At 37.7% G+C, this 72,089-nt stretch overlaps 2 protein-coding genes and 1 long non-coding RNA gene across 3 annotated transcripts in view; 2 read left to right on the top strand and 1 right to left on the bottom strand.

Annotated features, from left to right (window-relative positions):
- Nucleotides 1-13,236: 13,236 nt before the first annotated feature.
- On the bottom strand, nt 13,237-40,125 carry LOC134664631 (aminopeptidase N-like). The gene is made up of 16 exons (XM_063521364.1): nt 40,066-40,125; nt 35,001-35,472; nt 34,346-34,504; nt 32,798-33,112; nt 31,218-31,401; nt 27,683-27,836; nt 24,269-24,350; nt 21,973-22,156; nt 20,883-21,078; nt 20,361-20,500; nt 18,053-18,187; nt 15,725-15,905; nt 15,002-15,176; nt 14,256-14,402; nt 13,895-13,973; nt 13,237-13,481 (listed from the first exon to the last, which is right to left on the bottom strand). Exons 2-16 carry the CDS (start codon nt 35,468-35,470, stop codon nt 13,260-13,262), a joined length of 2,823 nt encoding a protein of 940 aa, XP_063377434.1. The 5' UTR covers nt 35,471-35,472; nt 40,066-40,125; the 3' UTR covers nt 13,237-13,259.
- Nucleotides 40,126-69,422: 29,297 nt separating this feature from the next.
- The window catches only part of LOC134664636 (muscarinic acetylcholine receptor gar-2), a 53,481-nt gene continuing 50,814 nt past the window's right edge, over nt 69,423-72,089 (top strand). The window contains exon 1 of the mRNA XM_063521372.1: nt 69,423-69,720. The gene's annotated coding sequence lies outside the window, so the exon portion shown is untranslated. The remainder of the gene's footprint in view (nt 69,721-72,089) is intronic.
- The window catches only part of LOC134664661 (uncharacterized), a 105,411-nt gene continuing 104,394 nt past the window's right edge, over nt 71,073-72,089 (top strand). The window contains exon 1 of the long non-coding RNA XR_010098274.1: nt 71,073-71,113. This is a non-coding gene — a long non-coding RNA (uncharacterized LOC134664661). The remainder of the gene's footprint in view (nt 71,114-72,089) is intronic.

Below are 72,089 nucleotides of genomic sequence, written 5' to 3'. Positions count from 1 at the left end.
TGTACTCTTAAATTCTTATCATTTTTAAGTTAACGCTTTAAGATGAACCCGCTTTTCGTTGTCAATCGGTTTATACTTTATAGCAGCGGTCGGCAACCTTTTAGCAGCCAAGGGCCACATAGTAGTTAACGGAGGCGACGCGGGCCGTACTTTGTTAATATTTATGACCTTATGTTATGAGACATTGTCGTTTGTCACTATTACATACAAAATAGCCAAGGCTGCACTCGGGCCGCAAGTGACAGGTTCACGAGCCGCATGCGGCCCGCGGGCCGCAGGTTGCCGACCGCTGCTTTATAGGATTCTTTTCAAAATGGCAATTTCTTTTTTTGTAATACAGGGAAAAAATGTTTATAACGCAACACCTGTACGAGTAGATGACACTTAATTCATGCGTACTTAGAAAATTACAGTGTTGAAGCGAAACTGTTTATGTACAGTCAGCATCAAAAGTAGCAGATCAGCCTACGCGTTAAAAGTACCTATACACGGTGTAACATGAGGAAACCGAATAATTTTAACCATGCATTTCTGAGGTCAAAAGAATAAAAAAATGTAATATGAGTTTAGGTCAATTTCGCTAAAAATATTTTTTTTTGTTTTGTTTTTTCCATTTTTTTGAATGTATTTGTACATAAAAAATAAATGTTACTGGTAAACTTGTCACTTAAAATTGATTTTTACATTTTTTTTTTCGTAATACCTACTTTTTTGCAAAGTGTTACTTGTCACTTTTTGACATCTATCAATACGTCGCTGTGCCTACAAAAGTCGCTATGTGATTTTTGTCGATTTTTAGGTTTTAATGCCATTTTGAACCTTATTTCCATACGCATATGCTCCAAAAACAGCGTTGAGCTTATTTCACTATTTAAGGATTTAACAAATGTAGGTAGGTATGTGATGCCCATACAATAAATGCTCTTCCTATAATCGCTAACTGGAATAAATCACATAACTACATTAGCTTACTTCAACAGCAATTACAGACGTGCGCTCGCTATGTCATTCTTGACACATAGCGATATTTTCTACTAGTTTATTGAAAAATGATTAGATGCGCTTGCGCCCGATATGTAGTTCCTCGCACATAGCGATAATTTTTGTACAAGTTGGAGTCGATGCTATGTTCCCAGACCGTGTCTGTTACGACACATGGCGGAATTTTCTTATAACAATCCAGTATCCAGTCTACCGTATGTTATTACGTGTGTGTACAAATAATTGAGTTTTGTGAGTTTTCGTTACAAGTTGTTGGCAGTTATAAAGGTAACAAGTGAATGAAAAATTACATAAAAAATAGAAATATGTTTTGCCTATTGTATATTTACTTATTTAAGTACTGCGGAATGGAGTATCGAGACAAACCATTCTGGTTTACCGATGCTTTTGGATCAAAAAATTATGTAATTTTGATTTATCTCTGATAAAAAAAAAAAAAAGTTAGCGCAATGTACTTTATAACATGAACATGTAGTGCATTTATGCATTACTTAAAGAAAAAAAAATCATGTTATTTTATAGGACATTCTTACACAGATTGACTAAGTCCAACAGTAAGCTCAAGAAGGCTTGTGTTGTGAGTACTCAGACAACGATATATATAATATATAAATATTTACATACAACCATGACCAAGCCATGACTCAGAAACAAATATTATTTGTGTCATCACACAAATAAATGCCCTTACTGGGATTCGAACGGGGTCCTATTAAGGTCTCATCGCATAATAATTGATTGTCATAATGTAATGTTACGCATAAATCTCTTTTCGCAAATTTTTTCTCCAACTGAAACAGAAAGTATTTTCGAAAATATTTTGCATTGCAAATGGTTTGTGTTATAATTTTTCAGAAATGTTAATATTTCCAGCACAATACCTAACAATAATGCGAAATGAGTTTTATGCGTAACATTACATTAGGACAATCAATTATTATGCGACCCAATATGGACCCGATTCGAACCCAGGGCCATCGCCTTCACAGGCAGGGTCTTAAATACAATATCTTAAATACAAATGGTTTCTTTTCAACTCAGCTAGGCAATATCGTGTCGTGTTTAATATTGTAACACAAACTTAGATAATAAATGAAAAAAAAAGCAGTAAACATCAGACAAATACATTATTAATTATTCATGTCTTTTCAAAGGAAAATAATAAGTACCAGGATATATGTAAAAGAGTCGATTGAATTATTTTTTCGTATGCTGTGTTGGGAGAAAGAAGTTTAAAGAAATATTAGAAGACAACAAAATTTCAATTTACAAGCCACGCAAATACCGCAGTGACCCTTGTGTTGCCTACAAACAAGGAAATATTAATATGTAGTAATATCTAGTTATAATAAAAAAAGTACGTAGACTATTCAATCATAATTAAATTTCCATTATATCGACTTAAAAGTTTTTTTTTTCTGTTTTATTGAACACCACATCATTTTATTTAAATCTACCTATGAACTGGTTAAGACACTAAGCGGTTTTTACGACTAAAACAAAAATCGCTATGTAACATATTTATAAAAAAAAATTTTTTTTCACACTATTGAAACTAAAATATCATTTCAGGTAATTCCGTAATATATGTTAAAGTGCAAATACTTTTATCATAAAAATTATGATTTGAATATGTTCAATAGTTATCGAAATAAACAGTTTTTTGTGTCTCCTGTAAAGTAGGTTAAAAACACATGGCGACTTTTGTAGGCACAGATAAATATCCTTATTATAAGGATATTTAGACTACGTCCCATAGCAGCAACATCGCCATCAAAAAGGCGTTTTGCAGCAAAACATGATTTTTGTTAAATTGGTATTAACTTTGAAACTTCAAATCAAGAGTGAACAGGCACCTTCTGGGCGAGCTCGCTCCATCGTAGGCCACGTCTATGCCTCGGCTAGTCTGTGGCCATGAGTAAGCCCATTCATAATAATAAAAAAAAAACTACGCGAATCATAACAAAGTTTATAGGACATTTTTGTGGTATCGTCTTGGGTCGTCCCATTCGTGTTTCGTCAAGTTCTTAAATTAGTCCTATTCTGCTTTCGTCACTCATGCTACATTCGTCACAATCGTCGGTGGCTTTCAATGTAGAATGAGTGACGAAAGCAGAATAGGACTAATTTAAGAACTTGACGAAAAACGAATGGGACGACCCAAGACGATACCATTTTTGTCTCTAAATATGATCAGGAATACCCTGTTGAAATTATTCGGTTTCGTCATGTTACACCGTGTATAATACTACGAGACTACCTACCTATATCTAATAACATAATAAAATAAATTTTCGCTATTAGGCTATGATATATACTTTTGAATGTGAGCTGAAGATATATATGAATATATCTCTATTACAAAAACTACTTCAGCAGACACTTCTTCTGCGGATAATTCTGGTGCATTGTTTCATCAGCTAGTGTTGACGCTGACTGTACCTACTTAAGTTATTTTAAATAAAAAAAACTTTGTACTCACAAATCATTAAATACTCCCGTCCAAAATCCGGAACCAGTGTTACTCAATGAGCCCGTATATTCAATGAACAATGTGTACATTGACATTTCGACCCCAGTTTCAATTCCCAACAGGCCATCATCGGCCCAAAAGTCAGCTGCATTCATTGTTGAGCTTCCAGTAATCGAAAACATAACGGAATTAATGTTCAGATCTTCTACATGGAATACAATAGGATCTGCTAATGTACCAGGATCACTTATTATCACTGAAACTGTTAATTGTCCGCTAAAAGTGCCACTGGCTGAATTGGGTACGAGTTCAACTATGTAACGGGCTACGTGCATGCCAGGTCGAATTTGATTCCTCAAAGCTATGTTATTTCCTTCTTCGATGCCATTTTCAATCATTATGGGAATATTATCTGGTGATTCGGGATGATTTGGTTCACTGTCGTCGATACCATCTTCAAGCAAATCAGATTGAACAACTTCCGGGTTTTCAGGCGTGTCTAATATTATTGGTGTTGGGATCTCTGGGTGAATTGGTAAATCGGGGTCAGCTCCTTCGATTTCATCTTCCGGTATCTCTGGTACTGGTAGCTCTGGTAAAATAGGAAGATCTGGATCATGTTCTGTGACATCGTCTTCGGGTAAATCAGGCAGTGATGACTCTGGTACTTCTTGAAGAATTTGTAAGTCCGGTTCTTCTTCAATCTTTATTGGCAACGATGACACTACACCGAGAACGAAACAGAAAACAAATACAGTCCGCATTTTGTTTGCGGATTAAAATTAACTTCTTAAACTTGGTCTTGCATCGATGTGTTGATCTTGGGCATGAGTTCTAAACTGATTTCTTATCCATGAATATCTATATCTACAATAAAGGATGACTCACGCTAGACCGGGCCGTGCCCGGACCGGGGCGGGCCGGAGCGAGCCGACGCAGGAGCTGTCAGGAGCGCCACCGTGACCGGGCCGTTCCGGGGCCGGGGCGTAAGGCCACCAGTTTATTACATTAACACTAGTGCTGTCCGAGCAATGTCCGAGCCTCTAGTGTTTACATGTAGGAACTCGAGTCCTTTGAGTCTGAATTTGATGTAGGCACAGCTCGTTTTTACAAGACTCTGCGCTTAAAAAACTTCTCCCGACTTCTGTCCTTTGTAGTCCTTTTTAAGAGCAACTCAAAAGGACTCGAGCCTCCAAATAAAGACTCCGTGAAAAAAATTATAGGTTTTTCCTATATAACAGTAACGAAATTAAGCGTTATTTTATGATTTATGTACGTATCTAATCTACAAATTATACATAAAGACAATGCATTTCGATTTTTTTTTGTAAAAAAACGAGAGTTCTCTGAAAAGTACTCAAGTCTCTACAAGAGACTTTGGTCTCTATCTAGTTGAAAAGAACTCGAGCTTAAACTTAATTACAAGAGTCAGAAAATTGAGTAGTCTTCAAGCAGAGGATTCAAAGGATTCGAGTCCTACCCAGCCCTATCCGAGCCGACCGGGACGTCCGAGCTGACTGTTCATGACAAATGTCATAATAAATGTCAATCAGATTGAAAACAATGGTTCGATCGGAAGCAAGCGGATATGGAAGGAAATAATATAATCAAAATATTGGCCCTAGCTGCCTTAATGACTGATTAAGAGGCTACTGCATACTCTAGGGCGTACATCCACGTCGACACGTTCGGAAAAATAAGAATAGGTACATACAACATGATGTAAAGAGCTTTATTTACATATGACTCAAAATTCTTTCGAAGCCGTCCACACGGCAGAATTAAACAACGTTTGGTAAAACAAAAACAAGATTTCAGAAACCAATATCCAGCATTCACCGTCTGGCTCTCTGCTTAAGGTAAGATATGGAAATACAGTGCCGAAGTATATTAAGCTATTAAGAGGAAAGGGAATGACCGGTTCTCCATACAAACATAGTTCCCGTTTTTCTCACTGGATATTGATATTATGGAATATTTAGGTAGTCGTCAGCAAACTGTAGTGGTACCCAATGCATTTAGTTACATTCTACAAATGTAGATTTTTCAGCTTATCTGGTTTTGACATTATTTTCTCCCATCAATGCCACGTTCTTCAGTGTTCATGTGTTCAGTTCAGATATGTTCAATTTCAGGAACCCATGCATGAAAAACGAGTTTAAAAGAGGAGAAATTTCCAATGGCTGCGACAAAGTAAGAAAAATTTAAAAAGTATCGGTATAAGATAATTATCTACAAGCTGTTTTCGGCCACAGCGAATACAGTACCACCACTAAGAATGTCGGTGGTGCGCTCTCAATAAAATAAGTAAGTAAATAAAAACTATTAAAGCTCGTTACACTAAGATAGAATTGTGTCGGTTACAAAAAATAAACTATCTACTTACTTACTTTCCTCTGGTGAAAAAGAAGCCAAGATGGCAAAAACGGAACCCTTACAGTTTCGTCATGTCCGTCCGTCTGTCTGCCTGTCTGTCTGTCTCTGTCTGTCTGTCTGTCCATATGTCACAGCTATTTTACTCAAAAAGTATAAGATAACGATTTGGAAATTAGGTATATTTTGTAAGTCGTGCAGAAGAAGATAACAATATAATTGATTTTAAATATTGGTTGCTAGTTTATATTTATTCATTAGCTTGCATTGCAATGACACTTTAGGCTTAGCCTATAAGTACTAAGATTCTAATGCTTAGATCTAATATTAAAAAAAGTCCTTCTTTGCTCCGACTCTTAAATAATATGTTTGGGCTCTTTTCTTATGCCTTTTTACATTTTACGACTTTTAAATATTTGACGCTGTCATGTTTTTCGAATAGTATAATAAACATTGTCAAAAGAAAAAATAGTGATATTAAATTTGTAGAAAGATACTAAATGTATTTGAATATGCAAGAACACGTTGAATGCAGGTAATGTATCGTGTTACCCCGCGCGTCAAGGTATTGGCAAAAATAGGTATGATTATGGTGTAGTGCCGTTTGAATCTGCATAGGAACCCGCTTTCGCCTTTGTAATACCTATATACACTCAGCGTCAAAAAAATCGCACATCTTAACATTTTTCTTTCAAGCGGTTTTAAACCTTATATTATATAAGGCAAGATTAGACTATGGGGCCTTATTTGAAAGGTTATGAAACTCTCTATTGGAAAATGTCGTAAAATAAACGATCTACCCCATACAAAAAGAAAATTTTCAGGAAAAACGAATCGACGTGTATTCTGGTTAAAATTTGCAAAGAATAAAAACACTACAAAATCAACAGATTCAGAAAAAACAAATTTAAAACTAAACTTAAAACCTAGTGCTGCCTCCTCTTGCCCTCCGAGTAGCTTCCATGTGATCAGTCATGACTGTCATGAGTGCCACGATGCGTTTTTGAGAAAAGTTGTTCCACTCCTCAATAATGGCGTTTTGAAGCCTGTCGAGAGTGGCAGGAGCAGGATCAGACGACCGATCCCGCCGGTTTAGCTGATCCTAGTGATGTTCGATTGGGTTCAGGTCAGGGCTCCTTGCTGGCCACTCCATTAGGGTGATCCCAACCTCCCACAGTTAGTTTCACACAAACAACGCAGTGTGACAGCGGGCGTTGTCATGCATAAACTGGAAGTTGGGTCCAACAAAACCATCATATGGGATCACATGCTCCTCCAAGAATACCGTTATGGAACGCCGAGCAGTCAGGGACCCTTGGCTGTGACCACCTTCAGTGCGGGAAATGCACAGGAGATCAGTTTACTCGTCGATCGAAATGCCGCCCCAGAACATGCGAGATCCGTCCCCTAAGCAGACGGTCTCTTCAGTGCAGGCTTGCGTAAATTGGTCTCCCTGCCTCCTATACTCCCCCCTGCACCTGTCGTTGGTGTAAAGGCACACCCTCGTCTCGTTGGAAAAGAGGATATTCCTCTATTGTTCAAACGTCCAATCTTTGTGCAGTCGGCAAAATTTCCTCTTGGCTATTCGATGCTATTGCTTTAATTGGGGGCTTGTAGCAGCTCTACGGGGCAACATCCTCTTCTCTTCCGGCTTTCTTCCGATCGTAGAGATGCTTACTGCTGTTTTTTGAGCTGTTTGAAGCTGCTGCTGCAGCTCAACAGCCTCGGAGAAACGGTTCTGCAAAGAGTTCGATACAATGTACCGGTTGTCTCTAGCAGAAGAGCAGCGTTGTCTTCCAGGTCCAGGCCTCCTGATGTAACCACCAGTCACCTGGAACCCCAGCAAGACTCGACGCACTCGGAAACCGCTTATGTTAAATCTTTCAGCAACTTCTTACTGCCATAGTCTTGTTTGCAGCAGTGCCACCTCTTGAGCTGCTCCTTCTGGCCTGGTATCCATGTCCAAGGGTGTTTTCTTGCTGTAACGGTTCATTAGTAACCTCAGTGACCTCTGGAGAGCGAATAAACCATAACTAACCTTTACCCTCCATTTTATACCCGTCCCGGATTGCACAACAACGGACCGATTAAAATTGGATTTCAGCCCTTTTTTAAACAAAACGCCTATGTTCGGCGATGGTTGTTTTTACGGACAATGACGATTAATTTTTTCAAAGTTCATTAATTGCGCTTTCAAATGATACCAATATTGACAGGGTACAATGCATTAGATAAGAGCTATATTTGCTTGAAACGAATTTTTGGCGAGGTGCGATTTTTTTGACGCCGAGTGTATTAGTATGCATTGATGCAGTTCTCTCCCCCAGGGTGTTTGTCTGTCTGTATTTTAGGATTTCATTAGCTATCCAAAACATCATCATCATCATCATTAACTTAAGAGTTATTCTCTTGTCGGTGGAGTATCTTCCAGCTTTCCCTATCTTGCGCCAAAACATACGAACCCAAATTATTTCTGTGTTTTAAGGGTGAAACCCTGGTCGTGTAAAGAGATTTTATTTTCTTTGACAAATACAGCATTTGCATTAACTACACATAGATGAGGTGTTCCACGATTATGTGACTTTCGAAATGCTTTTGTCTTGTAGGTATGACAACTTCCTGAATTAACTGCGTAAAGCTCGAGAAAATACTACCAATAGGCTAGATGATAAGTTTTTTGTAAAGGATCAAATGTCTATATCATATGGGGCCATGCAGGCATGCACCCATGATATTGAAGTAGGAGGATTGTTTTTAAAATATTTGTAAGTATATTGTATGTACGTAGGTTTGTCTGTAAGTATATTTTTTGGTTCTAGAAGTAATACCTAGTAACCTTAACAGTGATGTCTATCACGTTTTTTTTTCAAGTAGGTACGTACTACTTGCATACGTGAGAAATAAGAAGAGGAGTAAAATAAATTTAATATTACTGTACACATACGTATGTCCAAAGAAAGAGCGCTATGATAAGCAAACGTTATTTTTTAGGGTTCCGTATCTCAAAAGGAAAACACGGAACCCTTAAAGGATCACTTCCGTCCATCCGTCTGTCCGTCTGTCCGTCTGTCCGTCCGTCCGTCTGTCCGTCTGCCCGTCCGGCCGTCTGTCTGTCGATACCCTTTATTTCGGGAACGGGTCCGTATTGAGTTGAAACCTTTTATATACTCCTAGACTTCGTAGCGTAGACCTACGGTCCTGTGAAGATAAATCAAATAGTAATCATTATTATGTATGTATGTATGTAATGTACCTACAGTATTTCCAAAAAACAGCGCTATGTAAGGTTTCGGTGCTTAGGTACAGTCGCCATCAGATATATCGGAGCGGCCAAGGTGTTCACAATATCTGAACACGCACTCTAACGCCTTGACAATAAAGGCGTGCTCAGATATTTGTGAGCACCTTGGCCGCTCCGATATATCTGATGGCGACTGTATTATAATTTTATTGTTATGACATGAAGTATGGTAAATAATTTTGATTATTTTTTATTAATAAAAATATTACTTATAGAGAGGAAGGAAGAGAGACTGCCCAAATTCCACACGGGCTAAGCCTTGGCCACAGCGAGTATAATCACTAGGTACACCTAGCTTATAAAACAAAGTACCAAAGAGTGTATATATTATATGCTCGCGATAGAATCAAAATAGGTATTGTGATACAATTAATTGTATTATAAACGATTTTTTTTTCATGTATGTACCATGGACATTCCTCGATGGCACCAAGTTGCAACCGGAAAGCGATGATCACTCGGCAAATCAAGACTATAGCAGCCACATCTAAGGAGATCATGAATACCTATTCAATAAATTTTTATTCTTTGCTGTTTGATATGTAATAATAAGTTTTTGGCAAAAATTTCATTTTTGGTACAAGCTTTTATCGTCGGCTGTACTTTTTTCCACAGGCAACTAATACTCATCGAGACAATTCTAAAAACCCCAAACACAATTAGGTTTCGTTGTTTTATCACAGAGTTCCTATGGCCACCTCCGGTCTCCATCATCAGATCAGCTCGATGACACCATAATATTGCATAGTCACCCGACTTACAATCGGAAACCGGGAAGTGGATCAAATTTAACTTGCAAGATTTGATTACAGACAGACAGACAGACAACGGTCAGGTGAAACTAAATAAAAGCTTGTAAAAATGCGGTATAATCCAAGATTTCACAGGTCCACCCGCCATCCTGACATCAGAATAGCGGGTGGACCTTTTTTGTTAAATATCTCGTTTCCGGAAAAAGTACACTGGTTTCTATTCATACGCAAGTACACTGTAGGTACAATATAAAAACATACATTTTGCGTGAAATAATGCAATATTTCACAGATCCACCCGCCATCCTGACGTCTGAATGGCGGGTGGACCTTTTTCGATAAATATTTCGTTTCTGCAAGAAGTACACTGATTTCTATTCATAGTTTACGCAAGTACACTAAAAGTACACTATAACTACATACTTGGAGTGCGGTATAATCCAAGATTTCACAAGTCCACCCGCCATCCTGACGTCAGAATGGCGGGTGGACCTTTTTTGTTAAATATCTCGTTTCCGGAAGAAGTACACTGGATTCTATTAAAAGTACACTAAAGTACACCGAAGGTACAATATGTTTATAAATATTTCGTTCAAATTCGCTGAGGTCCACCCGCCATCCTGACGCTCACGGAATGGCCGTCCCTAGCAGAATTGTAATTTAAATTGTTGCACACGCAGTATACCCTGGTTTGTTTCTTATACAGTCAGGGTTATAACCGCGAACCACTTCATTAATTAATATATTTGCCTCTCTATCACTCTTATGATTATTTGCGCGAAAGAGAGGCACTTATATGATTATTTGGCATGGTTAGCGGTCCCCCTGACGCGTTCCACGTCTTTTAGGATGGTATTCCATCTATCCAATTTCTTTGCCCAATGTGTAAAGTCGGACCAAAAAAAGTCTGCAGCGGATTTGATAGCCCACGCATTGCAAGTGTCATTTATACGGCATAATTTCAAAGAAGTTTGACGTTTAAAATAACACTTTAAGGCACTGGTCCCATCGCGAGCTAGTAAGCTATGAGCTATCAGCTATAAACACGAATAAAAGATAAGCATAAGCACTCCCGTGTAAATAAAAGAGACACGGCGATATTTATAGTTACTCGCCCACGGGACTTTACACGGGAGTGCTTATCATCTGTTCGTGTTTATAGCCGATAGCTCATAGCTTACTAGCTCGCGGTGGGACCAGTGCCTCACTGCGTGGGCTATCAAATATGCTGCAGACTATTCTTGGTCTGACTTTCTATTAAGTCTCACATCAGAGAGTGAGACGCAATGACATTGCAATGTGGACAAATAAATTGGATAGGACGGTGGAATACCACCCTTAGTCATTCTCATTTATATAAGAACAATAAAATATACGAAGAGTTTTATTGTATTATTTCAGTAGTTAGTGCCTTTGGGTAATATTAGGCAGGAAATAAGGAATATTACGGAACATTCTGCATATGGGGCGTTACTCTCACTAACCCCAGGACCTACTGCGAAACACGAAAACCAACATTTCGGTTTCTGCCTCTCTATCACTCGATATCTGCTTCTGTGCATATCGACAGAGGCAATCACTCGATATCTGCTTCCCTGCATATCGACAGAGGCAATCACTCGATATCTGCTTCTCTTATCGACAGAGGCAGATAACGAAATTTTGATTATCGCGTTTTGCGGTAAGCCATTTGTAAACAAGTCACCTGGATGCAAAGAGTAAAGTAAGTATGCATCAATATCATGGTGAAAAGTTGACATAAAACTGTTTAGCCCGCTCCACACTCGTGTGCGAATCGCAGCGCGAAGCCAAGATTCGCGCACGAGTGTGGAGTGGGCTTTTAAGGCATAGTTATGATGTAAATTTGTACTCTGTGCAGGCAGAGAAGATCAGTTGAACTCTAAATGAATGAATAAAAATGGTTATTATAGTTTGTCAAAGGACTGTCTCATTTCAAACATAGATAGAGAGAATCATGCTATCTTGGTCGTACACTAGTACTAACACCCAAAAGAAAAGGATGAGTATAGTTTTTTTGTTCTTATTTACTGACAAATTTGGTTTGACCAGCTATAAATACGGTATTGTCATATATATTTCTATGAACTTCGTACGAAATAAAAAAGTATCTAAGTAATAAGTTACTTCTACACTCCATATAATAAGTGGTAATGTCAGAAAAAGCTATATAGTATCTTAATATTCATTATAAACCTACATGCTCATTATTGAATCATTTTTACAAGCAGTAACATCAATAGATGTCTCATTTAATATAATCCGACTAAATTACATTTCAGCAACACTTCCATATTTCACAAAATAAATCAAGACATTATCCAACCTATATAATCTTGACGTATATTATATCAAAGACGGGTGTACCTAATATAAACCGACCAAGTAACGAATTAGCTATACCATCATATTTAACAAACAAATTGATGACGTTTTGCAACCTTCTTATTTTGGCAAATATATTCCGACACAGGGGTGGTATTCCATCTGTCCAATCTTGGTCCAATGTGTATTTGCGTCTCACATTTTGCTTAATGAGAGAGTCAGACGCAATGCATATTGGACAAAGATCTTAAACAAGTAGAATACCACCCGAAGAGAAAAATAGGTTGTCAGGAGGCTCCGGGACGTGACCGGGCCGGGCCCGCACCGTGCCACGCCCGAGCCCCGGTGATCACGTGATGCTCTCCATAGAAAACGACGCTCCGGAAGCTCCGGCCCGGCCACGGCCCGGTCTAGCGTGAGTCATCCTTAAATTGATCGATTGTTGTAACTAAATGACTCCTTTGGTTTTTCACAGTTGTAAGATAAAACGTTGAAATATTTATCAGACACAACGAATGACAAGGTTAAGTATGGCCAAGTATCTACTTGGAGATCGATAAGTAAGATCGTAAGCATTTGCTTACGATCTTACTACGCACTTTGAGAATACCTGTGAGTCATAATCATCAAGTGATATGAATGCACTCTGCAACATAGCCTTCTTAAACCCAAAAGATTTTAATATTTTTTTCGAAGTAGATTCAATTTTATACATGCTAATTTTTTTAAAGTTGGTATGTTTTTCTATTTCATCTGCCGTAAATAGAGTCCACCATCACGTCGTGCTGTCATCTTGATAGGGTAGGTTGGGAAGTAAATTATAGTAAAACTATTTATATTGATAATTTTAATATATTTTTCTTAAAAAAAAACTTTATTCTGAATGTTTTCGGAACATAATTAGTAGGATCACATGTGATGCTTAAATAAACTAAGCTTACTCTTACTTTTGTTGAATAGGTGGAAACATAATCAATATCTATGTCAGTTCCTTTCTTATACTATTTTATTTAATTTAATAATTAAATACAGCAACTGCAATAGAGAACAGGACTAGGAAACTAGAAGTGATGGCAGTCGCACTGTTCCTGAAGGTCAAACTGAGCCAGGAGTTGACCCCGGAGTAGTTGTCAGTAGACCAGGAGATGGAAGCGGCGACGTTTTCCCTGATGGCGCCGATGGAAGCCTGCTCTCCGGCTGTTAAGATGGCTTCATGGCGGCTGACCAGCTCGTTGATCTAGATAAAAGAAGGGTTAGTTACAATAGTTAGGCACTTCTTTAGTCAAGTCAAATAAGTCATCATATGATAAAAAACCGCTCAAGTCCGAGTCGGACTCGCGTTCCAAGGGTTCCGTACATTACTCAATTTTTAACAATGCATTTTTTTATGAGGAACGTGAATGAAATGTCTTTAAAAACCCGTAGGGGTTTGGATCAAAAACTAAGTAACTAAGTCCGACTTACGCTTGACTGCACATTTCTTATAGGTTTTCCCGTCAACTATAGGTATTTATATAAGAACTGATTTGTGTATTTTTTTTTTCAAAAATTTAGGCACAGTAGTTTTGGAGATAAACGGGAGGATAGTCGGACAGACAGATAAACAGATATACAGACGCACGATACTGACTCAAACCAAATAAAACTCACCTTGTCCAAATGCGCCTGTGTTGTAAGCCTACTGGCAAAAGCATTGAGAATGTTGGTCGTTCCGGTCAAACCTTGGACTCTGTATGAAAAAGGATACAAAAATATCATTAAGTATATTTTTTGATCAATTTGCTATGATTTGATTTAAAGAGCTGGCACAAAATTAATCGTTAAAAAAATAAGGAACGTAATCAGTATCCAGGCACGATTATATCAAACTTAACTATTAAAAATGAATTAATTGTAATTTTGAAAATTAGAAAACACCTCTTTTTTTTTTCGTTTTTTCTTCATGTTTTTAATTTTTTTTTGTATTTTTATATGAACGTTTTAAACGTTTATTATTATTTTTCATACTAACCTGGGTTGAATTTCAGCCCAGTTTTCAATGATGAACTCAAGTGCTGCCTCCATGCCCTCAGGACTCGAGTTGATGACGGACACGACAATCGTATGCTTGTCCTGCTCTCTCACGGGTGATTCGTCATCGATCACTTGGTTCAGATAACTGCGAAAGATGAAAATCATTGTGAGTTGTTGCTCGACTGAAACATAGTGAGTTAAGATTTTATGTACCTAACTACTTATGAATGTGACGCTAAGGGTCGATTGCACCTAGGGTTGCCATTCGTGTCATCTTCAAGATTTCGTATGTTTTGTTTCTTTGTCTTGGGGACTTCGTGAGTGTTAGAAGCCTCAACTTTACTAACCACTAGAAGCTACGTTTAGAGTTGGGCAGAAGAAAAGATTATGCTGTAGACTCGTCACCATATTCTGTAGCTACAGCATAATCCTTGGGGCTTGGAACGAAAGGTTTTAGAGTAATCGTAATAGTCGTAGTGTAAAATTATCGGAGATATAACCGTCGACGTAATATCAGATTTTTAAGGTGATGTCTGGACTTTTGTCAGGATATTCCATTTTTTCATTGTGTCAAACCGTCTAATCTTCCACAACGACTGCTATATTACGTGAATCTCTTGCCAAATAAGGAAAAGTTTTGTTCTAATCCTCAGCCAATGTCGACTATCCTGTCCCGCTTGTCAATTATTAAATCGTGGTCAAATAATAATACCAAATAACTTCGGCATTCATATTTCCACTTACTTTTGCCTGATTGCATCATTGCCAGTACATCCCATAGCGTTCAGCAAGATGGATTGTTCGCTGGCATCGGTGCTGGCTTCAAAGAGTTGCCATAAGAAGTTGAAGTTATCTTCGTCTCCGCTGCGGAGACCGGCGCAGTATACCGTCGTCTGGATGTCAGGGTTGAGCCGTTGAGCTAAAAGAGAAGCTTACTTTTAAGCAAATTTTTTTCGACTATTTCGTCAAATAATGGGGAAATTTTAGATGAGGGCAGCTTGCAATTAGTCGTTGTGGATACTTGAGGAAGAGTGATGATGATGGTCCTTCCATGTCGCATTCAGTGCAGTACTAGCATCCAACTAAGTAAAGGTTCGACACCCTTTGGAGCAATAACTAGGGTTTTTAGGATTTGAACCCGGTAAAAAAGTCAGTATGATAAACAGAGTATTGGCAATATTTAATAATCTTGTATTAAATCAAAGTAGACAGAAGTGTCCATTTGTCTTTTGGCTGATATCATGAATAGTCATAGTCTTACCATAGGGTGAGGAAGAAAATGACAGCCTAGTAAAGCAATCTAACAAGAAAGAAGTGACTAATGCAATGACTGGCGATAGAGAAGTATGAAAGAAAAGTCGCCACTTATAATAGTCCGCTGGATAATGATGATTTAAATGAAGAAAGGCCAAAAAATAAACCTAATAAAAACAAAGTTATTAAAGTTAACGGTAATGTAGAACTTACAAGGATTTTCCCTGAACTGCTGTAGCAGCTCCGACGCCCTATCAAGACAATCTTGGTTGCCGTAGCGGCAGTTGAAGTCCAGCATGATGTTCCTGTGGTACGCAGTCACGTGTTCCTCGGTAGATAAAGCGTTGAAGCCCAACTCTTCGTACATAGGCGCTGTGAGCTTCAAGACGTATTCCTGGAATGATAAGGTTAGATAACTATTTTCCAAAGACGATTTGACTAGTAGGCAGATACACAATACGACAGAGTAGAGTTGCCATCAGATATATCGGAGCGGCCAAGGTGCTCACCAATACCTGAACACGCCTCTATTGTCAGGGCGTTAAGTGCGTGTTCAGATATTTTTGAGCACCTCGACTCTTCCGATATATCTGACAGCGACTGTACCTAAGTCCTGTGTATAAGTCTTACTTGTTGACTACCAGGCCTCCGATATTTAAGGGCAAAATTTAATGAGCGCCACTTGCACCATCCCACTAACCCGAGGTTAAGCGGTTAAACCGTTAACCCAGTGTCAACTTGTACTGGTAACCATGGTAACTCCAGGTTTTAACGGCTAACCCAGGGTTAGTGGAATGGTACAAGTGGCCCTGAGAGGTAGGGAGTTTCTACATCGATAAACTCAACTATCGATAAGTTTCCCAAATACTAATGATCGCCCTCAAATTCGTTTGTAGCTGTATATTGTATGCAGTAAGTATTATTTAGAAGTCGATGATAAAGATTCCACAAATCATAGTATAATTATCGCTAGGTTAGAAAAATAATGATGAGTGACCGACGATGTAATGACTAGTCTTTAAACCCATCCCGAATACCGCCTTTTCAACAATCTCATTTCTATACTTTATTTATAGGTTTATAAATGCAACCCGAACTTGAGTACCATCATTTAATATGAAATATACCCGAATTATAAAAGGCATATTTCCTGCCTCATATTTCTCACAATACATTCAATAAGGCGCTCACGTATTGAAAAGGTCAAATCCATGCCTATTCATTTCGATCTCATACCTTTACCCATAGACTTACTTCATTACACTCCGTATTTGGAATCGTTTACGGAGACTTGTTGTCAGTGTCACAAAGTAGGTACAAGTGTATAAAGTAATGTAGTAAAGGTGACGTTAGGATGACGAATGCAGCATCATTAATATTATTGTCAATAAAAAACAAGCAAAAATCTGTTTTATTGACAAATACATATCTCGCGCCCGCGCCAGCGTCTCAGCAATAACAATGAGTATTAAGGTGACAGTCAATTTCCAACGACAGCAGCACTACCATTCATTTTACTATGGAAATTGTCAATAACACCGACGCGTTCGTACAGTCAACAACACTCCCAGCTGTACATCGGTGGACCTTATTACAAAACGCATAAGGTCCACCGATATACAGCTGCGAGTGTTGTTGACTGTACTAACTAGTAGTGCAGCTGCGCTAACTCTGCGTTAACTCAAACGCACTGCATTCCGCTTGCACCATTATCAGTACGAGGGAGATGCATCGTGAATTAGTTTACGCAGTCGCTAGCAAATTTGTCAATATCAAACTAGTTATAGTGGTAAGACTATACTCTGGACTATAGTTGGGTAGTTTTAGTCTAGTTGTCTTCTTCTTCTCCCGTACCATACACCTTTATTTGGAGACTACCCTTCTGCCTAATCGGCATTTTGGCATCACATAACGCACCCGTAAGGGTTCTCCATTTTAGCTAGGCTGCAATTATTCTATAGGTTGGGTAGTTTTACTGTACTTATTCATATTTAATAGTCCATCATCTATCAGGTAAGTGATCTGTACTTTGCTCTGAATGGCACTTATTCAGAGCTAAGGGGTAATAATGCGAGCCTGTTAGTTGAAGATTGTAATGTAATAACGTGACTGTAACGAATTATAATATATTTGTTTCACTTTGGAGATGTATTGTAATATCACTGGAGTATTATTATTACGTTTTATTGTCATGTTGAGTTATACATAGTTTACTTATGATAAACTCAACATGACAAACTCGAAAACCATGCAACTAATACTGGGGTCATGTTAGGTTTGTTAGGTTCCTCTTGAGTTGAACTACCTCCGGTGTCACTGTGACGTGGTAGTTTTGGGATACCCGTAACGCAGTCAAATAAGGTTTGTTGTTACTCAGTACGGATATGATGGCCGTTCTTGTCTCTGTGACAGCATGATAAAAAGGTGTCCGTCGCTTTCTATCCCACGTTGTTAAAAAGTGTCAGTTATTTTATCACGTGGATAATGATGGATAAAGCTATCCATAATACGCAGGCTGGACGCACAAAAGCAAGGACTTACTTGGAAGATGTCATACGCAGCCGAGCCACTGAGCACCACATCCAGGTAGTTCCAGGCTCTCTGCACAGAGCCCCAGGGAATGTAGTCCTTCTCCTCCTCCAGGTACAAGGACAGCTCGAACGCGAGGCGGTAGTCCTGGAAACACGGTTACTTTAAGAAAGGCTCAAAAAAATTTAAATCAAAAAATTTTTTTTGGCGGTTTCGTATGAAACAGCCAAAAAATTTTTTTGAAAATTCTGGCTGGTCCATTTTCTATGGAAGGGTAATTTTATTTCGCGATTTTGGGGTTGATCCCATATTAAAAGTTACTCAGTATTATCCCAAAACATCCCTGGCAACGGGAATGCTCTTATTTTTTGGCCATCCTGTATAACAGAATGCGCCACTTTGTTTAAGGTCACTTTTGACAAAATAAAGAAACTTTTATATTCATAAATTCCTACTTCATCGATTTACCATCCTTCTTGATTGATTTAAGACAACATGTTTGTGATTACAATCAATATTTTTGCATATTTGTCATTTCTTGAGTTATTCTAACTAATTCGTATGCAGAATGCTATGCTGACTTTTGAAATATTTTCTCATTTAAATACGTATCTTGCTATGTAAATAAAAATAAAATACCATGGATTTATGGTACCCAAGTTTAAATAAGTATGCAAAAACGTAGTTAGGTACTTGTACCATTTTAAGCTATATTTATTTTTGCAATTAATCTTCACTCGAATTCCTACAACATTAACCCTAGTAGGAGTAAAATGGACTTTACCTCCCGCTGCACATGCGTGAAAAAGCTCGCTTAGTAGTAATAATTATATAAGCTGCTTGTACATAGTGACACTATCTTAAGGTAAATCGAATCATGTCAGGCTATAATACCCGGTCTTTCTTAAGTTATACTTAAACAGCAAATACTAAACTTAAACGGAGGACTATGTCGAGCTATGTTCGCGAGAAAAGTAATACCAACAATAACACACAGGGGAGAATGCAGAATATCACACATTGTTCTAGAGGGAATTCAAATTAAGAAACTAGGACAATGTAAATTAATTTCGCTCCGCTAGAAATGCAAATGGGATGAAAAACTGCACAATTTTGTTTACAAACTTTTTTCAGCTTTTAGCGAGGCATCTAAACAAGCTGTTTTATTATTCAATCAACAATTTCCTATAAGGCCTTCATTGTTGCTATTTAAAAATAAGGAAAAATGTCACAGTTTAAATAATTTCAAAGAAGTAAAACAAAAATTAAGTAGGTACTTACTTGTATCCACGAAAGACTGCATGAAAAAATTATACCAGAGATTTAATTATAGGTACTTACTTCTAAAAAAATTATTACAGCGAAATATATTTAAAATTTACAATCCTGTTTTCTTTTTAGATTAGATTATACTCCAGTTTAAAATTATTTAAAATATTATAAAATACGACCTGGAATGGATAACAATTCCTTTGCCTTGGAAGATTTGAGGACTTACGCCTATTTTTAATATATATGCCTAAGAAATTACATGATTTGCCTGATTTTACGATCGGCCACAACTATACACTATTTTTGAATTATATAACTGCAGAATAATTAAGCTGAACAACAAGTTGACTATACATGCAAACTTCAGCTAAAATACGTAACAAAAACTCCCCAGCGCTGAATCTAAGTACTTGTTATTCAGAGCAAACTTTCAGTTAATATCGCAAGCCACAATTTCTGTTGTGTTCCATTCCAATTATTATAATAAATGGATATGCCATTTGCAACTGCAACAAATGGTAGACGTTAATTGAGACTAAAAATGTAACTGAATTCCAATTATGCTTTTAGAAAATTCAAACTTACATTGTTACATCAAAATGATAAATATCTAGAAATGATGTCACTTACCGGTATGTCTCGTTCGTGCCCAATAAAATAAGGACGAATACGAGTGAAATGCACAGGCGACTGAATCATTTTGATAATTTCATAAAGTAAGTTTGAATTGATCTACTGGTATTTTATTTCCAAAGGCATTGGTTCTGATTGTGATTGAAATAATAACGATGTTGAAATGAAGATTAAAAGAAAAACATCGTATTAAATTGTCTTATTCTAGGATTGTATTAAAAAACGAGTTCTTAGATAATACGATGAATTTTTGAAGGTATTTTTCAAATAATAGTATGAGATTCATAAAACACCCAAACTATTAATGAAAAATCTTATATATCTTCTTCTTCATCCCAAACTATTGAGATATCTTACAGATCCAGCCAGCCGAAAATTTCTAAACCCATAATTTTAAATGCATATTAAAACTTACAAGGCGGCCATTCCTAGCCAGGTTGAAGGCATCGTCGACGAGCTGAGCTCTGTTGAGGACATGGATGGTCTCGTGAGACTCGGTCAGGACCTTCGTCAAAGCCTCCCAGTTGGAGGAATCGTAGTTCACTCTGTAGTAACCTGATAGAAATTAGAAATTATTCAATAATGTGGCCTTGTCCTGTCGCATTATGATAAGGCAATCGCTCATATATTGAAGTTTTGCATTTTTGACGTAACTTCGAGCAATAATTAGTGGACTCGAGAGACTTGAAGAACTTAAATGGGGGTGAACTTAATTGGCAATACAATTGAAATCAACGGTATTAGAAAATAGAGTTGAATTTGTTTTGTTTTAAAATCGAACGAAGAAAAATAAAAACAACTATGTTCCATTTCACTAAGATTTAAATTTCATTGGAGGTAATTTGTACTATTAGGACATTGAACCCCAAGAAGAGGTTAAAATGAGAGCTGTAGTAGCGCGGTGTAGTTTCACTCAGAAACATTAGACTATACGTACCAGTCTGCTGCTTATTAATGATGAACCACTCAGCGTCAGCCAGACCGGGGATGTCGAAGGACGTGGCAGGGAAGGTCGGTGGCAGCCAGCCTTGCGGACTGGTGTCATTGAAGTCGATGTTGGTAGACAGCACCCAGTTGAGGGGCACGTGCCAGCGCTCGCCAGAGGACTGTGAGCGGTCGGTCATGTACCGTTCCTGCGATAAAATAAAATGAATATCAATACATCCCAATGAGAAGGGTAATGATGCCCGCTCTGGATCTTGGATGATCCAAAAAGTTTCCATCACCATACAGCGTGGGAACAATGCCAGCATAGTGGGAACTTTAGAGCCAGGCTTGGTGCAGGGTGGGAATGGGCATTAATTTATAGATGTTTTGATGTTTGTTCAAAAAGAAGCAAGAGCCATGACGATGCTTGTGTGGATTTGTGCAATTAGAAAGCATGTGACATGTGACGTATCACCTTTTTGTTTTGATGAAAACATGCCTTGTGCCGATTTCCTAACCACTCGGGGATGGGATGGGGCAGTTTTATATATATGTGACCATTTTATACACAGATAAGTTAAGCAGCATATAAAATATGCAAAGTCTGCAAAAGGTGGTATTTTTGAGCTTTACCTCAGACTTTTGCAGACTTGTTTTTAAACTCTTTAAAAATCCCATGCCATGCCATTCACGTAGTAAACGTACCTTTTGAAAAGCAATTTAAGTGTTTTTAGCACGATCCATTTGGTTAAGTGGCTTGTCCGGATTATCTTGGGCGCCGACCGTTCAGCATTTCAGAACGATTTTGTTGTTATTCCACTACGAGTCGATAAACGAATTAAATGGATTTAACTCTTGATTTGGTATATTCACAGATAAACGTACAGTCGGCAGCAGAACTTGCTAAGCGGGCGAGGAAAGATCTCCATACAGGGCGGTCGGCCGCCTGCTTCTCCCACAGAAGCGGGTCAATGTAGCAGTTCTTCATGTGGCGCTTAAGCATATATCAAGCTTAAGCTTAAGCAGCGTAATTACTAGCTGATATGGCGTGGCTACAGCTTGGCTAAATACACAGCTGGACAGAATAACAACGAACTTACCTGATCTACGAAGATAGAGTTGGATTCAGGTGACGTGCGTCTCACGTTCAGAACCGGGAAACCACTCTGGGTCTCCCAGCGAGTCATGACTGTAGCCAATTGGTAGGGAATGGTGTGATCGGCCTCATTAAGGGCCTGTTGCATGGCAGCGTAGAGGTTGGCTGGTGTAGCGGCGGCACGAGAACTACAAAAAAAATATTAGCATAAGCCTCGGTAGCTTGATACGTCGGTTTCTTAACTCCTGGGCACTATTTTGTCCCGATAAAGTAGGTAGTGGGAATATATGCTATGGGGCCAAATTCGACATGTACAACTGTCAGATTTCGCATCCACGTCAAATCAACAGTTGATTTTATTGCATACTGAGTGTTGATTCCATCAACGGTGGATAATATAATTTGGTACAACCAAAACTCAACTCTAAAGGGTGGTTCGGTTTGGTTTGCTTGTCACCCTAACTGTGGATTGTTAATGTCAAATGTTGACATTGTCGTATTCGAGAACTTATGATTTTTCCCACATCAACGGGAGATCAACACGATACGTCAAACGTCGCTTGTCGAATAGGGGTCGTGACCAGTCGTACTCATCCGTCATACGGAAAACAACTACTTGTCGCCAATTTGTTGTTTTCCTTACGAGGGAAGCAGTTGGCGACCTGTTACACTGTTTATAAGCTACGTGCATTCCAAGTTTTATGTTTACAGCCGGATGAAAGTACATACAGTTAAGTTTTTAATTTTGTCTAATACTTTTTGTGTGTGGGTAGTTATTGCACATTGTAATTTTGACAGAGGTGAAAACATATTTTTCCTCTGAAATTGACTCCGAACGCTGGATATTAGGGTTTAAAACATCGAGATGTATTTTAAATTCAATATACGCGATATACATAATTTTAATTCATTTACATCTACCGTGTTTTGCAACTCCTTGCATTATTATTGGAGTCACATCGACGGATCAACATAATTAAGTAATGTGTTTACTCACAAAGTCTCTTGACTTTACAACAAGTCGGTGATTAAGTTTCTAATTACTCGCCAAATGAATAACCCTTCGAGTGGCATTGTCCTCCTCGAGGTCTCTACGGTAAGTGGCGGTGGCCGCGAGGAGGACAGACATAACAAGCCGGTTGAGTGGCGCAGCCATTTTGGAAAAATATACGTCAAGTGGCGGGGCCTCAATGGGTGATCATCGCGAATTTGGCGCGTGACTTTGTTTTACGCCGGAATTCGACCGTTAGGGAATACTATCCTTGTTTATTGACGAATGCATCTTGCAAGAGTGAGCAAGCAAGGCATAGTTTTAACGGTTTTATTTTAGGCGCGAAATGCAGCGTCGCACAGATGCCGCGAGACGGTCTCTGCCAATTACGGGCTTGTTATGACCGAACCTTCTCGCGGCCTCTGCCACGCAAAGGCATATTTAAACAAGACCGAAGTGATCCCATAAGTGTTCCGTAAACAAAGTTTTGTACGGAACACTAAAAAATGGCCGCGCCATTTCTCCTGCCGTTCAACCGGAGGTGCTGCCACCCGAAGGGATAAACAACTTATAAATTCGAGAAACAACTGGTCTCTCATTTAAAAACGGTCATTTTTCACATTCCGTTGTCGCCCGGTAAGCCTTCAAGGGGCTTATTTGTTTGGGAACTTCTGTTGGAAAGTTTTTTTCGGTCGCTTCTCGATCATTAGGCTTATAACGCTTTTAATTTGCGAGCGGAGTTTTATAAGCCATCTGTTTGTTTTTTACAATGTATTTGCCGACCTACTTTTATTTTAATTTTATTTATCCACTAATATTTTTGATAAAAACATTAAAGTAAAATTCAATTGGGCCTATACTAACTAATACCCTTGGAATATACGGTCGTATGACAAATACAAACTGAAGCAGATAGTTATATTGTAAGCTCGCAATGGCCTACCTTAATATTTACGAGTAGGTATAACATGTTATAACTTTTTACACAATTTTGACAGTAAATATTATCTTGTGTAAAGGTTACCTCTGCATTATATACCCCAAAAGACATAGTCACGATTGTTTACTGGCATGATAGAGAAACTGGATATTAAGATACATAATTATTTATACCTTCTTCATTTAGAAATGTTCCGAATTTATACTTCAGCTAACAAAGCAAGTACTAGGAAGTAGAATCCTACAAATTTTTAAGGCTATAAATTGTGTCTTAACATGTTATTATTTTTCCCCGAAATGACGCCGCAGTAAAAATAGAGCTTGAAGTAAAACTGGCCAGAATTCTGAACAGTAACAAGGTAGCACTTACTTGGCCTGTATGTAGATAACGAGCCCTCTCCGGAACACTTCGGGCGTGAGGAAGTGCTGCATCATACGAATGACGGAGCCCGCTGGAACGAAATGTTACTTTATTCACTGCGCTTTGGATGTGTTTCTATTTAAAACGTAAAAATGGGGAGCAAAAACGTTAGGGAAAACCCTTTTCTGTAGATAACGATTCAAATTCATTTTTCTAATACTTTTATTAAACAAATTTAAAGAAGTAAGAGTTATTATTATGCCGATATGTACCTATTTTTTTTTCTTTCATTGAATTGAGTAGGTGCATATATTACGTCTTGTAGACACTAATCTTTGTTCTCTTGCTGATGAGCTTCGAGCCCAACATCATCGGCGAGAACAATTAGCTGCTCGACTTCGCTGGCTCGGCCATGAGGAGAGGATGGGAGAGGATCGTGCGGCCAAAAGAGCTTATGTGGGACGACCAACTGGAAGACGTCCGGTCGGAAGGCCTAGGCACCGATGGATCGTCGAGGTCCAGAAAGACCTGTGTGGCATACAAGCGGCTGAATGGCGTCAGATCGCACAAGATAGGAACGAATGATGAAATCTAGTGTCGGAGGCCAAGATCCCCTTCGGGTCCCTGAGCCAGCGAAGTAAGTAAGCATATAATATTATGTAGGTAGGTAATATATTCTGAATATTATATTGGACATTTATTTTCTTTTTGTACAAGCTAATTTGGTTTTCAAATACATTTTATGGTTGCTCAACTAAATATCCGTTTTATCTTACATTCACACGTCATTCTTTTCCTTATCCACAAGATGCTCTTATCGATCGTATCAAGAACGATAAAAAATACTGTATCCTTATCATGATAATATATCATAAGTAAGTCGTGAACGAATTCGCGGATTATTTGTTCACCGTTATCAATTGGCTAAACCTAGGTATTCTTAGAGTGACATTCCATTTCCAACTGCAGCTGCAATACGGTTCATTTTACTATGGTAACGCGTCGCTGTCAGTGTCAATTTCCATAGAAAATGAACAGTATTGCAGCTGCAGTTGGAAATGGAATGTCACTTTTAAATAGCCTAAGGAGACTCCTATAATGGCTATCTATCCATCTATCTAATAATACCTTTAAAGAGCAATTCTTGTTTATTTATATATTATGTATAAGTATTTCGGGGATCTTGGAAACGGCTCTAACCATTTCGATGAAATTGAATTGCTATATGAGGGTTTTCGAGGGCGATAAATCTATCTAGCTAGGTCTTACATCTGGGAAAACGCGCATTTTGGTGTTTTCATATGTTTTCCGAGCAAAGCTCCGTCTCCCAGATATTCATTACTAAATAGGTATTTGGGGATCAGGTAACAAGGCCCATATTACTAATACCGTCTAGACTAACTTACATATAAATTTCATGACTTGAAACTAAACACTATTTAGGTGAAATATAATATTTAGGTTCATTTACATGCCGAGAAGCGTTGGTGGTATACATTTTGACATCTTGACAGACATTTAATAAAATTGGATATTTTACATTATTAAAATCTCTGAGGCCCACCACTTGCACCATCCCTTTAAGCCAGGATTAAGCGGTTAAACCGTTAACCCAGTGCCTAATTGTAACCATGGTATCGCCAGGTTTAACCGGTTAACCCGGGTTAGTAGAATGGTACAAGTGGACCTAACACTTCTCAAAAACCAAGCCTTAAAGGCGCTAAGGAATGAGGATCTCCTAGGGCGTTTATACACTACTTTAAGTTAGGGAACAAATTGATTTGTATTTGTGTAGGAAGTGTAAGTACGTACTACTTGCCCTTTAGATTTGGTCAAAGGATCCTAGCCTTTCAAAGATTGAATTTACTCGAGAATACGTGACCGTTACCGCCGTGACCGAGTGGTATGGAGATAATGGCGTTAGCCGCGTAACCTGAAGACACCGGTTCGATTCCGGCCTCGGCCACCGGCTTTGGTTACTTTATAGGGTTCCGTACCTGAAGGTAAACGGGACCCTATTACTAAGACTCCACTGTCTGTCACCAGGCTGTATCTCATGAACCGTGATGATTAGACAGTTGACATTTTCACAGATGATGTATTTCTGTTGCCGCTATAATATCAAATACTAATAAAACCGGGCAAGTGCGAGTAGGACTCGCGCACGAAGGGTTCCGTACCATAATGCAAAAAAAAAAAATGTTGTATGGGAGCCCCATTTAAATCTTTATTTTATTCTGTTTTTAGTATTTGTTGTTATAGCGGCAACAGAAATACATCATCTGTGAAAATTTCAACTGTCTAGCTATCACGGTTCGTGAGATACAGCCTGGTGACAGACGGACGGACGGACGGACGGACGGACGGACAGCGAAGTCTTAGTAATAGGGTCCCGTTTTACCCTTTGGGTACGGAACCCTAAAAAGTACCGAGGTTTCCGTGTGTGAGTCCGTCTCGTACTTGTCCGGTTTTTTTTAAGTTTATTACATAATAATATATTTTTCTCCAATATGCTCGGAAATGTACACCTTACTGTAGCAAAAATAGTACGGGAAGTTCTTCGTTAATGTCAAACTCTAACTAAAAAACATCAAACTATCGCTGTCCTGTTCTAGCGGACGGGAAGTAAAAAAACACTACAGTAATAACTTATTACTGTAGTGTTTTTTACTTTTTAATAATAAAAAACGCAAACAGCCAATTATTATTGCCGCGAGCCGCTTCTACACGACGCGATCAGCTATCATTTCACGTGTATGATCGTGCGAATACTGCTTAATAAAATCAAAGATTATTTTTATATTTTTTTTAAATCTCATCCGTGTTCATAAAGCTTACAGTTTGTCAAAGGACTTTCTCATTTCAAACATAGACAAAGAGAATCATACTATCTTTGTCTTACACTAGTACTAGCACCCAAAAGAAAAGGATGGGTGTAGTTTTCCTGGTTCTTACTGACTGAAAAGTTGGTTTGACAAACTATGTATATTGCGCAATTATATTGAATGAACGAATATTGAATGGTACTGTATGGCAGAATAAGTTTGTGCCTTTAACTTTTAAAAATTAATTAAAGAGGGAAATTGTTTTTGATATTTTGGATGTGAAGGTTTGATTTGAGTGAAGCTTGATGCTTAAATAATAATTATTTTAGCTTATTTCCTCGCATGTTTGGAGAAAAGCACTATATATGCCTCGGCAGGAATAGCAATTCGTGGATTCGTCTTCTTTGTCGGACTCCGCTTCGCGTCGTCCGACAAAATCGAAACTCATCCACGATTTGCCCTTTCCCGGCCTCTGCAATAATGTACTATTCTCCTCTCGCGCATGGGTAGAGGCCTGTGGCCAGCAGTGGGACGTAAAAGTGGGACGTGGCTGAATTATTATTATATGATTATTAATGTATTTTAGTTTATAACTTACATTTCTGATAAGCTACGGCGTTGAAGGTGCCAAGGATCTGCGAGGGAGTGTATACAGGGTGAGTCATGGGGTTGACGCTGAGGACCGCGTCGCTCTGCATCACGTTCTGCAGGATCAGAACGAACTGATCCATCATACGCCATTCTGGGAGCACCTGGTCAAGATAAAAACGAATAAATAAACAGAAAAAGGACGTAAAACTTAAATGAATAAATAAAATAAATAAATATTTGGGGACATCTTACACAGATCAACCTAGCGCCAAACTAAGCAAAGCTTGTACTATGGCTGCTAGGCGACGATATACATACTTATATAGATAAATACATACTTATATCCTACATAGAAAACAGCCATGACTCAGGAACAAATATTTGTGTTCATCACACAAATAAATAATAAACTTGACTTCATCATTAGTTAGCGTACATTTTAATGTATTGTAATTGTATTAGTTGTATTCAAAATTGTTAATGAAAGAATCGATAATAAACTTCTTCTCAAACATGCTTGACAATCGTATTTAACATTGGAAAAACAATTAGGGTTTTCAAATGCAACATATGTATGGTTTTTATGCGTAGTAAAACAGTATTAAATTTTATATTTTAATATTTATACATAATATGTCAAATGAAACCTTTGTTTCAAAGAATTACCGGCACTTAGTAAGCAGAGTTTTTAATTAGAAATTAACAACAGAGAAAAAACTAAGGAATATACTCATACAAAAGTTTGGTTCTCAGAAGCTGTTAAGTAACTACAGGAGTAAGCACTTTTAAAAAGCTGTGTATGATTTTCAAGTAGGTACTTTACTTACAAGGTATCCTGCCAATAACGATTGCAATTTACCCACAATATTCAAACATTTTCAATCGACTACTCACTTAATATAACTGACCTAAGCTTACTATCTCATTTTCAAAACATTGTGTCTCATCTACCGTAACCATACAATTTGATCCCTATAATCCCTACAACTAGATGCATTCGGAGATCAGATTGTATGCTGGTGTCATCGAGTGAGGAGTTTAGATGGTATCATGAATAGTTCTGAGCGGTTTCAACACTAAGCAAATGCAAATTCGCGACGAGGAGGGTTATATTCGCTTAGCAAGCTAAGGCTATTCAAAAGGTTGAAAAGAACCAGTAAGAGTTTGTACTCTAATCACACATAGTTGCTAAAGATCTGTAGGTCTCTTTATACTAGTCGGTGCTAGGATTGGACGTGCCTACATTCGCCTAGCCAATCAGAATGTAGTTACGCTAGGTAAATGGCCACAGAGTCAGCTAAAGCTATTTGCTCGAGACGCTTGAATATACGAGTACAATGGACTTAGATGATGGCCGCTGTTTTGCTACGAAATGAGATTTTTGATAGCTGAGTTTGACTTTATTCTGTCGTGATGCTTTCTAGAAGCAAATAAGAATACAATACAAGTCACTAAGGTTAACGCGACCAAATCCGTCTCAGGAAAATGTGTACACAATCGTATTTACCTTATTTTATTAACCATCAGCGGCGACAGCTTCGACTGATGGATCTAAAAGTAATTGCTACTAAGTAATAGATGATGATTTGATGAAGTTAACAATATTTGATGAAGTTAATAATATTATACGGTCGTGTTCAAAATTTCGAGCATTTGGCCACATTTAACAAATATGTATTAGGTATTTGTTTTAAAAATTTCTTCCTATATAGAATCATCGAGAAATCGATAAAACTCTTCAAATAATAAATACAAACAAATAGCAAGCAATAAATATAAAGCCAATAACTATAAATATTTAACTGAACATTCCAACTAAAGGTGTGTGTGCCAGCCGTACTATCCGCAACTAGTCAAGAAATAGGTCAAGTGTTCAATTGATTCGCGTGGAACGAACGGATATCGACGTTCGCAGGTAGGATTCATATAATAAATGGAAGTTTTCTTCATTAAACTATTTTAACGTTAATAGAGATAAGTTAGTAAAATAATCCAAATAATTATATAGACTGGTAGAGAATGCTTTTGGCATTAAGTCCGCCTTTTGTACGATAAGTTTTCTTTTGTGCAATAAAGTTTAAATAAACGTATTATTATTGAAGGTGACTGTTGAAGGAACTCTATTTGTCAGTCGTAGGCAGATATATTTTATGAGATTATCACGTCAGCAAGGTAAGGCAGACGCCTAAGTGCTCGTCTCTGTCTCAGTATATATCGACGCCCGAAAGTCATTCTTCAAACTTGGGTTATGTTTCAATAGAGATGGCAACAGTGTCAATTATTGGCATTAGAATGTCGATTACTGAGACAATTGCTTTATAAATATTGTACCTTCTCAATCATGAACATATATACAGTTATTACAACATGTTTCAATCTTTTTTAAATTTCAACCTTCTATCTATTTACTCTTACCGCCTGTTGTTATCGGGTTCTATTGTTCCATTAAAATTTCTTTGCAGTTTTACATGTGTGTCAAATGTATGTATAATTTTAATTATTGGTGCAATAAAGAATATTTACTTACTTACTTACTCATCCGAATGCTGGCTATCGGTATTATTTAAGTTAATTACTGATTTGAAAACCCATCCAAGCCACTTGATCCGTTCAAGCATTTGCCCTCTGGAGAACCCTATTCATTGGCCATCGTTTTGTGGGCTTAAACTTTACGAAGATATTTTGAGGTTAAATTACCTGATAATTTATTTAATAAAATATTAATTCATTGTTTTGGATAATGGCAATCTGACTGTCGCTATCTTGGTAGTGTAATAAATACAGAAATTGAACATTATCAATCATTGCATACCAGACCTAATTAAATGCCTGATATGTTAATAACAGCTAGTAATACCTAACAAGAAGTATTTAGTATTAATCGCAAATTTATAAATGCCTTCACCTGCGATTTTTTTCCATATCATGAAAATAAAAACCGGGCAAGTGCGAGTCGGACTCGCGCACGAAGGGTTCCGTACCATAATGCAAAAAAAAAACAAAAAAAAGCAAAAAAAATCGGTCACCCATCCAAGTACTGACCACTCCCGACGTTGCTTAACTTTGGTCAAAAATCACGTTTGTTGTATGGGAGCCCCATTTGAATCTTTATTTTATTCTGTTTTTAGTATTTGTTGTTATAGCGGCAACAGAAATACATCATCTGTGAAAATTTCAACTGTCTAGCTATCACGGTTCGTGAGATATAGCCTGGTGACAGACGGACGGACGGACGGCGAAGTCTTAGTAATAGGGTCCCGTTTTACCCTTTGGGTACGGAACCCTAAAAACGAAACAATACAGGATGGTTAATGTATAAAGGTTAATATCTCCTAGTAGGTCATTACCTGTGGTAGAAGATCCTGCTCTTCCGTCATTGTTACATTATGTATTGACTTAACTGAGTGTCATAGCTCTCGATGAAGTTGACAAAACCCTCATTCACCCCAGTATACGTATGTCCAATAGGCAGGTCCAATATAGTTGGTTTAGCAATTGGCGAACCACACGTATGTCACACCATAATCTAAGTAATATCTCACCATCTCAGTAGCAAAGCTCTCGAAGAAGTTAGCGAAGCCCTCATTCAGCCAAGTGTACGTCCAAGAGGCCGGTCCAACCTCGTTGCCAAACCACTGGTGGACGTTTTCGTGGCTGATGATACGACCGATGTTTTGCTTGGTAGCGGTGGTGGTGACGCCCTCAGTGACGAGAAGTGCCACTTCCCTGTCAAAGTAAACAATTGAAATACGCTACTGGAAATATTTAAAAAAATATATATTTAAGTAGTATCAATAATTGTCATTTAGCCCAGTTGGTACCCTGTCTGGGAAGCTGGTGAACTTAGGTTCGAATCCCGGTAACGACATTTATTCTGTGCCAAGCAAGAATGCGTTATAATCATGACTTATCGATTTTAACTAATTTAACAACCGCAAGAACCGTTTGAATTATTACGAGCCGCAGTAATGTTGAAATTTTTTGACTTCGAATAGGCCTTTGAGGGGCTATTTATCTATCGAGGTGCATTGAAGTTACTTCAAAATCGGGATAATTTTGGAACTGGCAAATATCTATAAAACCAGAAGCACTATAGCAATAGTCTACTGTTATTGCAGTAGAAAGTACTTACTTCTAAGTTTTGTGGAAAATTACCATTCTCAAAATTATCCCGCGTCCGAAGTTACTCCAATACACCTTGCCTATATAATATCGTCGATTATTTAGTATCCACAAAACAAGCATTAGAGAACTTACTATTAGACCTATAGATTACAACTTTTTACCATTCAAACTTCCACTTCTAGAATTTTTCACTACACCAATTCAGCGACCTGGGGGCTAATTTGAGAAGTGCTTTCCTCATAATGAGTGCCCCAGAGTGTTGCGTTACTTCAAAGCTTATGAAAGAGGTTGAAAAGGCCTTATTAAAAACTCGAGAACGCCTTTGGAGCATTTTAACCGTTTCCTATTGCGATATAAAGCGCGGTGAATAGTGTAGCTTTGAAGATTTCCTTTATTTTGTCATGACAATTGTCTTCATTAAAATACTGGATAGAAATTTTGCTTTTGTTTCTCTCTAGTATTCTGAATGGAGTCCGAGTGTTTTTTTTAAAGCGAAAGGTACACCCAGCTGCAAAATTGCAGCTCGCTTCACATCGATATCTTTACGAAATCTCTTTAATGACGTATTTCAGTAACTGCTTTATTAAAAAAGATTTTAAACATTCAGGCTGGTAGTTGACGTACAATTATTAATGATGCGTAACATCATAGTTTTAAATTTTTTAGCTATTTTTGTTTGAAGATTTCTCTCATTTGGTTTTTCTCCCAACCATACGATCAAAAATTCCATGCTTCCACCAATTACATGGTAACTTAGACACGACAACGAAAAAAGAAAGTATTGTTTGTGTGTTGAATGTTTTTTAACATAAAATAAACATATAAGCGTAGGAGAAGTAGTTTTATGACATTAAGTAAGTAAATAACAAGTCAAACGTGGTCAATATCCTCAATAGGACAAGATCCTCACGTATAGTAACTAAGTAACGCGAGTCACCGTGAATTAACCTATTATGTGTGATTGTTGTAAGCATGAGAGACCCAACACCACACTCACCTGTAAACAATGAGCCCCCAGTTCTCCATGGCACCAGCAGCAAAGTCCGGGACAGCGACATTATCCAGCTTAGGGAACGCGTACTCAAACTCCGTATATTCCTCAACCGCAACCATGTTCTTCTGCCCAAAGTCCATAGCGAACTCGGCAGTGTCCAAAATACCCGGCCGTGTGTACACTTGGAAGGGCACGCGGTATAAGGTGTCTTGGGTATTGGTGACGGATTCGAACGTGGACACGAGATATGCGAGGAGGTATGTGGACATGACTAGTGTGTCTTCGAATTCGTGTTTTACGAAGCCGTCGACGTCGTCTCTGTAAAAAGTTATTATGTTGATTTTCGTAAAGATAAATTTAAGTTGGTAAAATATCTTTTGGCTATTTCAAAAAATTTTAGCAGTTGCAGATCAGAAAGATAATCGTGTAATTTTTTTTGTGCAAAATACTTTCTGCAGGTGATTGTTCATATCGCGGTTTATAAGTATCTTATGTAGGTTACCTATCGCAATTATTCCTACGACACTATTCTGGCTCAATTTAATTATTCATCATCATCATAATTATTACGAACATTTATTGCAAAATAAACGAAAATTATCAAAAAATTCAAAGAAATTTAGGTACCAACAGCGTGTATCGCTAATAACATTATAATTTCTTAACTGACTTCTAAAAACCCTTCATATAATTTCATCTTACAAGATACACACAGAAAAATACACATCCTGAAGTTTAAATCGAAGCGGATATTAAAAATAAAAAGGAATCGGGCTGGATTTGAACGCACATTTCCGATGGTATCCGGGGCAATTCCGCTCCGAGCTACATAGGTCACCCCAGGGTTCTAATCTGGTTCCTTTATTTGCCTTTCTATCACTCGAATATTATGATTTATGTAAGAGAGAGAGAGAGAAATTGACGTTAGAGAAATTTCGATATTCAAAGTTGGTAGCCCTTCAGTACAATTTTGTTTACGGTAATTCAGCTTTCACGGCTTCTAAACGATTTTCCCAATACTTGTTTCCTTGACAAGGTCTGTTATAGGTAAAATCACTTTGGCTCAATCTAATTCTAGCCTTATTTTACTTGAACGGATAATGAAACGGCAGCCTACAATACAATAATAACTTTGACAAATTTTCCTTTTAAGTGATACGCATTGCAATTGCTAAATATTTTAGACAAAATAGATATCATTTTCCCTCAGGACAGGAGCATCAGTACCTACAATTATTTTTTAGTACTCTAAAGCAGGTAGCATAGCGGATGGAAAATTTAGATAGGTTTAACTTTATATAGTACAACTTGAAAGTAAAAGCAGGTAGATATTTTAAGTACGAATGTGGAAGGTAAATTGTAGGATGAATAAGATAGTAATTTTTCAACCAGAGGTAGGTAACAATTACCTAGTTTTATATATGGATCGGTCTGGTGCTTTACGAATCTCATGCATCCATCAATCAGCGTAGATACGCGGTCTTCAAGGTCATTTCAAAATGAGATCCAAACCAGATTGTTAAATCTGGTTTCCAGAGAATTCCTACTTACTTCAAATTGGTCGTTCTCTCAGGCATGTTGGAGACGACGACAGGGTACGCGGCAGGGGCGTATATAGTGGTCCTGAAGACGGCTTTAAGCGCCGGCTCGTCATAACAGGGGAACGCGCGGCGCGCGAACGTCGGCTGCAGCTGGGACGTTATCAGACGGCTGGAAAAGAATTTTTTTTCTTGTGTTATCTTTGTGGATGTTTCTGATTGATACAAAAATAATTTAGCTGGAAGAGAGGTCTGAGTTTAAACAGCATAAGACAAAATAAAGTAAATCTTTCTAAAAAGGTAGAAGTCATATTTGACTTTCAAGACCACCCATTGTTGAGATTTTCTTAAAAAAGCTTCTCTTCCCATCCCAGACTCCAGGAAGATACGCCCTTTTGCTGGTATGGGTTTTTACACCGTATGAAGGTACGGAAGGCATTTTCCGTGGTCCGACACTTATTTGTCTGCTTTTATAGCATCTATCATGTGCTTGTTTCATATTAAAGATGGGCTAGGTAGGTATTATAACCACGTAAGACCCAGGGAAAGTTTTGCGCTTTTGAATCTGGAACTTTATTTATAATAAGAATTCAAAACTTTAATTGAATTCTAAATAGTACTAGGGGACTTATAAGTATTGCAAACCTATTCCAAAGAGAAATACTTACGCAGGAGTACCGTCCTCAGCCTGATACGTGGACAAATAAACTCCAAACATGTTCTCAGCGAACCTTGCCACGTAATCAATATGTATGACATGCGGCTGGTTAGGACTGATCTCTCTTATCAAATTGATCTTAAGCATATGAGTATCATCTGTAGCCAAATCAAAGCTATCAAACAAATCTTCATCTTCATATCCGTCTCTATATACTCTAATACTGTCGATATCTGTCTCCATAGCTTGCATAACTATAGCATTTGTCTCATAGTTAGCAAGGATCCTTATAGAAACGTTTCCGTAGAAATAATCAGGGTTGTCCGGGTTGAGAAAGAGTCTGACATCGTAGAACGTGGGATAGGTCTCTCCTGGGAGGACGTATTGGGCGGCTAGGTCGTCGTTTCGAAGCACGGTGTTGGTGGACAGAGGGATGGCGAGAGCGCCCCCCAAGAGAGTTAGGCCGAGGAGTAAATACATATCTGAAAACGTATGGAACATTAAAAATGTACCTAAGTATCTAAATTTTATAATAGCTGTCCAAAAAATCTAGGTATGTTTTTATGAAGGCATATACATAAAACAAATAAGAGTAAATATTGCAGATATTTTTGAACAGGAATTTATACGGATGAAAAAAGTGTCCCTCATCTTTGTAATAAATTATAAACCGCATATGGGATTTTGTCAAATATAAAATGTGGAACGTAAATTGATAATGTGAAGCAGTAAAAAACTCTTTATTGTATTAGGTACAAACTATCAATACCAAAATTTTGCTACAGAATTGTAAGCAGACGCAAACTTTTATCCAGGAATAAGTTGTTCATTTTACAAAGACCAAACACCGCATATTTAGTTGTAAATATTAAATATATAAAAAAAAATACATTAAATAAATACTATAGGACATTTTTTACACAAATTGACTAAGCCCCACGGTAAGCTCAAGAAGGCTTATGTTGTGGGTACTCAGACAACGATGTATATAATATATAAATACTTAAATACATAGAAAACAATCATGACTCAGGAACATATCTATATCATCATACAAATAAATGCCCTTACCAGGATTCGAACCCGGGACCATCGGCTTCATAGGCAGGGTCACTACCCACTAGGCCGGCCCGGTCGTCAAAATATTTCCCAATAAAAGAGACCTAAGTACCATTTAATCAGTATTTTGTGCAAAGCAACGTTTTAATATAAATAACGTTTTATTTAATGTATGTACTTATAGCGTCAACTCTATCAAGAGACTTAAAAACTAGTGATTACAACAATAGTAAATTGTTACAATCTTAAAACGAAAACATAACATTTACAAATTCCTTTAATACGTAATTTTTTTATGATATTGGAGGCAAACAAGCCGACGAATCGCCTAATGATAAGCAATAACCGTTGCTCATGGTGCTGCAACACCAGGAGCATTGCCGGACCTTAGATGTGCCCGGGAACAGTCCGGAAATACCGCTGACGACAGTTCATTCCACAGCTGTTTAGCTGCCATACAAAAAGAATATATTTTATCTCATCGCTACAGATATAGGGCGAACCCAATATCTGATACCACAGCATTGCCCGTCGCTCAACTAAGTTGAAGTATCTTATTCCACGATAAACTGAAGATAAAGTTTATATAATAAAATATATTTGTATGGAACCTGTCTAACCTCGTCGGTTCTTTGTCTATGAAGCCAATGGTACTGGGTTCAAATCCCGGTAAGGGTTGGTTGATATTCATTTGTGTACAGTCACCTGCAATAATATTTTACTCTTCAAAGGCCGCATAATATGTGACACCTTCTTATGGCTCTACAAATAAGATCGTGTCAGATATTTTTGCGGCCGTGACTGTACTGAAACACGGATGTTTTTTTTTTCTGACTCCATGATGTTTTGTGTCTGAGTCATGGTGTATGAATACTGTAAACAATGTCATGAATTTTCCAATTGTGGTACCTAATACTGTTGCCATGCGTGGTGGAGCCAAAATAGTCACTATAACTAAATGCACAAAGACAACACGATACCCAAAATTGGAATCAAAATCAACTTGAAAGTACCACTAATCCCAACTTTATTTGACAAAGTTGATTATATTATAGGTAGGTTCACTGACTCGAATCTAACGGCGCGATTCGGGAAATGAATTAGACATTCACTAGATATGATATAGTAACGATATGTGACGTTCCACGGCAAAAAGTACCTTATGGTCGCAATCATATTGGAGCGGTGTTAATAATAGCGTAAGCGCCAACCTCCATAGGGTACCTTTTGCCGTGGAACGTCACATATCGTTACTATTTCATATCTAGTGAATGTCTAATTCATTTCCCGAATCGCGCCGTATATGAATATTAAATACAATCTATTGTTTTCGATACTTAAGTAAACTTACTCGTAGATACAACATTTTAAATGAAATATACTTGTTATTTTAATGTTAAATAAGATTTACACCAGTTTGAATACAAATATTTTTACTTGAAGAAACATTTCACGTTTCACTGAGATAAGTCTAGGATTACTGATAGATTAGATAGGTAACTGATACGAGAGTACAAATCCACTTGAAGGAATATCAAGAGGATAAATCGAATACATTTTTATATCTCAATGACGCCATTTTGTTATCATACTTACGCGCGTGCATTTCGCTCGTACTTCTTTGTACATATATTGGCGCGAGCGAAACGCGCGCAAGAATGATAACAAAATGACATCATTTTGACGTCAAGAATATAAGCTAGAATTGGCTACTAGTAGTATCCACTTACACAATATACAAATAATTGTACATATTGTATAGCGCAGCGTAAGTCCAAAAAATAATAATATATTTTATCTGTTATTAGTTTGCATTATTTATACCTACATTAATGGCATCAGATTTAATGTTGTGCAATTTTACGTAAGTGTGAGGCCAATCTGAATTTACATTTTGATATAAATATGTAGGTACATTCAACATCAATAGTAGAGGATGAAAGAACGAGCCAAAAGTATCTGCTTCCCTGGAACACTCTTCCAAAGAGAATATCGGTCCTATTCTAACTTTAACACTAGAGATCATCTAGAGATGAATACGATATCGAGAAGATATAGTCATTTGTAAGTTAGATATGTCAAATATGACGTTTCCGCGATTCTGGAGGTCCTTTTGAACGATTTCGACAAGTTATGACTTAGATATCCAAGTCACATCTAGTCGATATCTATTGTAAATCTAGTTGATCTCTATATCGTCTCTAGATCTTGTGATTATCTCGTTTCCCGAATACGCGTGTATGTCAATTCGTTTTCAAACCTTTGACAGTCTATACGTAGGTACCTACTTAGTTTTTTTTAAGATTAGAAAAACCTCCACGGAAGTAATTGTTAATATTAATGGAATTATCTGATGTATAATTATGATTTTGTCCAAAATTTTACCACATAAAGACCCGATTTGGAACCTCAAGCTCAATTCTGCCAAGTTCTTTCTAATACTAAAAAAAGAAGTATAATATTATTGCTCTACATATAGAGGCATATCTCTATTTCTTAAGTTATTCTCTAATAATGTTGACATATACCTAGCCTAATCCGCTACTTTTGGCGCTGACTGTACTTTGAAATTGGCCTCCATAGCAACTTGGGTAATCTGAAATAGCATATTTCGTTACAAATTTAAAGTAACAAGATCTTACAGACTCGTTTTCATTGGACTGGGATCGATTCACAGGGAAAATTCAGGTATAAATTTTGTAAAAGATCACTTTAATCACACAAAACTCTGGGATTTTACGGCGTCATTTTATAGCTGGTTTATAAGTTAACGGCGTCATAAAAGCATTATGTCTGATCTCGTCATAAACCGGGGCCACGTCACATTTTTAAACTGGCTATTTTTATAAAGAACATTTTTATGGATGTTTAGGGACATAGTAGTAGGTGTGTGTACCCAAATATAAATACCTATGTAATATAAAGCAATATTATTATATTTTTATCGATATTAAACTTTCGTGATTATTTTAAAATGATTCGTCGACAACGGTTTCACTCACTTGAATTTTTCGTCGCTATTGGCGACATATTTCGGGCCCTTCGAACTCTTTTTTCGTTATTTGTAATTTTAATGAACATTTCTAAGCGTAAAATTTAGTAGGACATGTCTAGTTTAGCTTTATTTACAACAAGTACCTACAACAACAAACAAACAAATCCTCTTTTATTGCACAATTTCAGGCATCATGTTTTATTACATAAATAATACACGGAGACAGCAGAGGTATAAGTAGTGATAGTGAAGAGAGAGGTTGGAGGCTTTATTAAAACACTACTTAACACAACATATCGTTTCAATATTTTTATGTAAGTATCAAGTTTTTAATATATGACGTGATTGATGTGTTCGTGTAAATTTAGAAGAAAATCATTTCAAAATATACCTTTGTAACAAGAGTCCCTTTTCGAAATAATCCGCCACTTTTGTAATATTGTTTCCTTACGGAATCACTCGAATGCACTAACATTTCTTCTTCAACACCAAATAATAAATGCAACTGGCTCTAGAATGGACGTGACACAAAGTAAAAGAAATACCTTTAAGGAATAAGTATTCCTCTGCACTGACTATAGTACATAGTAATTATTCACGATGTTTTGTGCAATAAAATTTAACTGCTTTACGTTATCTTCGTAGGGGAATGAGGCTTAAAACGGGTAAGCAAACGCAGAAGACCTAAACATTATTTTACAAACGGATTTCGATTCGATAGAAGAATTATCAAAAAAACAAAATATATTAAAAATACTGTGTCATTTTATAACTGAAAATTATTCATAAAATCATCTATGGGGCAGGTGCAATAACTCAAACAATACTAGGTTGCGCCTAGAGCCCCTTGAGTTCATGACACATTGGAGCCATAAAAAGAATTCACCACCACCAGTCCCACGTGGCTCTGTTCTAAATTCACTTCTAGTATTTTTAGAGTAGTTGCATTTGTCCCCTAGTTGCAATTACCCTGCCTGCATTGTAAAGTAAAACAATGAAACAATAAACACAAAAACCTTACCGCTATGTATTTACACTGGCACTTATAAATTAAAACTAGCTTAGTGTAATCAGTTAATGAACATTAATAAATTTTATCGATTTAATCGATAGATAACTGGAATATATCGGAATGCGTCTGGGATAATTAAATTATTGGCGATAACCCTAATCGATATCTTTACTTAGGTACTTAGGTAATGCACCGGAAAGTACTTACCTACATTACTTTATTATTATATTTAAGTGAGTTCCCCGCTCCGGGTCATTCCTGGTTCAGAGGTTGTCCATCGCGATTCAACGCGGTAATGCGGCGAGCGTTTTGGGCACCTTTGCGCCGGGGATGACGCGGGGTGGGATATTTGACTGACTGCTTTGTTTTAGACTTGTGTTTTTTAGGGTTCCGTACCTCAAAAGGAAAAAACGGAACCCTTATAGGATCACTCGTGCGTCTGTCTGTCTGTCCGTCTGTCACAGCCTATTTTCTCGGAAACTTCTGGAACAATTAAGTTGAAATTTGGTACACATATGTAAATTAGTAACCCAAAGATGGACATGTTTTTTTATAATTTTAAAATACATATTTTCGAAGTTATTTAAGAAAATAGCCAAAAAATTACCATTAGTTTCGAAAATAAAGGGGGGGGGGGGCTTTATCTTCGAAACTACTGGGTCTAAAATTTTGAAAAAATACACAAAATAGTACTTTACCTACAAATGACAGGAAAATCTATTAGAAATGTGCAGTCAAGCGTGAGTCGGAATTATGTACGGAACCCTACAAACGCGAGTCCGACTCGCACTTGGCCGGTTTTTTTTTAGTGAATAGTAATATAATGTTCTACTCTCGGTTTTACATTTAAATATGAAGTATGGGTGACGTTGGGGTATCAAATGCAGCTGCATTAATTGATACTTACTGTTGTTGCGATGTCGTTCTTGCCGCTGTAAATTTCCGTGATAGAACATTTTTAAAATCTGAAATTTCTGGAAACTCATGAGAAAATTCTTATGCAATTTTTGACTAAATGAAAAGAAAAATAAAGACTGTTATTGTAAAAACCGTCTACATAAAAAGTTCCCATTAAGATTAGGGATTAACAGTTTTCTTAACTGTTGACAATTGTTTTATTTAACATATACCTACGTCACTGATTGACGTCCATTTCAAACTCAAAATTAACTGTAAGAGGGTTTGGCAATAAACTTGCAGAAAAAATACCGAAAACAGTTCATTATGCAATTTTTGAAAATAATCTTTATGGCTCCTCTACACGATGGGCCAAAGCCGGCCACTCCAAGGGACGCAGCCATGCGGTAGAATGAGATAGCAATATCACTTGCTCGCTCTAACGCATAAATGCGTCCCTTGGAGTGGCTGGCGTTGGCCCATCGTGTAGAGGAGCCATTAGCACATTGCTAGTTCAAACAGCATCTGGGGTAGGTATTTCATGATCCATAATCAGGCCCGACCTAATCTGACAGTAACGACTGATTGATTGCATTCACACAGATAACATTAATTTCGGCAATCCGATACGTACGCCATTAAGGCCGGGCGCACATGAATACGAGTATATTACTAGTTTTTTTTTGCTTTTTTTTAGTTTTTTTTTTTTGCATTATGGTACGGAACCCTTCGTGCGCGAGTCCGACTCGCACTTGCCCGGTTTTTGGTTGTTACTGCGGTCTGATTTCACCGCGTCTTATGAGCATCCCATGAAATTGTCTACCGTTGTCCGGTACAAACGCGAATTTTCTGAAGATTTGCAGGTATAAGAGTTTCCTTTTCTATGAGAAATGGTCAAAAATATGCACAGAAATATAAAACCCCGGCATTAGACAGATTATATTCAACTTCCAAGAAAACAGTAGTTTCATTTACCGCAACACTACAATTTAACAAAACCGGCCAAGTGCGAGTCGGACTCCCGCACGAAGGGTTCCGTACTATTACGCAAAAAACGGCAAAAAACACGTGCATCCTTGTATGGGAGCCCCACTTAAATACCTGTTTATTTTGTTTTGTTTTTTGTATTCGTTGTTATAGCGGCAACAGAAATACATCATCTGTGAAAATTTCAACTGTATAGTTATCACGGTTCATGAGATACAGCCTGATGAGAGACAGACAGACGGACAGCGGAGTCTTAGTAATAGGGTCCCGTTTTTACCCTTAGGATACGGAACCCAAAAAAGTACAACATGCGGACTCATTGCTGCTATAATGTGTTATATCTCCAGATTCTATACCACCATAAAAAAAATGCAAAAAAAATTACGTTCGCCCGACCTAACTTACTACCGTATCACCGAAACGTCGTAATTACCTCACCCGTTTATCCATTTTCGCCCATTCGGCTTAAGCCATACATTCAACCGCCAGAAGGTAATAAGAACATCTGATTTCACAAGGACTTTAGCCATCTTTGATTGTGAGTTCACGACAAATTGGAAATTGATCTCACCTGGAAGCAATTAATATTCAGTTCACGGAGTTCGTTAAGATTTGGGAGTAAGCTGACAGATACAAGGAAGCTAGTCTATCAAGATTTAAGGATGTTTCACGCTAGACCGGGCCGTGCCTGGGCCGAGGCGTCCGACGTGTCATTTTCTATGAAGGCTGTGGCTGATCGGTGATCACGTGGTGTTTTCCATAGAAAATATACATCCCTAACCCAGAAATAAAAATTCCTGATAAGTAAACAAATAAATTGTATCTCCAGTATTCGAACCCGGGACCTGCTTCGTAGGCAGGTTCACTAGGGACTAGGCAAAGAGGCCGTTTTATAGTAACACTAAGTGAATCGATCTCTCGAAGATATTAGTGGCTTCAAATTGTAAATTAGGGTTCCTAACACAACCCGCTTAGGGTTCCTTATTCAACTCTGAATCCTCCCTAAGTTACCTAAGCCACCCTTTATTTAGGGTCTTTGTTAATGAAGGAATTTGAGCACTCCAGACAACTGAAGGTCAAGCTTCAGGTTACGCTTTTAATACCTAGATTGAAGGCCTAGGCTAGGCTTGCTATAATTATTTTTATGTTACGTACACACACACATAACACTACTACTCCTTGACAGACAAACATGCATGGTCCAACCAGAAACTGTAATAAGAACAAGTACCTAGCAATTAAAAGCATTGTATTATGTGTAGAGTTATAGGTGTTAAGAAAGCACATCAAATTTTATGAAGGTATCTCATAACAATAAGTCAGATTTATATAATAAATATGTATTTTTATTTCCTTATTAACTTTATTTTCTTTTCCTTTTGTAAGAATTTGATATGTTTTCTCAAAAGATTTCATTGTATGATTTCATATACTTACATATATTTTTTCAATAAAAATTCTATAAAGAGTATAAAGTAATATACCTATACAGTGTATAATTGCATGAATTCTATAGTAATTTAAATTGTATTTTTCTTATTTACTCGTAATGCATGTCAATTATAAGATGTAATAATGTTTTGAAAAGATGTGTCCCGCCAAGTTTGTTGCCGGTCCCATATTGGAATACCCTCCTCCAATAGAGGGGGGATTTAAATCTTCTCGAGGCAGAGGTGTAGGGTTGGAGCCGTTGTAGCTTTACTTGACGTTCATAAGCGCATTGTAATGTGCCTACTTGAATAAACTATTGTTTATCTTATCTTTATCATACATACATATATAATCAATGGCCACTGCGTTCCTGACGGATGATAGTTGTAACGCTGTGTCAAGAGCTATTGAGACGGCCAATGCATTTCCGCCTGTGGCTATACAAGCCTATCGGTGCACGGCACTTCTTGCCGCACAAGTCGCATGTGTGAACTGTTGAGCCTCTGGATTTGAGACCAGGCTACCAGCCCGATGACGCCTGTGCCTTTTATGTCTCAAGTTTTCCAGCCACACCTCGTCGTGCTTCTTCGCTCCCACACATAGATTTTTGTACATTAAGTAACCCGCCTGTTGCTATCTCTATGCGCGTTGCCGGTTGACAATCCCACTTTGCGAGCGGTACAGTATATAATTTCAAATGTAGTGCATAATTATTTTCCATCGTGTTTGACGGAAACGTACGAACGTGTCTTGCTATTTCAGTCATGCAGTCTCGGTAAAAAAAAATTTGAAGTTGACTGAAGTAGCATGACAAATACTAACGTTTTCGAGAAAATACGATGGAAAACAATTATGCACTACATGAATGCATTTGCGATAGAAATAGGAAATGGCGGATTAATGTATGAAATTCCTCATGCTTGCAGTCCTTAGTTTAATAATATATCGCCTGGGCTTACCATGTCCGCGTAAACTATCCCAAACAATAATAAGTTTAACTTGACATTTTACTGCGTATATATTCATGTCTCATTTCAACTCGGCCCGAGTGTCATCCATATTGCAACGGAGCGGGTGCGCGCACGGGACAGGCGGGAGCGGAGGAGGCAGCGTTTTACACCTGTAACTATGTAAGTAAAACATATTTGTTGAAATACCTACATGAGAGTAGTTTCAAACAACCAAACTTGTAAAAGAACTTAAAGTAGATAAAATGGTATTTTTTCGTTAGTGTTTATGTAGAATACCTAAGGTCATTATGATGCTTGTGCGGAATAAAGGATATCTCACGCTTGAAATGAAAAATGAAAACATTTATTTTCAGGCAACTATTGGCCTATAGATAAACCGACCGATTGGCTCGATTGGATCGATTGGCTTGACCGGGCGGAAGCGTCCGATATGTAATTTTATATGACGGATAACGAAGCGCTGGCAGCTCCGGCCCGGTCTAGCATCCTTTATATCGAAGCATGTGGCGAATTAATTACCGTTTTGTAACTCGGTATATTTCGTTTAAAAAATGAATCTCATTGGAAGCTAATTAGGATTTGTACTGTTAGTAGGCTTGATGGCGATAATTTATAATAAATTAATTAGACAGGATAGAGAAATGTCCGTATCAAACAATGAAATAAGTCTACGGGCCCAAAACTAGGTACCTACGAAGGCAGGGATATTACCTGGCGTTAAGTGTAGCAACAAACAAGATTATTGCGACCTAGCCCACGAACAGATATTCGATATTTGCGCGGTGCAATTGTCTAACGAGAATTTGCTGATCGTTGGAATCTACCATTCCAATCAAACTAGCCACGTTGAGTATTTGAGTCTGCTCGAAAAACTCTTAGATAAAATAACGCGCGATAGGCTTAACGCCGTCATCATGGGAGATACCAACATCAACTTGTTTGACAATTCATCATCAAAAAAACAGCTACTAGATCTCCTAGCAGTATATAACTTCAAACAGTTGATAGACTTCTCTACCCGTGTCGACGGTGAGAGCAGCACGCTGATCGATCACGCGTACACAAACATCCCCACTGAGCAAGTCGCGAGCGTGTCTGGCGTCAGGACGCACCTGAGCGATCACGACGCCCAGCGCCTGACCATCTGGCACGGGTCCGAGCGCCCAGACGCGTTCTCTTACCGGCGCAGTTTTAATGCTGCTAGCAGGATGAATTTTCAAGCCGCTATCGAGTCCGTTGATTGGCTGGAGGTCGTAGACAAGTCCAAGCACGATTGTAACCAGCTAGCGGAAGCCCTCCTTAACATTATTGTTAGCAAACTTAACATTTGTTTCCCGATAAAAAAACTGCCAAACTCCACATTTTCAAATAATTGGGTAGACGAAGAGATAAAAAACTTAAAACATCTTTTATACGATACTTTTCACTTGAAATCGACGTTCCCAACTAATACCGAGTTAAGTAATTTCGCCGTAGGCCTTTCCACTCGATATGACCTGTTATTGAAACACAAGCGGACCCTGTTTTATTCTGAACAAATTCGCAACGACCCTAACAAGTCGAAGCGAATGTGGCAAGTCATCAATTTGGAACTGGGCCGCAAAACCCGCGAGCGAGTAGACTACACCGACCACATAAAAGACGCCGATGGTAAACCGTTTGATAGTAAACAAACGCTAGTAAACGCGCTAAACGCTGAGTTTATAACCGCTGCGAGCAGATGCGGCGCCCCGGCAGCCAGTCTGTCGCGCGCCCGCGCCGCGCTCGCGGTCGACGCGCGCGCTAGTGATGTGTCACTAAGGTTAGTGTCATTCACACCCTCAGAGGTCATAAATATTATGACAAAACGCGTTGCGCCCAAAACTAGTACGGACTACTACGGTCTGTCCGCGAATGCACTAAAGTCCATTATTACACCGTTAGCCGGCACGATCTCCTACTTATGCAACGCTAGCGCCCGACAGGGGATTTACCCAACCGCTCTAAAAAGGGTTAAGATAAGCCCCCTGTACAAAGGTAAAGGCAAGAGATCTGACGCGAAATCCTACCGCCCAATATCACTTGTGCCAGCGATCAGCAAAATCTTCGAAGTAGGACTCAACACAAGACTATTAAAATTTATAGCGGACCGCGACATATTATCAGATAGGCAATATGCTTACCGCGCGGGCCGCGCGACTACAGACCTCGTGCGTGAAGTGGTATGGCGCGTGCTGAGTGCGCGCGAAGCTGGGCTATGCGTGGCGCTATTGTGCTGCGACCTCTCGCGCGCATTCGACACCGCCGACCACGCTCTTATAGCGGATAAGCTCCAATTTCATGGAATACGCGGACCGGTACTCTCCCTATTCTCGTCATTCATGGCGAATAGAGCACAAGTCGTGGTGGGGGAAGCGGGACAGGTCACTTCAACGGAGATGCAGAATATTCTAGGTGTTCCGCAGGGCTCGTGCTTGTCCAACTCGCTATTCAGCCTCCTATTGAACGACCTGCCCACTGCCGTCACTGGCGCAGATATTTTTATGTACGCCGACGACGTGGCCGCGGTTATAACGGCCCCCTCAGACGCCATCCTTGAGCATAATCTGAACTCTGTGGTCCAGCAACTCGAGTGGTGGTTCGCATCAAACGGTCTAGCGTTAAACAGAGAAAAAACATGTTTTATGACCTTCGCCCTAAACGGAAGGACGCAGACACCACTCAAGGTCAGTGCCGGTGGTATCGTACTACAACAAGTACGATCCACTAAGCTGCTGGGCTTTTTAATAGACAGTTCTCTGACCTGGGACGACCACATAGAGGAGATTTGCTCGAAGTTAGGACGAGCGTGCTTCGCGTTAGGCAGGCTAGCAAAGACTGCAACGCGCAGTGTAGTCCGATCCTGCTATTTCGCGACCGTCCACAGCCTACTGACTTATGGTGCGGAACTATGGGCCCGTGCCGCAGACTCTCTACGTGTGTTCCGTATGCAAAAGCGGGCAGTAAGAGCAGTAGTGGGAATATCCAGCGACACTTCCTGTAGGAACGTTTTCAGGGACCTAGGAATTCTAACATTGCCTGGCGAGCTCATATACCAAGTGGCATTATTCACACACTTAAATATTCATTTATTTAAGCGTCAAGGTCGAAATGCTAGCCGTCCTCTCCGTAAAGACAAGTACCACTACCGCCTCATAACGCCGAATCACAAGCTGTCGAAGTCGATACGGTCAGTCTACATAATGGGCCCGCCGGTGTACAATAGGCTACCTCAGTATATCCGAGATGCAGCTTCCACCGCAGCATTTAGAACTAGGCTACGCAAGTGGCTGCTTGATTTAACTTTGTACAGCGTGGGAGACTTTTTTGAGTTACCATGCACATAAATTATGTAATAAATTACTATTGACATTGGATTATTCTCTGATAATTAATGATTAATTTAAATTATGTAACAACATAATTATGTTATAGTTATACAATGTATACCTAATTCCTTTGACATGTAACATTGGTGTTATCAATAAATATTTGTATTTGTATTTGTATTTGTACCAAAAGATATGATGAATTGGTTTAAAATAGGTACCTACTTTCTCTGCCTTTCGATTGTTGCTTTCCGGTTTCTACTTTCCTTTTGATCTTGTTTCAGCTATATAACTCTTTCTCTGTGTGTGTTCCTAGCGTTCGCGCCGCTCACGCTTCCGCTCTCGCTTGCACTCAGTCCGCATCCCGCCTAGATTGAGGTCGGGCTCTATCTGAAATATTAAGTTGAGCTACATCACTAAGATACGGGATTACATATCGCTCAGCTGAGGTATTGGCGGAATCTAAATTCGTAGAGTTTTCAGTCACACGAACTCGCCGACAAAAAGCCGCTCCCATACAATGGAGCTTACGTTCTAGTAGGGTAAATATAGCGGTTCTGGCTCAAATAGGTGAATATGTTAGGGCTCATTTCCGGGGTTGTTTTGTATCGGTACATGTTCTGTATCACATGTGATGTAGCTCACTTAATGGGCAATTGAAACAGCTCACTTTGAATATATGTTTCCATACAAGATTGTTCGTTTATTAAGGTAAATGTAAGACGACTACCCTAATTATAGGTATTTACTCATATGTTTGGTAGGTATGTATATCCGCACTTGTTTTGTTATCAGCACATGTTCCGTTATCATGTGCGGCGAGCGTGTACTTATGGACAATTAAAACAACTCACTTTGAATACTAATTTCCATATCAGATGGTCCTTTTTTGTTGCGTTCAAGTGAACCTTTGTTTTAATGAAATAAAGCGTGGGAATCACTTGCCTATTCTGTTATCAGTTACATTGTTGCTGTTTGATGTATGAAATGGTAGACTCGGTAATGTTATTTGCAAATCCATCAATACGCATCTAAATTTTTTATTACATCTACTGCATTATAGTTAAAATGTGGGCGTATCCGGTAGATCAAGGACTATGAGTGTTATCGAATATGCATTTATGCAAGTTGATCTAGGTTTTAATAAAATAACTAATGCTCAGTATGAATTAGGAGCTCCGAGGAGACGTAATAGTTCAATACAATACTGATTACATAATGTTCATTTCCAATTTTTTACATCTAAGTGTTATGCTGCAATTACATGCAGTATATGATAATCATGTTAGAAATGTTACTTTATCACCGTACAAGGAAGATTTTTACTTCCCATCATGTGCTGCGGGCGCGTGGAATATCCAAAGGGCTATTGTGTTCGATGAAAGTACATCTTCCAACGCGGCTTCGTTTGAATGGTATGTAAAGTTTTTCATGGGAGAAAGGGGTACAACAATGACATCGAAAACCGTATCGAAAATTGTGCGACATAATCAAATTGTAAACCTACCATTATGCAATGACGGTAATATGATAATATTTAAAATGGAGCTCATAAAAGAGTCGACAGGGAATACTTCATCTTCTATTGTACATGGGAGACGAGTAAGACGTGAAACTAGCGTCAAACAATCATGGACGGAAAACGAATATTATCAGGTCATTCAAGATGGAGATGGAATAGAGATGACTGTTCGAGTAATGAAAAAGAAACAGGGTTCAAGCACTCTTTTAAGTGTTACTTCGCCTAAACCAATGACTGCTACCACTACTGCGGGCATCACCAATACAACCCCGACAAGACATAAGTCATCACCTGCAACATCCACAACAACATCGGTCAAAACAAGCACTCTGAAGCCTATGGTATTGAGTGAAGACTGTCTGCAATATGAGTATATGCTAGAGCATATGCGGCGGTGGGCTGATGAAGAAATGTCTATTATAACATCAGATCCCAATGCAGATCTTTACTGTAAAGATCGTCTACCGTCTAAACCTGCACGGAGAGAATAATGAATTTCGCATCAAGGTACCTTTATTATTATTATTTTTCCACTTAAAATGTTTTATAAATATTTTTTGATAAAATTGAAAACCGCAAACGTTTCAATAACTGCTTTAATCGAACTATCACGTGAGAAGCAATATCATGGTTACCTTATCTTTCGATTTTAAACCACATATGAAATCGTTCCCACCATTTTTTGCTATAAAAAGCAGTTTCGGTCATAGTTTCTTTCAATTGACCATACCCCTTCAACTGACACATTGGTAAGCACGTAAAAAAAAATTTATTCTTTAATTATGTCCAATAACAACTACATGAATCTTTTAAACGATCGCGGCAGTGATATAGTTAATTGGATTAAACCTAAAAATTTGTTGATAAAACAACCATATCCTATATTAGATTGTTACCAAAAAAAGTCGCACTTTGATGATAACAAGATGCAAACTATAGTGGTCTTGCAACAGGGGCATTTAACTCTGCCTTGTAGATTTAACGATTTAGAGGATGATGCCGTCCAAGAGTTGAAGAAGGGGTATATGTCTGTTGTGTGTATGGGGCCAAAAAATAAGACATGGCTGTTCGAGTTTTGCAGTGAGAAGTAAATTGTAAGTAATTTGTCTTTTTTCTTTTTACAGATTGCTCGAGTTACCACAATAATATTATTATATTTAAAAAATGGATTCTCCCCCATCATCATCTAATGATAACTGTAAGATTTTTGTTTCTTTATATTTATACCTTCTTATATAGTGTCAACCTAAAACATTAAAATTTCTGTTTAGTTTTCAACCTTGTTCTAGAAAGTATAGTGAATTAGACAATAATAATAATATTTTATTTTATTTTATTTCCCTCCAACAGGTAACGAGGGTACCACCAACAGCGACAGCAGCAGCAGCAATGAAAGTAGCTCTCAGAGCCACCTCATCATCATCTCTTCAGAGCAACAGCAACCCCAATCACCAACGGCAACGGCAACAGCAGCGGAAGCGCCTCTAGATCTCATCATGCCATCCACCAGTTCGCAAGAAAAGGACGAGAACAAAGAAAATCTTAACCCGCTCTACTGTAACGAAGATGCTTATGAGAGTGACACCCCCGCAAGGAGGAGGTCATACAATCAAAGAAACAAAGACAAGTGGATAAAGGCGTTCAATACAAATATGCTGATAAGTAGATGGCGCCACCGGATGCCGCTACATATTTTTAGAGCAGACGTATCGACACTATTAAAGCGTCTATATATTGAAGGACACCTCGACGACATTCATGTTTACCTGATGACCGTAATGTGGGACGATATACATGAAGAATTGGAAGGGATGGTGGGTGGAGTATGTCTTAATTATAAAGATTGGATTGTGTTGTTGGGGTGTGTTGAAGCGGAAGTGTTTTCGCGTGTTATGTTTACCTTAAAATCATTCAACTATCTACTGAATGTAATACTTTGTGTGGTTGGATCAATCATCATAGCATCACCAGATCAGGATGATGATGATGCGGATGAATATTAAGGTAATTTTTTCGATGTAATTGCTGTTGCTGTCTCTGCGAGTGTACCTTTTAATTCTACTTATATAATAAATCTTATATATACAGCATAAAAATAGGGGTGTTTTAATTAAAATATATATAACCCGATTAATTCACAAGATGTTAGTTTATTTATTAAGAAAAAGAAAATAGTTAAACAATATTATCCTTAGCTATCCAACTTTTTTCATTTAAGCCAAGCCATTTTACATACACTTTATTCCCGCGTCGTTTCAAAACTTTTTCCACTAGATAAATATCACTATGTTTAGTTTTCTGCAATTCTTGCTCATAAAAACATCCAGAAATAGGTTGATGATGGGCATCTTCAAGTAAATACGTCACTGGGTTAGTGTTTTGCACTTTGAGCACTTTAAATATTTCCGTAGTCCAGTTACCGGTGTAGCCTTTAGCGAAAGTTGATTTGTATTTACTAATTCTCACGGGGTCATTGACCTTAAACTTGGCACGTGGTTTTATTTTAATGTTATTGTAAACATTATGTAACAACTGATAAGAGTTATTTTTAGTCACGCTCGCTGGCGCCATGCCGATAGTGCGATGCGGTTTGTTATTGTAATAATATTCCACATCCTTTATCAGTTGTGTCCATTTGTACGAACCATTCAAACTAAAATGTTTCCAAATCCAATGTTTTAAGGTTCTAATTAGCCTCTCCACTATGGAAGCTTTCATTACGCTAAATGTAGAGTAGTGATTAATATTATGTTGCGTCATAAGCGATTGGAATTTGACATTGAAAAATTCTTTCCCGTCATCGGATTGAATATTTTTAGGATTTCTCTCGTTTTCACTTAAAATCTTGCGCATTGCCTTTGTAACATCTTCAGCGCTCTTGGATTTAAGCGGTTGCAACCAAGCATATTTCGAGAAGGTATCAATACACACTAAAATGTATTTGTAGTTGTTATTAGCTTTCGAGTACTTTTGCATATCAATCAAGTCAATCTGCCATGTGTCATCGAACCCTCTCTGAATGAAACGGCGACGTGGAAATGTTTTTCTCGCATACTTGTGTATCTCATTAACTACTTGAGCTTTACTCATCCTTGTCGTCCTTTCTTGTGTGTGTAGGTGTAACACGTTTTGTTGGTATGCTTGATGATGATGATGATGATGATGATGGTGGCAATGCTGATGGCTGTGCAGGTGTAGCAATTCTAGCTGATAACTTTTCAAGCTTTGCTCGTAAATCTCTTATGTCAGCACGATTGCCCTTTATCTTTCCAAGTAATAATATTATTTGTTCATCAAACTGAGCTTTGTTAATAGCATCCGTTTTGAATATTGCTTTTTGAATTCCACTCAACCGTCTGTTTTCAAAAATTATTAAATCTTTTTCCACTTTAATTTTGTCACGAGTTGCGTTGGCGCTGCTGCTGCCTAAGTGTTGTCCAAACTTGTTAAGAGGCATTGTGAAAGTGAATAATGGAGGATACCCTCAGCCATATTTATATAGATCAGATAGAGTCCCTAGCCTACATGAACAGATAACTGATCTACTTAAAACAGGTAACCGATCGGATGAAGAGGTTTCCTAACGGGAGAAGAGGGTCTGTTTCCTCGGATCCTGTTTCTTACTTTAAAATTATACCACCCTCAGTCAGTTCCTCAACTATCGCGTTTATCTCGTTAGCATGGGAGGTGTTACCGGCGCTCTGCGATGCGACCAAAAGCTGTAAACGGCTAACCAGTTCGTTTGGATCATCCCAATAGATATAATCAGTTTTCGGATAAAACGTTTTAGTAGTCATTATATCGCTTCTACGAGGGTTCAAACATCCACCTTCTTTATGTCGCTTAGATTCTTGCGAATGCTTAATGAAAAGTTTATACTTTAAACTTTTGTCACCGCTCAGTTGACCGTTTGGTGTGAATCCTCTACGGTGAGCGTTTGTAATGTCTAAAATCTTATTATAATCCTTTACATCGTCTTTCGAAATTATATCCTTGTTTGGTATTTTTTGAAAGATAAGTTCACCTAGCCCAGGTGTCATTTTGAAGGTTGAATCTTTGATATGTATCAAATCGTCGATTATTTTAATTTGACTATCTCCAATATACATTTTATTTTCTTTGAGATAAACACCAAATGGTATTTTCAGTGTTTTAGAAAAGTGTTTGAGATATTTTTGATAATCGCTTTGATCTAATACACTGCTATGATTATTCCCATCATCATCATCATCATCATCATCATCATTATCATCACTCTCGAGAGCTGACTTCATAGTTTCCTCATCATCATCATCATCAAAATCCAACTGTTGTGCTTTTGATTGAAGATTATCATTCCACTTAATCACTTCACTATGGGGTTCTTCTTCGGTTTTCTTCCTTTTACGTGATTGTGGCGTTGGTAATGGTGTGGAGGTTTTTTTTATTAACATGGGAGGATGACGACGAGGGGTGTTATTCATTAATAACGCTGCTTCTGGTTTAGCATTTTCATTGTCATTATTACCTTTAGATTCTAACGCTTTAGTCATTAAAACGTTGAGCGGTTTTGTAATTGGTTCAAAGGTTTGAGCCAGTGATGTGTCAAGAGATGACTTATCTGCCCGCAATGCCTTTACTTTTTTCTTTACACTCTCAATGGAATCTACGAGTTTCCGTTTCAACTTTTTATTACCAAACATATTTCCTTTTTAATGTATGTGCTGTTGTTGTTGTTGTTGTTGATAAACAAATAAAAAAAAAAGAGGTTGTTCCTCAGTAGCTGACAACATAAAACTGATAATAAACCGAAGATGACACTCAACTTTATACAATAATAAAAACGTCAAATCCTTTACGATATCGACCCTTATTAATGTCTCTCTCCTTGTCGATTGTTAAAAAAGTGTACTTTTTCTCCCAACACTCACGGCAAACTTCCTTAAACTTTTCCCAACTCATATCGGTGTTCACGTGATCATCATAGGCATGTTTTAAGTTCAACTCGTCCTGTTTAAATAGCAATATAAGATTGGCATTATCACGCACCAATTGTTTAGGTATCCTACTGTATGTCTGACACAAGTAGAAACAATCTAACCAACGATGACGTCCCATGGCAAAGTACTGACGAATGGTATCTTGATCTTCCAACGCTACATCATCAAACACGATGACGCTGTCTTCCGAGGCTTCCGCCGGTGGGACAACTTGACTCTTATCATTGTATGTGTGAAACGGTATGTCACCCGCCCGCTCTAAAACTTTACTTAGAAACTTGTATTTCGGCTGGTTTAATGATTTCGAATAAAGATAAACATTATGAAACTTTATACCGTTCGGATCTAAAAGTAGAGACAACAGGACATTAGTCTTGCCACAGTTGGAGGGTCCACAGATGAGACATCTAATATTGTTTGCCAACAACGATCCATGTTTGAAGACACGGCTTACAGCTGCCGCCGCTGCTGCTTTTGTAGATTGATTACTACATAGTTTCACATAATCATCTGACATAATCCAATCTTTTACCGTAAGCGACGTGTTTTGTTTTTTAAGTTTCATTTTATTGTGATCTATTAAATCTTAAAGACGTATATATATATATATACACGGACACACACATACACGCATACATATATATGTATATACTTGCAAACATGTCATCATCATCATTTTCATCATCTACATCATTAGAAGAATTAAATGAGCAGCAGCAGCAGCAGCAGCAGCGGTCGGAGACGGAGTCGAAGCGGGAGACGGAGCTAGAGATTGAGCTAGATCTAGATATGGAGACGGTGCTAGAGCTAGATACGGAGACGGAGACGGAGACGGAGACGGAGACGGAGCTAGAGATGGAGACGGAGACGGAGACGGAGCTGGAGCTGGAGTTTGAGGATTATCATCATCATCATCATCATCATCATCATCATCATGATCATGATCAGGGGGATGTAATGAGAGTGATCTGTGAGTGTTTTTTTTATTGTGTACGACTCTGTGTTGTGATTAATATGTATATATATGCGAGAACATGCTGTAAGTGCACACAGTCGATTATTGATACTTAATATGATAACACACGCCGGTGGCGTTAGTGTTAATCATAATTTCAAACAGCGAAGACGGAGACATCGATCGACATCTACATCTCATCGTCATCATCATCATCATCTTCATCACATCAGTAGCAGCAGCAGCAGCAGCAGTGGTGGTGGTATTATTAATAGTTTAATTAATAATCTACCATTCGAACTCCACATACCCGGTTACAATTATTGCGGTCCCGGTACAAGATTGAAGGAGAGATTGGCTCGTAACGATCCAGGCGTGAACCCACTCGACGAAGCTTGCAAATTACATGATATTGCCTACTCACGTGACAAGACATTAGAGGGACGCCATCAAGCCGACCTGCGATTGGCTGAAGCTGCTAGAAATCGCACGAGCGCCACTGACACTTCTATCGGTGAACGAATAGCCTCTTTGGCGGTAGATAAGATTATGAGATTTAAAGTCAAACGCGGAATGGGCGTGGTTCCAATTTCGAAAGTTATAAAGGCAAGCCGCGATGCGGTTAAAAGACAAATTGCAAAAAAAAAACCCGCTACTACTACTCCTACTACACTACTCAAAGTGGGTGTGAAAGCTGCAAAACAATATGTTAAAGGGAAAGTTGTAAAACAACGCAAACAAAGAGTCATCCCGATACCTAAGCGTGGTGGGTTTCTACCTTTGATACCGCTACTAAGCGCTTTGGCAGCCACGGGAACTTTAGCCGGTGGAGTCACTACTGCCGCTAAAAATATATATGAAATGGTAAAGAATAGAAACAATAATAATAATAACGGCAGTAAAATTGTCGGTAAAGGTTTATATTTAGCACCTTATAAACGTGGTATGGGACTCTACATCACACCAGCATCGGCAGCAGCTAAAAAAAAAAAAACAAGAACTTAGATTTGCCGCCAAAAGGTAAAGCCCTCACCGATCTGGATATAGTAAGATGTGTGCGTAGAGTGAAAATCCCCTATTTTAGAGGTGTTTTCATGCGAGATAATCTTCCAACGAAACCGCACTACTATGAAACTGGAATTATTAATTTGGACACGCAACAGGGGGAGGGTACGCATTGGTGCGCTTATGTTAAGAAGGGCGATTATTGCTTGTATTTTGACAGCTTTGGCGATTTGAGACCTCCTAGGGAGTTTATTGATTATATTAAGAAATCCACCATGAACACGCGAGTAGAGTATAATTACAATCGATTACAGAAATTTAATACCGTAAACTGCGGACATTTATGTTTGGAATTCCTATGTAAGAGCACCAAACGTTTGTTTTAAATAAATACCATAAACATTACACGTATGGTTTCATTCTTGCTAAGATCGTTGCCTGTAAACCAGCACCACCACCATAACGATAAGTGTTACTATCATCATCATCATCATCATCATTATTGTCTTCGTCATGACATTAACCTCATTCACAATAAGTCTTAACAGTAATGAGTCCATTTTGAATGTAGACTTTCAACCGGCTCTAGAATTGGACAGTGATGGTTTTTATGAGTGTGCGCTAGTGTACTTTAAGACTTTCAACTCTATTCCAAATGTTGATAAGACCAATAACCTGTTTCATTATGGGGATAATGTTATCACAATTCCAGAAGGCTCATACGAGCTCAATGATATAATAAATCACTTGAACCGTGAAATGATAAAGCTGGCCAATGGTGACGGTGAAAAATTGATTGATATCTCTGTAAACAGCAACACCTCCAAGTGTATGATGTACTCACCAAAATTGGATATTCACTTGAACAAACCAAACAGCATCGGATCACTCTTTGGGTATTCACCAAAAACACTGAAAGCTAAAACAGTGCATTGGTCAGACGAATCGATCAACATACTCATAACAAATACTATAAGAATAGAGTGTAATATTGTGGAGGGGTCATTCGTAAACAACAAGCCGTCGCATGTAATACACGAGTTTTCACCTGACGTCCCGCCCGGTTATCAAATAATTGAACAACCATCTAACATTATCTATCTACCTGTCAAGAAGAATAACACCAACCTACAACACATTGAAGTACGCATAGTAAACGAGTCCGGTGATACGGTGAATTTCCGAGGTGAAAACATCTCACTTCGTTTGCATATTCGTAAAAAATAAATTAAATTAAAAAAAAAAATGATTATTCATAATAATAAGAATATAAGCACAGGTAACAACCCCTACACTATCAGTCGAGGTCTTGCTCTCGACGTGAAAACTACTCCTCTAAGACAGCAGCAGCAGCACCAGCACCAGCAGCAGCAGCAGCAGCCACTAATACAACAACAACAACAACCTAAGAAATTGACTAGAGAAAATAGCACATTTTTACAGAGTATCGGTTTTAAAGTATGTCCTCGTTATCTATCTTAGACATTGGTGAGCGGGTGTCATTTGATGACTCCATAGAAAGTATAGAATTTCACCCATACACTCCGTATAATGACTCTTTTAAAAATAACGATAATATCCACATATGTATCAACCGTCAAGATCTAATTCTACTACCAAGTCAGAGTCAAATATTAGTGGAGGGAACAGTGGAGAAAGGATGTCTATTGGTCAACAATGGTGCAGCATTTTTATTTCAAGACATTCGTTATGAATTGAACGGTGTGGAGATCGATCGAGCGAGAAACTGCGGTATCACATCCACTATTAAGGGACTAGTCTCATACACCAAGGAAATGGACTATAGTCTTCAGAATGCGGGGTGGGAAGTTGGTGCTAAAAGGATTCATGATAAGTTTACTTTAACCATACCGCTATCTCATTTCTTGGGTTTCGCCGAGGACTATAAGAAGGTAATAATGAATGGGAAACACGAGTTGATATTAAACCGCGCCAGTACAGATGTAAACTGTTTAGATTTAGCAGCCGTTGATCCGGAAAAGGTGCCAAAACCGGCGGTTCCAAATGGTGTTATTGAAATCACCCGTATCATATGGAGGATGCCAGTTATAAAAGTATCTGATAAGGAGAAACTACGCTTAATGTCATACGTTGAGGGGAGCGTACCGGTTCAGATAGCGTTTCGCACGTGGGAACTGTATGAATATCCCATACTACCTGCCTCAGAACGTCATATTTGGTGCATCAAGACTAGTACACAGCTGGAGAAACCTCGCTATCTCATTGTTGGTTTCCAAACGGCTCGTAGGAACGACAAGACCAAAGATATGAGTATATTCGACCATTGTAATCTTAGCAATTGCAGGGTGTATTTGAACGCTCAGTATTATCCATACGATCCATTTTCGGCTGAATTTAAATCTAATAACTATGCGCTCTTATACGATGCATTTACCAATTTCCAACGATCGTACTACAACCGTGATCATACCAGCCCTCAAGTAAATTATGCTCATTACAAGACACAATCTCCATTAATAGTCATTGACACATCAAGACAGTGTGACACCTTCAACTCGGGAGCCATTGATATTAAATTGGAAATGGAGTTTAAAGAGAACATACCCGCTAACACCACAGCATATTGTCTTATTATAAACGATTCGCTGTTTGAGTACAACGCTCTCACAAGTACCACACGTAAAATTATACAGTAAAAGAAAACACATACACTGCACTCCATCGCTAACTATCCTCAAGCGTTAACGTGTGCGTGTGTGACTCTAAAGAAAAATGAATAATTCAAATATTTATTTACCTTCTTACGCACCATCAATCGATTGCACTGAGAATGACAACGGGTGTGAGCTGAGTAAAAGTGTTTACAATCTGGAGGTGAAATGTCGTAATACTCTAATTAAAAATATCTATGTATATTTGAAGCTGCAATTTATTGAAGGTAAAATGAGCTTACAAACCTGTGTCAATTTAAATGGAGAACACGAACTCACATGTGAGGAATGGGACACGATGTTTGCGAAGAAAGTTACCGTCATTGGAAAGTTTTATCAAAACCCATTGAGCGTGTCGCCAAAGCTGATTCAGTGCGATCCACGTCATCGTATTCGAATATGCATCTCCCCACCAGTGCTTTTCCTTGTTGATTCGGAAACTGCATATAACTCAAATAACCCTTTGGTAATAAATCACGTGGAATGGCAACTTATTGAACGCGTTATGGAGTGTATTAACGCTCGAATTGAATACTTAAGCAAGCTAAAGTTGACCTACGAGAACCGCCTCAACTTCTTCAAGAAGCATTTTAAGACACACCGCCCCACCAACGTTCAAGAAGCACGCAACATCATACATGGATTGTGCAATATTAACGATGTTGTTGACTCGGAAATAAAGTGTTACGCTGCTGACCTTCTATGTAATACCTACTTTTTCCAATGGTAAATGTTTGCGGTTTGTTAAAATAAATTATTGATTAAGAGAAAAATATGACCTATTTATTTTAGCATAGAAACCCTTATCAGCTCAGACCACAAAATGGTTAGGTACCTTTTTTTTTTTAAACAAAATTAGGTTATAAAAGTGAGGTGATGTGCTCGCTCATACTTATATACAAACAAACCTTTGTTTGAACCATACATACATCGCACATCGCGCACCATGTCATCCTCATATCATTGTGACTTTTGTAATGAAGATGTTTTATCAAACCGTCTCATAGCTCATTCGAGAACTAAACGTCACAAGTTACTGTGTACTCAAGAAAAATCTAAGGATTGCGCCGTATACATTGTGAATAGTGCCTTCAGATGTAGAATTGTGAGTTACCGAATTAATGGGAGCTTAAAAATATTGGATCCTAAAATCTACTTGTTACATATTAAAGATACGATAGAGAAAGTGATTGATATCGAATTAAAAATCCACAAACATGTAAAAGTGAACGTGGAACTATTCTGTACTTTTATGAAGACCGACCCCGAAGGGGAAATAATACGTGATTTGAAGTCATTTAATACTAAAAATGTGTCTCTACATATGGATGCTGTAGATTTCCCATCGTTCTATGAACATATCACTTTATGCATTTTAAAAAAGTGCGAAGATTTTCAAGAGCGGGACAGCGGGTGGTCGCTTGAAAAAATTGAGTTTATCGAAGTCAACATCAACAAATATCAACCGCTCAAAGGATCATCATACATACCCCTCCCGAAAGCAGTGCAAGTGAAAAAAGCGTGTGTCAATGTGAAAAATAGTGACAATAAGTGCTTTTTTTGGGCTGTTGTTAGCGCCCTATATCCTGTAGACAAAAATTGTGATCGACCCTCCTCGTACCCGCGCCATGAGGACGTTTTACAAATTAACGGTATAGAACTCCCGGTTTGTCATTTAGGTATTAAAAAGTTTGAAAAATTAAACAAGATCAGTGTGAATGTGTACGGTATTGACTCTAAGAAAAAGAATTCTAAAAAGGACGGCGGAGATTTGATAATTGTACCTTTAAGAATTTCGGAAGTATCTTATGAACGTTATGTGGATTTATTGTATTATGAGAAGGGGACATTGTCGCATTATTGTTGGATCAAGAACTTATCTCGCTTAGTGCGCTCGCAAATAACTCGATCTGAACATAAAATTTGGCTGTGCCACGGATGTCTACAACACTTCCCGAGTGAAAACAAACTTGAACTTCACAAGACGATCGGTTGTGGACATTCGCTAATAGAGCTACCTAAGGAAGGTGACAAAATCTTGCGTTTTCAAAACTTTAAAAATATGATGAAAGTACCATTCGTTATTTATGCTGACTTTGAGTCAATTTTAGTTCCCTTAGATAGAAACAGTGATACTACCGCTACTACTTATAACACCCACAAACACGTGCCGTGTAGTTTTTCTTATTATCTTCATTGCGATTTTGATAAGAACCAATCAAAATTTGTTATTTATCGCGGTGAAGACTGTGTCGAGAGATTCATACAATGCATTTATGAAGACGCGGGGAGGATTATAGAAGTTTTGCAAAAAGTCATACCTATAAAGAATAATAGCTCGGGTGATGGGGGTGTTGACCCCAACATTTGCCACATCTGCAGTAAAACAATAGAAAAAGATGAGGTTCACGTGACTGATCATTGTCACTTGACAGGTGAAGTTAGGGGAAAAGCACATAACGCGTGTAATCTAAATTTTAAAATAGCAAAGTTTATACCGGTCATCTTCCATAATCTGAGTGGCTACGATTGCCATTTGTTCATTAAAGAATTGGCCAAGGCCGATGGAAACTTGGATTGCATCCCCATCAACAAGGAAAAATACATTTCAATCGATAAGCGAATTGGTGATTACGCGCTAAGATTTATAGACTCGTATAAATTTATGTCGAGTAGCTTGGACAAATTAGTCAAAAACCTTTCACGCGAACAGTTCAAGATACTACCGAATTTCTTGCCGTCTCGCGATCAAAGCGAACAAGACAAACATATGAAACTGTTAACACGCAAAGGGGTTTTCCCTTATGAGTATGTGAGCGACTGGAGCAAGTTAGAAGAAACTTCATTACCCGAGCCTTCCGCATTCTATAATAAACTCACCGACTCACGCGTCTCCATTGAAGATTATCAACACGCGCAGAATGTATGGCGCGAATTCAACATAAAGTCTCTCGGAGAGTACGCTGATCTATACCTCAAAACAGATGTTTTGCTGTTAGCAGAAGTCTTTGAAAACTTTCGTCAGGTGTGTATAGATACTTACCAACTAGATCCTTGCCAATATGTCACAGCTCCAGGTTTGAGTTGGGATGCAATGTTAAAGCATACTAATGTATGTCTTGAATTGCTTACCGACTACGAAATTATTCAATTTATAAAGAAAGGTATTAGAGGTGGCCTTAGCCAGGCGTCTAATCGTTACGGTAAAGCTAATAATAAATTTATGGAAGACTATGACGTCAACCAGGATAGCAGTTTTATCATATATTTAGATATAAACAATCTTTACGGTGATGCTATGCGACGTCCACTCCCAATCAATAACTTCAGGTGGATGAGTGAAGAAGAGATTAAGCAGTTTAATGTATTGTCACATGAGATAGATTCTGATATTGGATATATATTAGAAGTTGACTTAGAGTATCCATCCATATTACATGATTATCACAATGATTATCCTTTCTGTGCCGAAACTAAAATACCATTTGAGGGCAAAATTAAAAAGTTATTACTTACTTTAGATAATAAATTCAACTACGTCATACACTGTGCTAACCTCAAACAGTGTATTGAAAAAGGTTTGATATGTAAGAAAATTCACAGAGTACTCGCTTTCAATCAATCACCTTGGTTAAAATCGTACATTGATTTGAATTCACAAATGAGAACAGAGGCGAAAAACACTTTTGAAAAGGATTTTTTTAAACTGATGAATAACTCTATATTTGGAAAAACAATTGAAAATGTTGAGAAAAGGGTCGATGTGAAGTTGTGTACCCGTTGGAACAGTGTAAAAACAGGAAGAAAATGTAAATATGGCCTTGAACGTTATATTTCAAAACCAAACTTCCACAGCGCTTCTATTTTCTCCGAAGAGCTAGTGGCAGTGCAGTTAAAGAAATCTAGAATTGTCTATAACAAACCCATTTATGTTGGTTTTACTGTGCTAGAATTAAGTAAAAGTTTAATGTACAATTTTCATTATGATTATATCCTACCTAAGTATGGTGAAAATGTGAAGCTGTTATACACTGACACCGATTCTTTTGTTTATGATATAAAAACAAAGAACTTTTATGAAGACATCAAGCCAGACTTACAAAGTAGATTTGACACTTCAGACCTTCCGGAAAATAATGTATATGGGTTACCACAGGTAAATAAAAAAGTCGTAGGCGTGATGAAAGATGAAAATAAAGGTATAATTGTGAGAGAATTTGTAGCATTAAGATCGAAAATGTATGCTTATGTATTAGACGAATACACCAAAGACAATAAAAGAAAGTGTATAAAAAAGAATAAAGGTGTTAGCGCTGCTGCTGTCAGACGATTAAATTTTAATAAATATTACAAATGTTTAGATTTAAGCCAAAAACCGCTGTATGATGACTTGTATAACTTAATTAGTGATAAGCATAACGTGTTTACTCAAATTAAAAGAAAAAAAATTCTCTGTGGGAGAGATGAAAAGAGATTCATCTTAGACGACGGTATCAAAACCTTAGCATGGGGACATTATAAAATAAATGAATGCTAAAAAAAAACTCTTACGCTTTTATTTTAATTATACACAACACAATCCACTAATAGTCTACAAACACATAGAGTTTCTTCGTTATTAGGGGATTTTTCACTTCCATGAACCATATGGCCCCTTCTTTCCATATGGTTGTTGTTTGTTTGCACGGCACTGCAAGGAATGTCCTAATTTGATATTTAACTAATATCTCCTGCAGGATCCCCTCCGCGTGGTAATCCGAGTGCAACGTCACTGCCGGATGCTCAGCTAGCTGCTCCTCCAGAACCTTTTTCAGCTCCTTCCGCGCCGCACACCATTTGTTAATGTCCATGTCAGGGGCGAGCGCCTCGACGCTCGAAATAAAGAGGATGTTATTTTCTGTTCCTTGCCCTGTACGTTTATAATTGTATGTAATGCCCTCGTTGTTGAACCATAATCTAACACATAATTCAATAGCGTAATCCATTTTTACTATTTATTTTAATTTATACGTTCGCAGTGTTTGCTAGTCTATAAAATAATGAAGACAATAAATTGTTAAAACGCACATCCGATGCAAATAGAGGAACAAGTGACCCAATTACGCAATTAGATAATAGCGAATAAAAGATGCTGTAGTAACTGATAACAGAATAGGTCAAATCACTCCCACGCTATATTTGATTAAAACAAATACACTTGAACGCAACAAAAACTGAGCATCTGGTATGGAAATAAGTATTCGAAGTTAATTATTTTATAATTGCCCGCGAGTACAGGAAAACCACAAATATATGATAACACGAAACATGTACTGATAACAAAACAAGTGCAGATATACATACCTACCAATCATATGAGTAAATACCTATAATTAGGGTAGTCGTCTTACATTTACCTTAATAAACTAACAATCTTGTATGGAAACATATATTCAAAGTGAGCTGTTTCAATTGCCCATTAAGTGAGCTACATCACATGTGATACAGAACATGTACCGATACAAAACAACCCCGGAAATGAGCCCTAACATATTCACCTATTTGAGCCAGAACCGCTATATTTACCCTACTCGTTCTCTTTTTAAAAACAACATGCTTAAATTACATGAAAATTTGTATGAACATTAATGGAACATAGAGGTAAATATCCATGGCTGGTACTAACTAGTTTTAGTTGTTACAAATTGTGTTAGTAGTTACAAATTGTTATAAGTATAAAGAAAGTACATTTTTTAGAGAATGTCGTTTTAAATGAGAACATATGCGTCACAATACCGTGTGGCGGCTAGGATCGTGTAATTCTTAATGCGCACGATAAAATAAAGAGATAAAAATAAAGTTACAGAGTAAAATTAATTAGCTATATTACTTATATTCTTAGAAATATAATTGTGGTTCATTGTCATGATTTATATGATGTTATCTACTCGTATTTATCACATTCTAAAAGTCCCTTTCCGCTTCCAAGCAAAATAGTTTGTTTTGTAAATTTTAGGGACAATATAATCTGTTCAATCATCTTAAGATATCTATTCTACCACCGAAACTATAATAACACAAAGCTATTAGTTGTTGCGTCTTTTGTTCTCAACGAGGATTTGAACCGCGAAGCCGCTCCGTAACCACAACGATTGTAAATGCAAGACGCCGTCAGCGCTGGAAAACCACAAAAACGCGTACAAAATTTGCCCAAAGATTTCACCCCTTCATTTCAGCTCTAGTAATGAAATCATTCTGCAAGCTACATCCTATAAAGAGACCTCCTAGTAAACGGTATTTAACTAATTGGCTTACCCAACTAGATTACCACGACACTGAACTCCTCCTAAACGTCTTAAAATAAAATAATTAATTAAATATTTACAATACTTACATATATATACATTTTATAATAATAACATTGAAATAATACTTCCTTATCATAAATATTATAGTATGCATTTTTACACACTAACACACACACGCACACACACACACACACACACACACACACACACACACACACACACACACACACACACACACACACACACACAAACACACACACGCACATTATATATATATATATATATATATACACACACTCACAAATAAACAAACACTCGTACACACGCAGTTCACAAATAAAAACAATATACATGTTAAAAGAGGCATAGCTATCTGTAAGTTTCAGTGTAACTCTCTGTACAATTTGTACCTACCAATAGGTATATAGATTAAAGAAACTAGTATAAGTAACGAAACTGGGTCCTGTAACACAGGGTTTCCTAGATCAGGACTCAGGGACGTGATTTACTGTATGTGTAATTTTATACAATAAACTTTTTTCATTTTTTTTTTTCAATTGTATACGAAACTTAAAGCAGTAGCGTGACTATGTGTAAAGAAAACTACCTACTAAAACTTAAAAAATGGGTATTTATTTTTTGTTTGTCATATTAGTGAGCCTAAAACAATAATAAAACAATCAAATAAGTATTACTGGTTTTACTATATTGAAATACATTTCTTATGCTATCTCAAAGAAAAAGGCCGTCTCAAAAAAATATGACTCAATTTCGTATTCAAAATTTAGAATATTTGTTACATGATAAAAATTACACTATAAATTTGCATTAATTTCAAAACTACAACCGTCTCGTTGACGGAAGCATCACATAATAAAGAATATTAAATGAATTAATTGTCTCTTCCAACCACCAAACAGCTAGGCCAAACAGGAGGGGCAAACCAAGGCAGCGGTGGCGTACCGTCACCGCCAGAGATTTAAACGCCTAATTATGGGTTAGCGGAAACCGGTGTCCAGGATAGAGCAAAGTGGAACGACGAGGAAAGCGGACCCCGTTACAGTACGGGACAAACGCTAGGAGGATGATGAATTATCTCTTCCATTAAAGATCGTAACTACCTAATACATAAAAAAACGTATCAAACTATAAAATAATAATTGAATATAATGTTTATACTTCATAAAAAATAACTTTTATGAAGCTTGAGAATGGTAGATTCACCTTACTGCTTTACAACACTTATAATCTTGCGGCGTAACTCTCAGGAGTACGTTTATCTTATCATCCAATCCAACACAACTGACGCACCGGAAAATAACTTTATGATTGAAGCCGCGGGGCTGTATTCTTGGGCGCTTAAATTGCATTACTACATTGTGTATTAATGGCGGTAAACAAGAATTTACGAACGAGTGTGAATTGAAGCCCGAGACCGAAGGCGAGGGGTTAATAAACACGATTTCTTAATTCCTGTACCGCCCGTGGCACACACACTGCCGTATTCGAACTTCAAGATATTCACAAGAGACGACACGTACTTGATCCATTCTAGATACGTTATAGTTTAGATATCAACTAGTTCTGTTTTGCAGCGCAATTCGGGCAACCAGTGTCACTTTTACGTTAGATAGAGTAACATACGAGGGACGTCTGAAAACTTCTAAGCCTAAGATACAAAAACACAATTTTCAAAGGTAAATCACTGTTTATTTTTCGATATAATCTCCTCCCAAATCAATGCACTTTTTACATTTTTTATATAGTGCTTTTAGCCCATTAAAAAAATATTCTTTATTTTGCCCTTCAAAATGCTCCTCTACGGCCGCCTTCATCTCTTCGTCACTAGTAAATCGCTTTCCCCTCAACTCTTTCTTCAAATTATTGAATAGAAAATAGTCGCTAGGGGCTAGGTCGGGGCTGTACGGTGGGTGGTCGATTTCGTCAAAGCCAACTTCCTTCAAAGCACGCCTCGCAACATGAGCGGTGTGGACGGGTGCGTTGTCTTGCAAAAACAAAATTCCTTTCCTTAGTTTACCTCTCCTTTTTTCAACTATTGCTTGTCGTACCTGTCTTACAAGATCTGCATAATAAAGTGCATTTATTGTGGAACCCTTTTCTAAATAATCGATTAAAAGAATACCATCACAGTCCCAAAACACCGTAGCCATTAACTTAGAGGCCGACTTTTGCACTTTAAATTTCTTCGGCGGCCGTTCCCCCTTCTCAATCCACTGCATTGATTCGGACTTACACTCCGGGTCATACTGTCTGATCCATGTTTCATCGACAGTTACTATTCGGGAACAAACTTCGTCTATATTATCTTCGCACAAGTCTAAAAACGCCTGGAAAGTTTCAACACGACGTTCTTTATCGAAGGCAGTAAGCATTTTCGGCACCCAACGAGCACTAACTTTACTCATGTGCAAATGTTCGTGTAAAATTTCTCCGACTCGTTCTTTACTTATACCTAGGACCTCAGCTATTTGCCAAACCTTAATTCTTCTATCTTCCAATACCAACTTTTTGACTTTGGCTACGTTTTCTTCGGTCACTACCGATATTGGCCGCCCTGAGCGGGGGTCGTCTTCGATGGATTCCCGCCCGAGTTTAAATAAACGACTCCACTTTTTGACTGTGGCATAAGAAGGCCCAGAAGCACCGTAAATAATAGCCATTTCCTCAAAAATACACTGCGGTGATTTTTCACTTTTTGTAAGGAACTTAATTACAGCACGATGCTCAATTTTCGTAATATTCGCTGGTAATTCACACATTATGTAGTTTCTAGTTGAATATCTCGAAACAGAATAATAAAAATCTGACATATTGTTTTCTTAATAATTTATTTTTAAATGGCCTTTCTAGCGGCCAGTATCATAAACACATATACAACCTCGAAATACCTTAGGCTTATAAGTTTTCAGACGTCCCTCGTATCTATTAGATGTGAATTGGATCTCTAAGTCATATCCTGTGGAAATCGTTCAAGAGTATCTCCAGAATCGCGCAAATGTCAAATTTGATAGGTTAGATATTAAACATAATATCGTTATCGTATCTTGGTGATATCTAAAAGATATCTAATAGATGTCTATTTCAAAATCCGAATCGGGCGCTCAGGATCTCGCACCCAAGTAGCCAAAAATAACTAAATATTGCAGCGATGACGCCAGCAATATCACTATCAATTTCCTTAAAAAATTGAGTGACAAACCGAATGTTCCAATTACTGCAGTAAAGCGCCAAATACCAACATTTATTTAATTTTATTAATGTATAATATATAATTTTAGTTATATTAGTAGTAATGCTGCTGCTGTTGCAAACAAAAAAAAAGAAAATCCCAAAGAATTGAGAACCTTTTCTTTCAAAATTTTGAAATCGTTTGAAAAAGCAATTCAATACAAATACAACATTGACTGTTTCAGAATAGTGCCATGGCTAACGACCACAAAGTATTGTGGGGGATAAATTGAAAAAGTTCAGGCGATTGACGATCACTTCAGCCGCTATGACATGATTGGTTACGGTTTTAAAGATGACTCACGCTAGACCGGGCCGGCGCTTCCGGCGCTTCGTTTTCTATGGAAAGCAACACGTGATCACTGCTCTGTCAGTAGGGGCCCGATTCGGATTTTGGAATAGACATCTATTAGATATCTTTTAAACATCACCAAGATACGATAACGATATGTTTAAGATCTAACCTGTCAAATTTGACATTTGCGCGATTCTGGAGATAATCTTTAACAATTTCCACAGGATATGACTTAGAGATCCAATTCACTTCTATTAGATATCTTACTCCATCTAACGTAAAAGTGACATTGGTTGCCCGAATTGAGCTGCAAAAGAGAACTAGTTGATATCTAAACTATAACGTATCTAGAATGGATCTAGTACGTGTCGTCTCTTGTGAATATCTTGAAGTTCGAATACGGCAGTAGGTCAATAGATGAAAAAAATCTTTCAACATTTCCATATATTACATTTTTCGTTCCGGCCATTCCGTGACCGTGTTGGTGACGGAATGGAAACAAAAGCTGGGACACTTTTTCCTGCTATTAGATTAGATAAATTTCGTAATTTTGAGTAGAAATAAAAAAAAACAGTGTGTAGAATTAAATGAGCCAGCCAAATTGTTAATCGCTTATCAAAAAACATCGATCGATGAAACTTCAATCGAATCTCAAAATGTATCGAGATGACAGATGCAAAAAAATCATGTATTTATTTACCGAAGTACCGAAAGGTTTGAAATCTAAAAACAAAATCCGATCGTCCATTTTAGCCGAGTAAAGCGAGCATCGTAGCCTGTTGCGCCGTAGCGGCGTAGCGCCGTAGCGAGCGTAGCCAGTTGCCAAGCGTGAGTCTTTCCGCCCGCCCGCTACGCCGCTCTCTAACCTACGTTCGTATTCTAAATTTAAATTTTCGAAAAGTGCTTTTGTTCTTTTGCTGAAAGTGTTTTTTTCTTTAGTGCGGTACGATTTCTTTGCGAATGTATGTTTTTGAAACTTTGGTTGATAGTGTTTAGTTTTTAATGAATTAATTATGAACTGATTTGGAAGTTTTTCTGATTAATGGGTAAGTTGATTTTATATATTTTTTTAATTTAAATTATTGGGATTAGTAGTTAAAAGGATTACTATGAAATGTTAGAATTATAAGTCATTTTTTTAAATGTTTAACTACAATTGCATATGACTTAAAACATAGAAAACTTCATAGTTATAACCGAAAATAAGCTATACGAGAAGTACATATTTTTTTAATTACTTAAGTTTTAATTAAATATGCTTGACTTTTCATCGACCTATTTTACTACAAAAAAAGTTTCGAGGGCGGTTAAGTGTGCGTACGTGGTTTTTTATAAAACATGTAGAAAATGTGTTTCTTTTTTATAGGTACTTAAAATAATATAAAATGAGTATGAAAAAGACCCAGGAAGAGATTGACAAAGAACAGGGGGAACCTTTTATCTTAATTACTCTGATAATAGTTTAGTTTGGTTTTAATCAAGTAATTTATGTTCAAAATTTTGCTCATCAGATCATTCGGCTATAACACAAGCTATACCGGGTGTGGCCTGTAACATGAGCAAATAATTAAAAACATAGATTGTACTCCTCAAACGGTAACACTTTTGTTCTACAACTTTTAAAAATTATGAAGTATTTTGACTCTATTTTTCATACAAAATAAATATTATCTTCAATGGACGCCATCGCCACGCCATGTCATTGTGATTTACGTTGCTTCTCAAGCCTTAAACATAACAAAATTCGCAATACATTGCGTCTTAGAATAAACTTTAAAGTGTATTAAATGTCAAACCACAAGTTATTTTTAAAAGTCTCTGAACAAATGTTAGTCAGTATGAGGAGTACAACGTACAGTTAAATTTTTTGCTCATATTACAGGCCACACCCGGTATACTTCTTATTATCTAAAACGACTATTTCGTGTTTTTAGTTCTATCAAGGAAACTTTAACTTTTCAAGGTGTAGTTTCGAGCGAATTACATGCGTAAAATGATAACAAAATGGCATCATTTAGATCTTTTGAGTTTTAAGTTGGCTAATGTACTTTCGAATTGACCTCTAGGGCAAAACTGATTTCATGTTAACAAAATGATTTTCAGCTAACACGCACAATTAGAAAAGTCACTGCCCGATTCGAAGTTTAAGATACGTCAATTAATAGATCTAGAAACGACATGGAATAGATGTTTGTGACGTGACGGTCACATTTGACACTGACATCAAATCCACATCGTTTCTAGATCTAAACTGACGTAGAATTGACATAGGTATCTTAAAGTTCAAAACGGGCCGTCTTTGAATTACTATGTAGGTATAGTCGCACCAATAAAAAGCCTACAGCGGAAAAAAAAAAAAAAAGTAAAAAAAAAAAGTAAAGTAAAGTAAGTAAAGTAGTAAAAGTCTGCAGCGGATTTGATAGCCCACGTAGTGTAAGTGTTATTTTTACGTCATAATTTCATAGAAGTTTGACGTTTAAAATGACACTTGCACTGCGTGGGCTATCAAAATCGCTGCAGACTTTTTACGGTCTGACCATAGTAAAAGAGAATATTTTCCCACTATAAATTGCAAATTCAAACTGGTTTCCCAATATAATATATTATGCAACGCGCACGAACCAATGAAAAAACGCGAGCGCGATACATCGTACCAATATCCAATAAAAAAGACTAAAAACCAAAATAAATATTATAGGACATTTTTACTGGCTGTTTTTTTGTCTTTTTTTTAGGGTTCCGTACCCAAAGGGTAAAACGGGACCCTATTACTAAGACTTCGCTGTCCGTCCGTCCGTCCGTCCGTCTGTCACCAGGCTGTATCTCACGAACCGTGATAGCTAGACAGTTGAAATTTTCACAGATGATGTATTTCTGTTGCCGCTATAACAACAAATACTAAAAACAGAATAAAATAAAGATTTAAATGGGGCTCTCATACAACAAACGTGATTTTTGACCAAAGTTAAGCAACGTCGGGAGTGGTCATCAGTTCTTGGATGGGTGACCGTTTTATTTTTGCTTTTTTTTTGTTTTTTTTTTTTGCATTATGGTACGGAACCCTTCGTGCCCGGTTTTTTTTCTTTTAGGGTGGTATTCCACCTGTCCAATTTCAATGTCCAATATCCATTGCGTCTCACTCTCCCATTAAGCAAAATGTGAGACACACATTGGACATATGGAATACCAACTTAGGTCTAAATAAAATTTGTATGGTTTTAAAATCTCGCTCCTCATTTTGGGCGTAATACCTAAATACGAAACCAGAATATTATAAAAATTATTAAGAAGATGCTTGAAAAATCCTAGAAATATTAAAAACTTGTAGCTAAAAATGAAAACAGAAACTTCAAAGAAGTTTTCGATAGACTGAACTTTCTGAAGCTTTGTTGTCTTTGAAATGGAACTGAACAAA

This window comes from Cydia fagiglandana, chromosome 5, assembly GCF_963556715.1.
Source record: "Cydia fagiglandana chromosome 5, ilCydFagi1.1, whole genome shotgun sequence".
NCBI classification, from domain to species: domain Eukaryota; kingdom Metazoa; phylum Arthropoda; class Insecta; order Lepidoptera; family Tortricidae; genus Cydia; species Cydia fagiglandana.
The sequence above is the reverse complement of the archived record's forward strand: the minus strand, read 5'-3'. Positions and strand labels throughout refer to the sequence as shown.

Coding starts and splice junctions, on each gene's coding strand:
- LOC134664631 (XM_063521364.1), bottom strand. CDS start 35,470: ATGTATTTACTCCTCGGCCTAACTCTCTTGGGGGGCGCTCTCGCCATC. Junction 31,402..32,797: donor TGGGGGCTCATTGTTTACAG/GTGAGTGTGGTG, acceptor TTACTTTGACAG/GGAAGTGGCACTTCTCGTCA. Junction 27,837..31,217: donor AGAGCTTTGCTACTGAGATG/GTGAGATATTAC, acceptor TATCTTGACCAG/GTGCTCCCAGAATGGCGTAT.